Raw genomic sequence first — 62,373 nt, forward strand, 5'->3', positions numbered from 1 at the left:
CATGCTACGCCTGAAAGTTATGCAAAAAAGGTAATTAAAAAAAATTCTGAAAATATTTCAAGTGCAACTGAGCAAAAAAGAGCGTGAAAAAACACATTTTGAACGGGAAATTTCACAGCAGAATCAACATTTAAAAAGCAAATGAATAAAATCCTAGACTAATCAACAGAACTCTTATCGAGTGAAGGCAAAAGATTCGAGCTAAAGAAAATTTACCCCAAAATAGACGCCGTTAAAGCGTTAACACGAACTTTTATAACTCGGATTTTTTTAGGAATGAAAGGGCGATTCCCATGCGAAGTAATAATGACCAGTGTTCTTAGTTAGCATGCGCAGTTTTGTTGGAGAGTGTCTGGGCGAGTTGCGTTTATGCGTACATGAAAGCTTTGTGCATGATTTTCTTTGATTGATGGAGGTTATTATCTGCGTATTTTTTTTACACAAAGGAGCGCTAATCCATATGCGTAATAACAACAGACAAAAAATTAGGTCTCAAGACAACAAGATAAATTTAATTTACGGACTAACAGTATAAAAGATATTGTAGAATGTGCCTAAAGAAGGAGTTAAATTTAACCGAGCGTTAAAATTTTGACTAACAAGATTCACACGGCTATACAAGAGCGAGAGAGCTTCCAGGTTAATCGCGTAACGAAAAGAAAGGTAAAATCGAATGAAATTCTTCAAACTTTAAAACATGGTAAATTAGCTGCCAGATTTGTGCAAAATATGGCCAAATGGCAGCCAAACGGATACGCGAAAATCAACTCGGAGAAAGAAGTCGCTTACATAGCACAACAAATCACCTCCTTTCTTTGAAGCCTGTTTATTAACATTTGAACATTTTTCTTCATGTCTGCTCTTGATTTGAGATGTATTTTGATCAAGAATGGAGCAAAAAGGAAGAAAAAAAACCACCTTGATGATTTTAGCGTACGGTCCGGCGGAAAATTTATATATCGATCTTTGGGACTGTTGCCATCGTCGATTTTAAGACTTTGCAGCCCTTCTCCTTCTAGTTGAGCAATCTTCTTTTCTGTTTGTTTTTGAGGTCTAAAGGATGTATTTTGATCAAGGATGGAATGAAAGAAGGAAACACCAGCTGGATCATTTTAGCCTATGGCCTGACGACAGACGCCATTTTGAATGTTGATAACTCCATGTACCCAGGAAAAAATGTCGGCCTTTGTACCACACACCAGACATTAGAACAGAAAACAAGAGCATGACTTTGGGGACAGAAGCAGACCTAGTAGGGGAGGCGGGAGATAATGATTTTGAACAACGCCTGGGTGGACGATGCAGATTTAGCGACTAAAAGAGAAAAAGGAATGACTTGCATTTTAAGACTTGGGTGTTTCTAAGGAAGCTGGAGTAAAAATTCTGACGTGACAACGTGGAATTAAAAGAATATGATTGGCTGATCAGATGATTACAAAGTCATAGTGTGACACCGAACACCGCAAAGCCTTCAAACTATGTGTTCGAATAATACATATTTTTGAAGAATACTGACTTGTATCATGACAGGACGGAAAATGCGTGCACTGTAAGTACCTCCCGTTGTCCCATACAAACCCTTAGAAAAGTTTTCTAAGGCTTTGTATGGGACAACAGGAGGTACTTACAGTGCACGCATTTTCCGTCCTGTCATGATTAACACAATGCTGATTAATTTTTTATATGTTACACTTCCCGAGAATTTTATAAATTTCCACATCTTTTATCGAAAAGAGCGAAGTATTGAAACTCTTTGTGTGACCGCATGATAGAGTCCCAAGCAAATATCCCTGCCTAGCATCGCAATGATCCAATTCCCGGAAGCCGACAGGGTAGAGATCTACTTCTCCGGTAAAGATTTTTGGTGAAAGCTTTTCGCATTTGAATGTAATAGTAAATTTCATCCCAGGTAATAAAGCCGTTCTGGGGTCTCTGAGCTTAGGGACCGGTCATTATTTATCGCCTGGGGGGGGGGGGTCGGAGTATTTAGGGGGGGATCACATGGTTTTTTGAAGACCTTTAGGGGGGATCAGCCGTAATTGACAAGCATAATGGGGGGGATCAGACCAAAACAAAAGGAATTTTAGGTCGCGCCGGGACCCCGGGTGATTGCATTTGTAAATACTTTGGTAGGATTTGCCACTGGGACTCTAAACCCCCAACCATATATTCAAGACCACGTTCAGTTGTATTTTGTATTATATAAACTCTATTCTAGCCCAGACACAAAACCCAAACCCTTTTACAGACCCTCCATTTTGTAAAAAAGAATCACTATCGTAGTCTAACATACACGTTTTTATTCAGGCACGATCTAAATTAGAAAGGTAATCAAGATTTTGAGAATGGAATACTTACAATTGCTCAAAATTGTTTCATAACGTTTCAGTTTGTTTTATAGAGAATCGTAATCTAAAATCATAAACTTTCATTATTTTAATACGCGGCCGAATGAAAACAACAAATAAAAAAGTGTTTATTTTGGTGAGGCTGTATCTTGTTCCGCTTCCGTGTCAGAATCTTCGGCAGCCCTCTCCACTGGCTCTTGCACAGTCTCCTCGTCAGATTCATCTGAATCCTCGCCCGAACTTGACCCTTTTTCAGCACCATTACTGCTATTCTCTTCGTTCATTCTGGCCACTACCACTTTCAAATTGCGTGCCAGCTCTGTTTCAAACACGCCTCTTTCCAAAAGCCATAGCAGAGGATCCAGGTGGAGACGCTTGACAAATCTCGCAGTGAATCCTGCATTAATACTTGAGACGCATTTGTAAGTATTCTTTTCGAGTGAATCGAAAACCTCTTTAGCTACCTCTTTTGAGGTAAGTTTTTCTTGGAGAATTGCTGCTCGCTGATGCAACCTTTTCGAAAAGAAACGGATGGAGAAAAATGCCTGGTATGTCTGTAGTCAGGTAGCCGAGAGAATTGATGATGCCCCTGTCCTTAAAGATTACATCAAGAGCAAAGTAAGCGAGTCCCCTGATGAATTATTCTTTTTCAATTCTGTTTACCTCGACAACTATCGGGGTGCATCAGAACGAAACAAAGAGCAAGCGCCGGGTGCAGCATACTTCCGAAAGATCGAATCGTTTATGGAAGACCACTATATTCGTGGAGAACTTTTTATGGAATTCTGTCGTGATGCCTGTAAAGAGTCAAGAGAAGAAAGTTCCAATCTCTGTTCCTGGTGTTCTAACAATAGATGGGTCGGTCCAGACACGGAAAGAATTCCGCAACCTGTACCAGATTCAAACAATCCTGGACATTTCATGGATATCTATCAGACGGAATCGACGGGCAGGACACCAGATGATTACCTTCCAAGAAAATGTATTAAAGATCTGTACGAGGAACATTCTGACAGTATCAGAAACGATCAGGATACCATGAAGAGCTTCTGCTCAAAATATAATGTGGAAGAGAAGCACGTCATTGCATATGTTAATCATTTGAAGGATATTGAGATCCGAAAGGACATCAGAACAAGAGCAGCTCAGGAGCGAAGAAGGCAAGAGGCCGAACGAACGTACAAGGACTTTCAATGGGATAACCTCATCGAGGGTGGCAAAGTTGAAAAGTTGCGGGTAAGAAAACTAGACCTGTATCTCAACAAGCATGGTTTGACGACTGTGGGTCGGAAACTTGACAAAGTGAAGGCCATTCGATGTCACTATTACCGACAGAATAAAGAGACTGTGATAACAGAAGAACTGTCGAGTGATGAAGATGACGTGGAATCCGAGGATGAAGAATCCGAAAGTGGAGAGGCAGAGAGCGACGATGACTATGTTTTCGTGGATTTGGATGAACAGCCTGAGATTGGCACTTCCTCGACAATTCAGTTCGTATCTGACGAGCAAATATTTACCGTTGTGGTTCAAGGTCCATGAGACGTAAGTACCACTATTAAAATATCACTTGCATATTCAAAAAGTTATTTGGCGGTGGCTGGGAGAAAAGGGGGGGGGGGATCATGAAACTTTCCACTACCGATAAGGGGGGATCTCTAAAAAACTAGATACTCTACGGGGGGATCAGGTAAATGCTCCGATGTGACAACAAAAATACTCCGACCCCCCCCAGGCGATAAATAATGACCGGTCCCTTACTGCAAGAGAAAGTGACAATAAATGCCATTTAAGAGAGGATGTCAGCATCCATCGAACAAATTTGAAATATTGTGGCAAGTCGCCCAAATTTGTTTTCCCTCCTACTTTCATATTTTGTATCCCAATATGTTCTAATAATTGTGGTGTAGTTTTTTTTGCGAAAATATATTTTAGTTTTCGAGAAATGACTTTTTTCGTTCGACCGCTCAAATATGCAAATTTTCACCTTGAATATTACCCGAGTTGTGTGACCTCATGTAACGAATGTACTGGACCTACAGTATTTCTGTGAACATAATCCTTTGTTTTATCATCTAAATGTTTAAATGATGACAATAGTAGTAATAATTACATTATATAGTTCAATGTACAGTAAAACAATTATTAGCTTCGGTTTTTGTGATATTCAGAATAATTAAGGTCTCGGTAAGCCTCGACCTTGATTATTCTGGATATCACAAAATCCTCATCCAGTGATTGCCTATAATCTTATGTAATAAACATTTCCGGAGGCTGAAATATGCAAACAGTGTATGATTTTCTTCTTTATCAAAGAGTAGGTCCCGGATAGGGACTTCGCTGTCCAAAAATATTTCACAATGTTATCGTGTTTCGCCAGTGTCAGCTTTCTCGAGAATCCTGTTTCCTTCTTTCCTGTCTCTCGTATCATCTTCAGAGTGAAAGAAAGTATAGAAAATCTCTTTCGTTTTTAGATTTTTAAGTAACAATTTTTCTCTTCCCCTCCCCCCTCCCTTCCTTTGTGTTCTTTTTGTATTCACGCGCGGCGCGCGTTATTTCACAAATTAGTCAATCACGTCAAAGAACTCTAACTTTGACATTGGATAACTGACGTGGATATTTTCGCGCACTTTTAGTTTTTTTTCGCGGATTTTTAGTTGTTTTTTTTTCAGTTTTCGTTCGCGTAAATCTATTGCCCCTTTGCTTGGAAATTTAAGAAATTTCAGAGTTTTTATTTTAGCCAAATGTCGTGGTTCATTAAACAAATTTAATACATATTTTCCACGGAGTTTGTACTCCAGCCTCTTTATTCGTAAATGGATTTTCAACAGAAAGAAAAGAAGGAAGGATGTAAGGTATGGAAAGGAAAAAAGTAACTTGAACAAAAAAGAAATTAAACTGAAATAAATTTTTAAAAAAGTGCAGAGAGGAAAAGTGAGCAAAAAAAGGTCCAGTGGTGGAAACAGGGTTTGGAAGTTCGGGAAGATTACACAACCTTTCCCTTCTCTCTTTTGGAAAAGAAGGAAATTATACATCATTTACTTATTTCAGCCTCTGAAATCTTTTTTTTTTTTTCGGTTAAATCGTGATTATAAAATGTGACGTAATGAAGGTGCAATTATGATGTTAGCCAAATATACTGATGCCTTGTCAATCGCGATCACTCGTGCTCACTCTTGTGATTTTTAAACACGACCCTGGATCAGTGAGACTTAAGTGGACGAAATAATCATGTGCTTTTCTGACAAAAGGAAGTTTGCATTTTATATAACAATGGATATTAAACGAATGTTTTGAACTTTTGACCACTAAAAGTCCTGTTTAATTGGAAGCCAATAAAATGCTCTTGTACTTAGGATTTGACGTGCGTCAATCATAAATGGCCGTTCAGCTTGAATTGAAACCTTTTCTCCTTCTATTTGAACCAAGAGATGTAACTAGTTAAAAGATTCTCATTTAGCATTTTAATGAAAACAGTTAATTGAAATGAAACAAAAGAAAATAATGTGTTAGTCTACATCTTCTTGTTTGAAAATAAGACCCAAGGAGCCATATTGTTCCCTTTTTGGAATATTTAATTTCGTTCGATACAACAACTGCGTTAATTTTCTATTTAACTTTACAGCATTCTTACATACGGTTTGCGAGTTATCGAGAGAGAAGAATATCAATCAATATTCCGTAGCTTGTATGCATTGTTTACCCATTTCAGGTCATGTGACGATACTTCAGAGAACTGTTTCTTCCAAAGTTGAAACAATTGTTGTCGTCATGCTTTCAGCTCCGGGTGCAGTGCTCCAACTCTTGACATGGGAACGCAATATCTACAAGTGGATTTGCTGTCAGTCCATATTCTGTCAGGGTTTCTACAAAGGCGCCGTGACATAAAAGTTGGTCAGCGGATATCTTGCTTCTTAAGATAAGTACGTCATGTATATAGAATTATTATGGTGCTGACAGGATATTAATCGAGGACTGCAAATAATGAACCCGTGTTAGGTATTTACTAAAATCGGTCAAGCGTACAGAGAGGACAGTCGGTAAGTATGGCTTCTTATTCCTTTAGTCCTTTAGTTTCATTCAAGTTGCACCCTAAGTTGTACCTCTGCGGGGTTTTTTAACCTCAGTAATTATTTTGAATAAAGAGGTAAAAAGGATACTAGCCCCGGGGACGAGAGCTCATTTAAAACTCTGATTGAAAAAGTCAGCTACATCGAAAATGAAACCTGCTTTCTTCCAAATGCAAAATGAGTTGGGTTTTCGTTCGTTCGCGGTTCTGCATCGATTGTGTGTATTTATAAATGTGTAGTGATGCGCGAGGTCGCGCTTTCGAGAGGTTTCCGAGAGGTTTCCGAGAAAAATTCTTGACGTTCTTGTGAAATTCTAGGAATCATATGCATAAACAACAGAAAGGCTCTTGGATATCACAAAGGTCAGGTAAATTATAATAACGGCAGGGACGTATTTGGCGCCTTGGACGTTAACGATTGGAGTTCTAGCTTCTGAGTTTCTTCGGTTTTTCCATGTGAGTCGAATTCGATTTCTTCTACGACGACGGAAAGTGAAATGGGAATATATATAACGGCGTATTATGTGACTAACACAATTTATATACTGTAAGATTTTACGCCACTATCTCCGTCGGTAGATTAATTTTAATTAAGTATGATATAATTTAATTGCTAGCGTAAAATTTACATTATATATATCGCCGATTGGAAGTTAGTTACTGGCGTAAAATCTTACAACATGTACATTACCGACTGGAAGAAATTACGCCGTTGGTTACTAGCGTAAAGTCTTACATATATACATTACCGACTGGAAGAAATTACGCCGTTAGTTATTAGCGTAAAGTCTTACACAAAACTGGTAAACGTTATTATCCGTTACCTTTCAGCCAAGCTAATCAAACATCGCAATGGATATCTGAAACTGATGGAAGCGAAGAAAGTACCTTTATAGATGTAACGGTCAACGGACGTAAGTCGGCTCTCGAAAGTCTCATGGTAAAAAGCTTCGTTTTCTTTATCTTGATGTTGAGGATACTATGAAATATGTAGAGAGCACCATCGTAGAATTCAAAGACGATGGGTAAACAGGAATCTCCGCTTAAAAATGATTTAAATGCAAACTGTACTTTTGTACTCATGGATGATTTTATCGTGGTCCAATTTTGACTGTATATTATCATAAAAGATAGCAATTCAGTCTATCCGTTGCTTTTAGCGAAAACTGAAGGCTTTAGGAGCAATCTCGTAAAATACACTCCAAATTGCAACATGTTGGTTTTATTTAGATCTGTTTGGCATTCTCTTCAGTGGTCAAATATTATCTGACTTTGTAAAATAATTTCTCAGTTGTATGCAAGATGGTATTGAGAGTCTCCTAGCGATGCGATCGTAAACAGCGAAAAACCTAGTCGAATCTTGTTACTAAAGTAGGGGAGCCAAGTACATTTATTTTTAAAGTTAGTAGAAGGGACTCGTTTGAAGCAAGTAACCCGACAATAAAGAGCATAGGTTTAGTTTAGCACTGAGGCAGATTTTTTCCGGATGCTTGACCAAGCCATTACATGACGCAAAATTGTTCTGTTGTGTCAGCTTATTTGGGTCAACTGCCTGCCAATAAATCAACTCAATTTCAAACCGTCGACTTATTGTAGACAGCTAATTAGTTCAATGGGAATCGAAGATGTGTCATTATTCAAGTACGTTTAGACGTCGATGCGTGTCAGATTACACATCAATGAGCTCAACTGAGTACCAACTGAAAACAAATACTGTCATACTCAATTAGAAATTTAAAACTCAAAGTGGCTGTGAGCCACGCACTCTAAAAGCGGCGTCGACAAAATCTGGATCGGACCGATTCGGATCATGGACCGGATCACGGATCGAAAAACAAAAGGTTTGGAAAATGAAAAAATCAAATCGTTTATAAAATGATAATAATACTTTAAAAATGAGAGAGAAAAAACTTGAATAGGTCGACGCCGTTTTGAAAGAGGCAGGCGACTGAACTGAGTTCGTTTGAATCAGTTGATCTCTGGGTTCAGTGGTGGGTAATTATTGTCACTCACTTAACAAACATGCACAGTGTTTTAAAAGCGAAGAGCCTTTTGAAATTTTTCTTATACTGTAGCGCAAAATTGGGAGTTCAGGCACAAACCCAACTTTACGAATCGCTTCGATTGTTTACGATCTGATGTGAAAAGGGAACTGTGAGAGCAGCTAAAGTTTTTGAATTTCATTATCTTATGTAAACATTGGCGGCGATGCTTATTAAGGTACAACGTTTCGAGGCAGAAAACTGTTGGAGGTTTGAAATTAGAAGATCCTCGCAGCTAAGAACACTACTGAAACTAGTAGTTGTAAGTAGGACCTGAAAAAAAATTTCAGGCCCGTACGGGATTTGAACCCATGACCTCTGCGATACCGGTGCAGCGCTCTACCAATTGAGCTAACAAGCCAACTGGGAGCTGGTAAATGAATTGGGTACAAATAAACATCCGAGTGAATGAAGATTTAGATATATGAAAATTCACATATTTGCACTGCGGTGGAAAGATGAAATTAGAAGATCCTCGCAGCTAAGAACACTACTGAAACTAGTAGTTGTAAGTAGGACCTGAAAAACATTTCAGGCCCGTACGGGATTTGAACCCATGACCTCTGCGATACCGGTGCGGCGCTCTACCAATTGAGCTAACAAGCCAACTGGGAGCTGATAGGAGGTTTGTTATCAGATGTAAGCGGGAGAAAAATTCTTTAAACATATGTTCATCGCGTTACAGTGCAAATATTATTGAGGGACTGTAATTCGGAACGGGGTGTTAGTAAACCGAGAACATGTAGACCGCGGAACTTCTGGAACCAGCGGAACCCAAGCTCACTTAGTGAGCCTCTCTGAATAGACAAATATATTCACGTTATGCAATGGGTGAAATATTAGGATTTGCATGGCGAGGAACAGTCGCACTCTCAACCTTAAAATATCTGGACCAGTTTTGAATGAAGTCAAATTTACCTCGCGCAAGTGGTTGTTCTTTTGCATCGTATGAATTTCTTGGGCTGATTTAGGGCAATTTAGCTTGGTTTTCGTTCATCTACTTTGCCTTCCACGTAATTATTTCCAAGATACGTCTGTTAGAAACGCCAACCAAATAAATTCACCGTGAGCAACACGCATTAAGTTCACTCCTGCCATCCTGATCACTCCGAAATTCCGCGTGCATCAGCGGCGATGATATTACTTTGCACTCGTATTCCTCACCTCAGGGTCATGTACAATGAAAAGGAATTGACAGCCACCAATTCCAGCCGGAAAGGTTTGCTGAGAGCCTTTGGATGAGGCTTTATTCGGATATCGCGGTATCCAAACCATAAGAGCTTTCAAATTATGATTCTAGTTACTAACACTCGGGGTAGGTGACTGCTGATTGTTCCTCATGACATTACATATCACTGTGAAGTGAATGTCACTACAATTGAAAGTCAATTATTTCTAGCTATTAACTATCAACTTAATCTTCTTTATACCCGAAAACGAAATTTCGAACAAGTTTAAGGGTTTTTTTTTTAATTTTATATATATCTAATATTTTTTTTACCAAGAATATATGGTTCCACAGGTTCCGCTGGTTCCACAGGTATGAGGTCTGCTGATCCTTAGTTTAGTAATACCCGAACAAAGATTTGCATCGCACCGTCTAAATTTGAAGAATTTTCAAACCTGAACTAGTTGACCAGTGAGAGCTTTAAGCTATAAAAATAAAACACACACACAAACTGCGACTATGAAACCCTTATGCACTGGTCAGCACATTCAATTAAAAATTAACAGGAACACAGCTCTCAAAGATAATGGAAATTTTAGAGAGCGCTGAAATCGAACGATAACTTTGGACTGAGCGAGCGTCGCTAGTATTACAAATCTGTGTGATCTTCGCGATTTTCAACTTGTCAAAGAAAATACCGAGTGACATTGGCAAATTAAATATTGGTTGCAAAGGATTCAAAATTCATCACTGGATGCCTGAGTCGTCGATGGAGGCATTATCCTTTTTTAAATAAGAATGAAAGTGAGGCTTACCTGTACTACATTAAGCTCTCCATTGACGTGATTTCCATACGATATACAGAAAAGCCACCATTCCCCACTCCCCGATTGTTCCGCTCCAATTTGTGAAGAAGGACAGTACAGAAATCAGAACATTTAGTATATCATATATTTTATATTCTTGGGTGTAGCATTAACGTACCATATAATACAACTATGTAAAATTTGTTTTCAGGCTCAGTGTTTATCGTGAGATACGCCTTTAAACAGAGATGACCGATCAAGGTATGTTATTTCCTCATCTAATGAGCGTCGATGACAAGGAACTCGGTGACAGGATATTGCGAAAGGAGAAGGTTAATACAGTTATGTTAACAAAAAAAGCGCTTAAAAAATAAAGAATCACGAAAATGTAGGCTTGAGCAAGACTCTAACCAATGATACAGATGCACTGCTCAACAGCCAAAATTGTATAAATATTTGCAATCAGATAAGACGAAGTATTTAGAACTTCATCTCAAACTCTTCATTCAGTTACAAAAATAATTTAATAACGGAGCATTGACAAGTTGCGTATAATGTGGGATGCTTCTGATTCACGAAAGGGATTGTGACAGTCTATTCTCAATTTTATAGAGGTTTTACTAAAAGCTTGAATGAGACGAAAAAGTTGTAATGTGTGGTTGCAGGTGAAGTTTTTCGCGATGAAATTCGCCCTGTCCACGTGCAGTTCACATTCAAAGAAGATTCAGCTTACTCCCTTGAGCTGGATGGTGACCATGACAATGTTTACTATTGGCAAGTTCCATCTGGGATGACTGAATCATGTTTTCTCGATTTCTTAATCGAAGTTGTGGTTGCAATCTCCTTGGAAGATGTCTCCAACCAGGAAACAGAACGATTTCTTGATCTCCTTAATTGTACTTCTGAAACACTTCTAGAGTTAAAGAAACTCAACCACAAGCGCACGGAATGGTATAAAAGAGATGACGAGAAAACTGCATCCATATTACGCGCCAAGCTTGCTGACTTTGAACCCATTTTACCTTACCCGTCCCAGGGAAACATTACAAGGGTGTCTCTACGAATAAACAACGAAACAGATCCTTCCGGGGAGCTACGAAGAACGATAAAGCAAAGCCTCTGGAATGAAGCAACATTTTATCCTGAAAGTGACGCAGAGGCTGAAAAGGAGGAAAGCCAAGATTCTTGTGTAGATGATCTTTACTCGTCAGATGAAGATGAAGAAGTTGAGCGGGAAGTCCAGGCGACCCCGGAGAGGCCATGTTATTATCCTTCTCAAATAGAGATGGCAGCGATATTAAAAAAACGAATTGATACCATCATGTCTCATTACCACAGCATTTCAAGATTAAGGGAGGTCTTCAACGATATTGAATTCGTAGTGTACACAGCCCGGTACAGAATGCTGAGTGATCAGACAGAGAAGAGGATTTGCCATCCTAACGCAGGTGTACTATCAAGAGAAGAACTCGAATCACGCAAACGTGACCGTGATGGAAAGAAAAGGATGTTCATGTATGTTCGTAGTACAGAAACGGATACGCATTTTGATGAACTCAAAAGAGATGTTCAAGAAAAACCTCAGACACTGTTTGTCATTGTAGCAGACGAATGCCATTGGGGAATAACACGAGACAAAGAGAGAAAATCCTCTGCCCATAATCTTTTCATCAATGAATGGTGCAAAAAGGACCCTCCAAGAAATGTGATTGTTGTACAAATCTCGGCTACACCTTTTAACCTCCTGACGAAGAACTCTCGCCTTCCCGTGGTTTCCTGCGTCCTTATGAGAGACAGTGACGTTACCACTCTGAACGAACAGACAGCAGGCGATCTTGTGGTGCAGACGCAAGACTCTAGCCCTAAAGAGCATGTGCGAAACACCTCAAAGGAAGTAGAACTTCATGTTATCCATTGGTCCGAGGTCGAACTTAAAAACTTTGAAAGTGGAATGCGAATGAAGCTCAAGTCAGCTTTGATCACTGAAAACTCCCCGTACCAGTACCTTCAAGTCTCCACAAACGGAAAACTAAGTGTAACACCTGAGCGAGATGATGCGACAGTATTCATCATCCAAGGCAGTCACGGCATTGTTACTCTCAAAGCAGAACAAACACCTTCGAAGACCTTGACCGTCATCAAAAATGTCAACGGAAATTTAGAAGCCAAGCATGATCCTCCAGAGCCAACAGAATTTGAAGTTAAGCTAGATTTTGGAGTAGGGGTGGTTGCATTTTGTTCCTGCGACGGACAAGATCACTACATTTCTGTTGACGCGAATAACTGCGTCAGTTTGCAAACCGCCAAAATTGAGCGAAAATGTGGTGTCTCTATTATGAAACCAAAACACGACCTGGCTAAAGTTTCTTTCCAATTCTACACTGATCAGTCGGCACCAATGCAGGTGAACACGGCTGGGAAGCAGTATATGAGTTTGAACTACTATCTCAGCACCCTGAACAGTCCCATCAAGAAAGACCAGAAAATTCGGGAAGATGAGACCTTTCAAAAAATTGTGGACAAGGCTAAGAGAGGGAGGAAAATGTCACAGTCAGATTCGACTTCCTTTCCAATCGATGCCTTGCTTTGTGCTGATTACTGCTACCACATTATCCTTTCGAGTGTTTTCGATAGTGGTGACAAGATACGTGAGGCACTGACCCAAAGATTCAAAGAATCACCCGCATCTGAATTCCACAGTCGCCTCAAATCATTCAAGGAGAACCTTTATTCAACAGACTTGGAAAGGTACATTGACCCAGAGGCTTTCGAGCTAATCCAAAAAGATATCTGTCATAGAGTGAAACAAACCTTTCAAGAAAATCTGAAACAAGTAGCCAAGTTGCAGAAACAGATGTCACCTGACTGTGTTAAATTACAGACAGCTGAGGAAGAACTAGCTACATCATTTGTTGAATGCATGATGCATCTTCCTCCCCAAGAGCTGGAAAAACTCGAACACGTTGGTGACGTTAAACAAACACTGCAAGAGTTTAAAATGGTCGCAAAATGGCACGATCTCGTTCAAGCACATGAAACACATTACTTAGTGGAAGATTTGATTCAGAGCGGGAAAGGTGATAAGGGCAAAATGAAAATTGTACGAGCCAAGACAATGAGAACTGCTGACAAATTTTACTACACGGTACAACTAGCGAGGAAAATGTCACATCTTGAAGAATTCTTCGAAGTCATTAGAGACTATGGAGGAATTCAGATCGAGAACCAACTAATGAAGTCGTCAAGTCCCTTTTTCAAAAAACTTCAACCAAAAACTTGCACCAAAAAGTTTGATTGTAATTGCAGTGAGCTGAAACTACAACTCAGACAGAAATCGTGTGCCAATTGTCAGCACGTACACAAATCGATAACGCAGTATGAGGACCTGGAAAACCTGGCATGCATACTCATTTTGGTCGATAAAGGTCGCATGGGTGACACATTTCCTCAAAGCTTTGACTGTCTCGACCTGCGACTTAACTACGACAGCAGTCAAGAGTTTAAGGAGGGCTCAGCAATGTATCTGTCAAGTCTTATTCAAGAGCTGGGAAGAATGTGTCGTTATGTGAAAGTTCCAACAAGTACGTTTCCTTATGCATTGGTTGGGCGACAGCTATTCAAGAAACTCCAAATGTCATTGGAGACGTCTCCGTCAATGAGTGCAACTATCCGTATTAAAGCAGACCGGTATATGACAACGACGCGCAAGGAAAAAGGGGCACATTCCTCGTCACTGCGATGGCTAGACTATGAAGCTCATAAGGACAGCTACGATTATGAAAACGAACAAACGCACTGCAACAGAATACTTCTACAAGCCGAACCTCAAATTGGCAAGACTGGAACGTACTTGTGCCTGATAAGAGATTTACGACTGGATATTTTAGGGAAGGAAAGAGTTTTGCTCACTTCACCCGCTGCATTTGACGAAGGTTCCTTCTACCAGTGGAAGGAGAGAGATGTTCCTGACGAGTCGGTTGTCAGAGAGATGGACGAATGGAAAGACTGGCAACTTCCCTTTTGGAAAACGATCGAGACTTCTCCAAGCTTGCACGAAAAACCAGTTGGGACGGGAAAGTATTCAATAGGAGGTTGCTTTTACACTCATGACATGGAGGAAATTCCATATATTCTTCTGAAGGGAGAAAAGCAGAAGTTAGTTAAGACTGGTCATCAACGCCTCAAAACTGACGATTGTTCAAATGGCCTCCGTGCCTGGCACTGGTACCATTTCGAAAAATGTGCTGAGTGTGGAAGACGTCTTCAAGGTAGAGAATCTATCCAAGAAAATGCGGAGGTAGACATTGATGGTATCCCAGTCACTGTTAGATGCTCCCTGCCGAGCAATTGTCCATCATTCGCTCAGCTGAAAGAATGGTCAAAGAGAAGTAAATCCTTACATGATGATCACACCCTGCCTTACTGGATATTTCATCCTTCACACAGAAGCGATCCAAAAAAATGCACTCTAAATTACCACCACGTAATGAAAGACGAGGAATTTGTTGCCAATTATTTCCAAGTTGTCGTTGTTCGAGGGGAAAAGTTCGAGGCTTACAGGGAAACTTGGGGTAAAGTGCTCGTCATTCTACAACTGCCAGAGAAACTTCCAAACTGCGGCCTTGGACCGGATGAAGGAGGAATTGGTTATGCCAGACTGTTTATTCAAAAGTTCGCATTTTCTTTAGAGCTTGAATACATCTTCATGATTGATGACAATATGGCCATGATGTCTGAGGCAGAATTTGCAACTGATCGTATATCTGGAAAAGAAAGAAAAGTCCTCAGAGATGACAATGGGGTGATGCAAATGAGACGCGGTACTTTCCTAAAGCCTTTGAAAAGTCTTCAGAGAATAATGCAGGGAAAGGACACTCCACCAATGGCTGACGGGGAATACGAGTCTCATCCTTTAAGACATAATTTTGAAGTGGAAGGTTTTCCACTGTATACCTACACTGGTCCTGCGAAATTGTTCGGCGATAAGCAACATGGGAGCTATGGTATTCTTGGTCTGATGAGAAGTTTCCCAAAAGCGGTGCGTCCCTTTATAAAGACCCAAGTGTACGCTGTAGTCTTGCTGAATGTCAAAAGTACTGTGGAAAAAGGCATCTTTTACCGTCCATGGCCATGCTGGGAAGATCTGCGCTTCAACGATGATTGTGACAAAGCAGGTCTATGGGTTGTTAAATGCAACCGTTACTCCTTCTTCAAAGTTCAGTACAAAGACTGGATTGAAAACTTAGTCCTCCCCCAAATCTTCCCTTGGGATGAAAATTGTACGATCGTGGAGGGACCACTTCAAAGCGAGTTACCTGAAGACCTGGAAGAGAAAATTATCCTGGAGCACCTTAGCCGCTTTGTGAACACGTGTGGTCCTGACAAGTGTTTCAAAGGAAGCATCGGATGTGATCGACTGGATCAAAGAGAGGAATCTCCCCTTCGCATTGTTGAAATACTCGATGCAGACATAGTTACAAAAGAAGACTTCGCTCGAGGAGTTTCGTTCCTGGTTCTCTCTCCTACAGTGCAGAAAATCAGAGGAGAGAGACCCTATATCTCCTTGACTTATATTTCTGTAAAACTAAGGAGAAAATTGTCTTCGTTGCCACTGCCGAGGAAGCAAAGAGGCGGTGGCCTCAGTTGACTAAACACAGCTTATCAACCGAGAACGGTATTTGTCACAACGCCGAGATGAGTGAAAGAAATGCGCAATTTGCTATTTTTTCAGCGGCGGACCCAAGAAGGCACCGTCTGCGTTGGATTTTGATTGAGGCATCCTTCTTGCAAGGCAATGAGGAACTCGAAAGGGATGCTAGTACAGGTAACGAAAATGCCTTCCCAAGTGATCTCGTGGACACGAGAGATGTGTCAGCAATTAAGGAACGAATCCCAAGTAGCATGGAAAATAGAAATAATTCGAAGAAAGAGGGAAAGAGATCCCTTCAAGAGCCCCTCGCTAACTTCTGCGAAATCAAGAGGCAGAAGATAGAGGATGACAACTTATGTCCTGGTGAGACAGATAACGATGATAATGACGATTCGATGTCTAATGAGGATGATGATGATGATGATATGATATATTTAGGAACTTCATCTAATCAGCAAACATCACAATATGACCGCAGGGTTTCTCATCATTCTTCCGACTTTGGAGAAAGCAGCTCAAGCAGAAGACGTTCTTTGGATTCGGCGCACAATGACCAAGATTTCTCTCAAGATGAAATGTATCCCTCTGATTTAGGCGAGACTGGAGATGATAGAATCCAAAACGATACTGATACCATCCTCCTCAATGAAAGTTGCCAATCTCAAGACATGACCCAAGAAGACAAAAGTGATTATTCTAAGTATCTCGAAGGGACAAGTGATGTCACTAAAGCTATCGTCGATCTTTGGATGAAATACAAGAAAATTTCGGGATCGAGCCTTAATGTCAGGGAAGAGATAGCGAAAAGGCTTGCTGAATTCACTTCTAATCAGTTAAACGAAAGGGACAAGAGAGGTTACACTCCACTCTTGAAAGCTTGTTCGTTACCTTCTATGAGCCCCCATGTGATGAAGTATCTTATGGGTACAAAGATAGATGTCACCTGTCAGCTACCAGCTGACTTTGACAGACACCGCCCAGCAGGGGAGGGGCTGATTCCAGGGATGTCCGCCTTGTCAGTAGCAATTAAATGTAGAAATGTTAGCCTGGTTCAAATTTTCAAGAAACAAGAAAAAGAAAAATTGATAAAAATTGAAGACGAGGATGGAAATACCGCTCTGCATCATAGTATTCTTACCTGTTCTAAATCTGCCTTTAGGGCACTTTTTCCTTTATTTGAGCCAAAGGATGGGAGAGAAATGCTCAACAAAGAGGGAAAGAGCCCTTTAGAAATTGCTCTAGAGATGGAATCGAGTGGAATGTCTAAAGGAAAGCAAGAAGATAACATCCGATTCATGATTAAAGAAATGAACAAGAATAAAAATGGGAACCTCGAAAAATATCTCAGGTACACATCTTTTATTACCTTTTACTCTTGCAGTGTAAGTCAGCCAGATCATTGTTTGTGATAACTTTGGTCCAGAGTAGTTTTAACGTAACTGAAAGTGAGATGCATAATAATCAAGAGAAATGACTGTAAGCGAAGTCCAATTAAGCTGCCCACACCATTACATACATAGGTCTGAGCCTTGCCAACCTGTGAGATGTTGAAATCTAGCTCAGAGCTAGATAAATACACTTTTGGTTGATTGCAAACTGATCTAGTTTGAAGAAATTTTCCTCTTATGTTCGTTTTGGAAATTTCAATCCAATTAATGTTCATGTCGGAGTCTTCAACGTAGTTAACGTGGATGAAAAAGAAGACGTCATCTTTCCAGTTTCATCCTGGTTACTTGGCTGACCTGTGAGATGACGTCTTGGATACTGAGCCTGCTTTACTAAAGGGCTCATAAAGCGTGAAGAAGTTGGTCCCTTCAACGCAATACGACAATCCCTCAACTATAATCCTTACTGAAATTGCAATTCATCCCATATATATCTAAAGGGATTGCATTTTTTAAACAGCTATGGGACGTATAAGATATGTTAGATTTTACTTAAAAGGTGAGGAATTAGACTGGAAGGGTAATCTCGTAGATAGATCTTTACCAGCTTTTTTAATACATATTTGCTGTTGTCGTTGCGAGTGAAAATTCCCAGGAGGTTGTTGAAGAGCTCTGCAAAAATCATTTCATTCCATCAGAAATATCAACCTATTTATGAAAAATATTCAAGGTAAATAGATGGTTAAGTTGAATTTATTAAAAAAGGAGATTTTAAAAGCTCCTTTTCGACTTTTTTTTCCTTTCACAGTCCGAGATCAAAAATTGCATCAACTGCTTATGGACCTCGTTAGAAATCTTGTAAGTAAACGGAGAAGTGATATGAGCCCTCAGTGTTCTGTGTCTGCCATCATCAAGTAAACAAGTAAAGCGACATACAGTTATTAAGATGTCACATGCACCCTCAGTGTTGTCCACATGCACCTGGCTAACAAAGTAAGATACGATTCTACAGAGATGTGTAGTATATAGTGCTTATTTACATCCGCCATTGACAGTCGACATAATAATTTGTCGTGGTTTTCCTCCTGCAAAGTCCTAAACTATTACGCGTATTTCTCACAACCAATCAGCAAAGATCCGCATCAAGAGACAAAACAAGGACAGAGGAATCGTAAGTGAAAACACATTCTGGAACCAGATTTGATTTGCGAAGAGAGACATTGTTTCGTCTTTGTAATAGACAACCACTGGACATTTTTAAACGTAGATGAATTCATGTTACAATTGTGTAAGTAATACGGATAGAAGACAGTCTTCGTCTTGCCATAGAAACATATTTATCTATGAGGAATGATAGGGCTGAGACGAACATGCGACTTAGTGCAAGTCATATTTAGCATAGAAGCGATATTAAAATATTGATATTTAAGTAAGGTTTCACTACGAGGGTTTTTAATATCTTTTAGTGATAAAAAGACGCCTCCTTCAAGTAGCGTAGTGAAAACAAAAACCTTAAGAAAATGACGTGTTTTTTGTCGGTACAAAGATACAAGTTAAAGTTAGGGTTGCCTTCAGCATTTGCCTCGAAACTAAAAACGCGCCTTCAAAAGATTTTTTTAAAACCTGATTAGGTGATGTACTGCTAGAAAAATAAGAACCGAAAAAGCAGACTATTTAAACGAAAAACTAGAAGGAACTGATAGTACAACTAATCGTTTGTGGTAAGTAAGTTTAAAAATAGGTGATTTTATCGTAAGACTGTTTCAACCATCGGAATGAGAGTTTTCGGGTTTTCACATAATTATGATTTTTACGATGGAAGCATACCAAGCTGTAAAAATCTCATGTACCTCTGTTTGAACTACGCCGTATGGGAATCTTACGATCCTTAGAGTAGCAAGAAAATAGGCAAAAATTTAGAAACCCTAGGCTATATACAGCTATAAGTTTAGTCATCTCATATATATATATGGTATTTGCCGGCTGGGAGGTCCGTATGGTGAAAAACTGTGACCGAGATCACAGTTTTTCACCACTCTTGCTTCGAAATTCGAAAGGTAACAGTTAGTTTTAGCTAATTAAAGCACACGTAGATCTATAATAGTGCACACTGTTGGCTTGTTATTACACTTTCTTACCAGATTAGCTCGCCATAAATGCGTATTTGTTAAGGGTTCTGAGCGTTTGCAGGCGGTAATAAGTGCTCTTCCGGTTACCGTCTGATAAGGAGAACCCTGAGTGTCTACGACTCAGGAGTCCAAAACAGCACTTTTTTCAATACCAAGAAGTTACGTTATCATTATTACATACTTTAAAAGCTTTTCATGTCTTATAGAGTTTCACTGATGGTTAAGCATTTTTCAAAACATAAAAGCTGTCAGAAGTTGTCATTAAAGTGAAAAAAATGATTGACGTTCGAGTCTGGTATACAATGTTTTTAACGGGGCGTTTTATTGTAGATCTTTACATTTTCACTTCCATGGTGGGCAGTCATAGAGATTTATTGGAACAAAAGAAAGTGTTAACATTGAGTCCTGAGGACTGTTTATGGTGGTGATGACTACCATTTCAACAGCCTTAGAGGAAGTCATTTTAAGAGTTGCACCATCTTCAATGATGACTTCCTCTAAGGTTGTGGAAACATCAGTCACCACTGCAAACAACAGTCTTTCCCAGGGCTACTCTCGACTGGACAATCAGATTAAATGATCACCTGTTACTCCAATAAAAATCATAAACTTTACTGGTAACCATGGAATTTAGCAGTGGCAGATCCATGAAGTGGCTCATCATCCAACGTTTCAAAGTCAAACTGGAATTTGGAGCATTCCCAGTTTTTGTTGAGGAAGGAAATCTGGAGAACTTTAAGGCAAAACTCTCGCACAGGGCACAGCTGAGCACTCTTAACTCTCACAAAAATGCATCCCAAAGAGTGAAAGGAGCTGTCATAATATTTTTCGAGTCATTTTCTTGTGCCCATTACAAATTTACCCTGATGTTGACGGTGGTGAAGAACATACTAGCAAACCCATTTAGGGTCACATCTTGACCATAATTGATCCTAATGACAACTGTCACTAACTCATCTATTAACAATTGATTAAGACCAATGTTCTCCAAAGTTTGTCGTGTTGTTTGCTGTGTGTACTCATCGAACTTCTCTCCACCTGGAGCTCGCAACATTTCTGGCACAGTATTGAATGCCTGTTCCTTTTCTTGCAGATCATAAATATTTGTAAAGTTTGTTGACATTTTTGTGATAAAATTGTTCACGGTAAGCAAGTCAAACAAGTGTGACGATAGTTTTCCGCCCCAAAACTGGAGGACTGACTCTTCGCGGACGGAACAATAACAACTGGGGGAACTAACTCTGTAGAGACAACTTGGCAGCGAGAACGGAAACTCGTCACGATTTCCTGGTACACGGAGATCTACTTCGAGCGAGCTTATACGGACGTCAAGGATAAGACAATCTTTGGTTCTACAGTACTTTTATTCTAGGTCAGGCCAACAAGCGACATGACCTCTAGCATACTCTAGTTTGTAATCACCAAAGCTGTACAAGGTACTTGCTTAAGAACTAACTGGTGTGAGGTGCCATCGTTACACAAATCGCAATATTTGAATAAGGACACAAAGGAGCGGAAAAATATCTCTTTGAAGTTAAACGAAAACTACTTAAATATTCCATCTGTTTCCACGACGGAGAGTATCTCAAAATTAAAAAGAAGGATGCAATAAACTCTAGGCCATTAAAGTAGGAAACCTAGGTGCGATTTTACAGCTCTGGTATAGAAAACAATACCTATCTTAATTGCAGTAGCGCAGCTCAGGAAATAAAAAACGAAAAAGCAATTAAAAGTTTCTGCTTATTTATACAAGATTGGTTTGGAAACCATTGCATGAAAAGAAATTAGATTTGCGCGTTTAAACTCAGCTGCTATCTACCATGAAAACCAATGTTTCCAGAAAGACCATTAACACTTATATTTACCTAAAAAAAACCATGTAATAAATGACAAAAGTGCCGACAAGCAGGTGCATATGATGAAAGCGAGTAACAACAAAAATCTATTCAAAAGCTACTGTGGTTTTTTTATGCATTTTTTGATTTATTAAAATGAAAGGACTTTAAATGGTTAAATGTGAAAGTTTACGAATAAATATGTTCCGAATAACACATACGGGAAAATCATTAATTTTTCCCGCAACACAAGACATGCCGCCAAAATAGCTTTATGAAATTCACAATTTTCCATCTGCAATAATATAAAAAAAAAATCATAAAGTCCTTCCCTATTATAAATTCCAAGAAGGCTGTTAGGGTCACTGCTTTTTAGTTTTTAAACCCTACTTACGGAGAAAAAAATACGAAAATAAAAAAAATTGATAAGTATGTCACATGTTCCAAGCCGTGATTGTTTTGGTCATCTTGGAAAGGAGAAAAAATTGTCTCCAATAAATTTGCAGTGGTTTCCAATTGGTGGCTTATTTTTGATGGTCATGTTGCAAGAAATAACATTTTTATCTTGTGGTGTTTAAAGTCTTAAATGGACATGGAGTAAACATTTACATCAAATATAATACATGCATCAAAGAATAATACATGGGCACACAGAGATATGGGATTTCTCTATGAGTGTTCAACTTGATATGTCACTCAGTCACAAGCACCCATGGCCATGTATTATTTTTTTATTCCTGGATAAACGCCACCTTGGCCTTTACTGACCGAGAAAGTCAGCTCAATTTAAGAAAAAACGAATCCACAATCTGTGAAAAAAGTAAGTTAAATTCAGTTATGATAAGGGCTCTAAATGTTTAATAAATTCACTCCTCGCATTATTGTCGTTTATAAATTACTAAGGTTGAAGTGATTGCAAAGAATATAAAAGTATTAAAAGAGGTAGATCTTCTGAAAAATTTTCGTAACTCTTTCTATCACTTTTTTTCCACTTTTTGTATCATTTTTTTTCAATGCATTTCATTAATTTTATGTCATTACCAGTTTCCTGGGAGGGGGGGAGGAAGGGGGGGGGGAGGGGAAGAAAGAGCGGGAGAAGTACAAGAATGAGGTTAGCAGGAGGTCATTGTTTTGTTCTTACTAGCCTTGTTTCTTGTAGCCAACCAGCTATATCTGGAAATTTTCATTAATTCATTTTTCTTTTTATTTCGTTTATTTTCTTCTTAGTAAAGATCAAGGAGAAATATATTAAAACCTGACAAATTATCTTTTAAGCTTAAGCTTCTGATCTAACAAAAGAGGTAAGCGTTTCTTTTTGCTCTGTAAAATCGAAACGGTCCAATAAATGGAGGTCAGAGAACCTTAAAAGACCTAAATATATCACTATTACATATCATAATTTACTTTAAGCACCAACAATCACAAAATAATGTTTTTAAGCAGAAATGAAACTGTAACACGAACCAAGATACTCGACGAAATCTACCATGTATTTGTTACTCTTGTGTATTATCTTGTAGAGAATCTCTTTCATTTTTAAACTTCAAGTAACAATTTTCCTTTTCCTCTCCCCCTCTCGTATTCTTTTTGGACGGTGCGCGTATTTCACAAATTAGCCAATCACGTCAAAGAACTCTAAACTTGCCACTGGAAAACTGACGTGGACATTTTTTGCCTACTTTTAGTTTGTTTTCGCGGAGAGATAGTTGGTTTTTTTTTTTAGCTTTCGTTCGCGTAAATTTGTCACTACTTTGTTTGGAATTTTAAGAAGCTTAGGAGATTTTACTTCAGTCAAATATTGTGGTTCATACAACAAGTTTAATACATATCTTCTGTGGAGTTTGGACCCTAGCCTCTTTTTTCGCAAATAATTTCTATATGATGCCGAGACCCGGGAATATTGACTCACTGAAGAATTCACTCTCTGTGGAAAAATGGCTGATGAACTGAAAAAGAAGAGAAAGATCCAAGGAGGACATAAAGGATAAGTTATGACGACTCTGGAGAAGGTAAAAGCCCTACTCGATGAATTTGAATCTCCTCCGGCGAATCAATTGAAAACTTACCGGATTGCTTTATCGGAAAAACTCAATGTCCTTGGAGCCTGAACGACGAAATTCTGGTTTTAATGACAGAGGAGCAAATCGAAGAGGAAACTGGAAACTTCAGAAGATCTATTCATCAAATGATAGTGGAAATTGACGAAACTCTCAACGCAGTTGAACTGGAAAAGGCCGGAAATAAAATTCCTCTCTCTAATTGTAATTCCTTTACTGAAAGTCAAAACTGCCCAAGATTAATGATTAATCCCATTTCTCCAATCCATTCTGGGACTCATTTAGCAAAAAATATGATACTTTGCGTGTCTTTTAACCAAGGGGGCAAAATCCTGATTGGCTGAGACAGAGAAGATTATTTTCACCAAATTAATGTTCGGATATGTTTTTTCTTATACTGCTAAATTGTGTCTGATCCACCCTTTGTTTACTGAGATGCAGTGGTTACAGCTGTTTTAACCTTCATCCGTAAGGTCGTCTGAAACCACCTCGACCAACAAAAAAAACAAAACTTGGGTTAACTTTAACCTTGTAACTTTTTCTTTGCATCAAATTTTGTTGTATTTCAACAATGTGTGTAGAGTTGTAAGAGACAGTTAACACATCCAGTCATTCACAAAATTCCTACTACAGATTTAAATTCACTTATTAATCTCACGTTTTCCCGCACTTTAGGCCGTTTGATTAGTTTCACGTCGAGTTCTGATTGGCTCTTAAACTTATTTCCCCTTCTCCTGATTGCCCATTGTAACAACCACACTCATGGAGTAATAACCAAATTGTCCAGTTGAACTAATCTGCCAACCTTCACATTAGCTATGTAAAACAAATGAAATGCGCTTGTTTTTCTAACAAGTACGTTTCTTGAGTTTACAAAATTTTTTGTAAGTTCTCCAATACGATCCACAAAGTTCACAGAATAACTATGTTTTTTGAACCAAAAATATAAATCAGATGTTGTTGAGTAAATTTAGTAATTCTTGTGATGGATGAGCTGCGAGTTATTGCGTGCAGAGTTGGACGTCTTGGTAAGAAAACTGATATCCTTGATCTGTTTTGACATTATTTAATCAAAATGATATCGGAATGTTTTAATTGCAATCACTATTTCTGGCAAACCAATTAAGTATTCCGATATCACTTACATTGAAAAATGTCAAAACAGATCAAGGATATCAGTTTTCTTATCATGGCGTCCAACTCTGCGCACAAAGGCACACACAAAATCCAATTTCTCACTTACTCCTGCAATATTCAAATAGCCGTTGAAGTTAAATTCTTGTTGAAAAGTAAGCGCAAATCATACAAAAAAAGAGAGCTCGACAATCGACATTAAATGCACGTCATGATACGACATAATACTATAAACAAACAGGCTGACCGAAGCGTGCAAAATGTGGTAAACCGGGAGGTCAGCAAACCGTGGTAGAATTCAGTCTTGTTGCTATTTCAATTAACGCTTTCATGAACGACAACGAATAAATGCAATATCGGCAGGGAAAAAAGAGGACAAATTTACCGAAAAGTTATGAATTGGCTCTACTTTACGGCAAAACTAAGTGAAGACTCTTCAACACAGCGACTACACCATGTGATGGTTTCGCGTCAATTTTAACATTCGATGACGTTATGCCCCCCAGCAGAAGAGGTTTCCAAGAAAAATTCCTGACATTCTTGTGAAGTTCTAGGAATCATAAACAACAGAAAAGCTCTTGGATGTCACAAAGGTCAAGTCAATTATGATAATGACATGGACGTATTTGGCGCCTTGGACGTTAACGATTGTAGTTCTAGCTTTTGAGTTTCTTCGCTTTTTCCAAGTGAGTCGAATTCGTTTTCTTACACGACGAGGGAAAGTGAACTCAAGCTAAGGAAGTTGACAAGTACGATCGTTTGTAGTCGAAAATTTTCATCGCAATAATCGAGCCTCGATTTTTCAATCGAGCCACGTTTCTTTAATCGAGGCTCTTATCGAGAAAAAAAGAGAAAAAAGAACAGAAGAGAGGTAAGTAGGGAGAAAAAATATCCCTAAAAGTAATGGTAAATCTGCCTTGAGCAACCAGACCCGCGACTAAAATTAACAGAGTAAAAATTCCAAGATATGGTTAGACTAGAAAGAACACCGGGCTAAGTGTTTCATGATGGAGTATTTGTTTTTATGTAAGTAACACTTTTACGAGCCAAGGAAATGAATTTTTCCGACTTTGTGGCACAATTTAGATCGGCGCCTCTTGGGTTACTGCGTCTTTTAACTTAACCCTGATTAAAGGTGAAAGCTTTCGGAAAAGAAATCGGTAGTGAGCGCCAGGGAAAAAAAACAAACTGATCAATTTTAATCGTAAATGAGCTACGAACCATTGCTAAGTTAACAAGCCAAAAGAGAATGTGAACTGTCAATTGTCCAAACTCTTATTAAGGTTTGAATAGGAATTCTTATGCGCTTCCACTAAATATTTTGCACCGCACGCATTGGACTAAGTCGCTAGAGTTTTGAGGTTGGAGCTTCTTCTTAGCGATTGATCTGTATTCTCTTTTTTGCCGAACTTGAAGTTAAACTGACTCTTCCCTTGTCGTCAGCTTTTCTTTTTTCTTTCGCAATGAAGCTCGACAGGTCTGGACAAGGAAAAGTTCCCAATTCTCCTTAGCACGCACAAGCAAAGCCTCGACGTCCAGTGACAACTCACATGGGCAAACTTGCTCGTACGGAACCTTAACGAGAATTGAATGATCTCACAAGGGACGGTTGTTGAGAGTTAGGGCTACTTTTGACTAGCGCAGAGGCACAAAGAAGAACCAACGCTTATTTCTCTTATGTTCTTACGATTTCCGAAAGGCAAGCATAGCATAAGCACAAGAAGAACATTTTTAGCTCTTGTTATTGTCCTTATGTCGGCTTATGCTTATGTCACAGCGATCACTAAAGAGAACTACATTGGAGAATTAAGTGATGGTAGGTTGCTGCAGTTCTCACTAGCGTTTAACTCGTTCGTGGAACTCGCGGTAACAATTCAGCCTCGTATGGTCCGGTAGATTAAAGGGCAAATAAACTAAAAATACTTATGACCGAGACAAGTTTTGAAAGACAATGCGTTAACTAATCAATAAAAGTAAACCTTACCATATTGGGCAAATTAAATGATCGTCTGTGTTAGCATCGGGTAAAAGCTCGCAGTTGAAGTGGCTCAATCCAGACATATTAACAAATACCACAGAAAAGAAGAGTAACTTTCAACGATAAAATATCCGTTCACTTCACTTTACCCACTTTAACTCTATAGAACACACAGGGAAATAGGTCTTTAGAGAATTGGGCAATCAATGCTTAAGTTAAAAAGGCACTTTCGTTACACAATGCTAAATCAATCAATTGAAAACGACTTGTGTTTAATATAGCCTAATCCTCAAAGGAACTGAGAACATGGGTCTGCAAACACAACAAGCAATAATAAAGGTTTTAATTAATCAAAAATGCTCTTTTCAAAAATAAACATCACAAAAGGGAAAAGTCTAAAGACTCGAGGGAAAAGAACTCGATTCTGCAAACACCACAGGTAACAATAGCGAAGGCTTTATCAATTAAAAAATTGTCTTAAAAAATAATTATCACAAAAGGCACTTTAGCGGCTCGTTGCTAAAAAAGGACTCTGCTTGAGCCCAAAGACTCGAGGGAAAAGGACATGAGTCTGCAAACACAATAGGTAATAATAACTAAAGCTTTATTTATTGAAAAATAATTTTTTTCAAAAACGAACATTACAAAAGGCTCTTGGGCGGCACGCTGCGAAAAAAAAAACACAGACAACTAAAAGAGGCCGCAAACCCTTACGATTGCAAGTCACGAGCAAATGTGAGGATTATACAAATAAAACTGCCTTTCAATATAGTGAATCTGCGCGGAGACCAGACGCGCACAATTTTTTCCTTTGGAATGGAGGGACACATGATCATCATAATCTTTTCAATTTTTCCTAAAACGTATTTCAATGCCTCCGTTGTAGAGAATCCTTCTCGAAAGAATGGGCTCTTCTTTTTTCTAAGGGGTGGATAAAAAATGGTCTTTTGTCCATTCCCGACATGGTGTGAATTTCTCGGATCAAAAACCAAACCAAACGACAGAATTTTAAAATATTCCCAACAGGAATTCTTAAAGACCATCGCGGGGACAGGAAACAAAAGTTAGACGACGTACAGAAAACTAGAATGCAACGATATCAGCTTAACAGTTTATATCATCAATCGGTATTTTTTCACAGTTTAATTGAATCAATTTGAGTACCTATGGCTGAAGCCTCGCCGAATTACGAGAAACTAAAGCCTAAAGACTCGAGGGAAAAGAACACAAGTCTGCAAACACAATAGGTAACAATAACAAAGGCTTTATTTATTAAAAATCACTGTCTTCCAAAATAAATAGTACAAAAGGCACTTTGGCAGCACGTTGCTGAATCAATGAATTGGAAAAGCCCAAAGACTCAAGGGAAAAGAACACAAGTCTGCAAATACAATAGGTAATAATAACTAAAGCTTTATTTATTAAAACATACTGTTTTCGAAAGCAAACATTACAAAAGGCTCTTTAGGGGCGCGCTGCAAAATTAATATATTGAGAATAAAAATAAAACAAGTTTTTGCCAAAATAAATGTTACGTGTCAGTTGTTTGATCCTTCTTTCATTTAAACTACGAACATAACGAAGTCATACTGATAAAAATAGATGAATGTAGGTCACTCTGATGATGATCGATGTAGGGATGAAAAATGCGAACGAAAACTAAATCACATATAAACTGTGACAGAAAAATAACCAGGACTAAGTAACTGCCGATGGAACTTAATAAATACCAAAGTTGAGCTTTCTGGAGTCAGCATAATTTACTTGAAAAACATCTTAAGAACATCTGCATTTCATATCCATAATTTATCCTTCGAAAAGGAGGCTATGATTATAAAGAATAAGGAAAGCGAGTTTGCTTATTATTAGATACTATTAATATTTATTATATTGTACCAAAGTTTCTAGGGCAACATGCAATTTTATTTTGTCAATGTACTTAATTTTATAGAGATGATGCTTGATTCATTTTTGATCAATTGTATATTTCAATATAATAGGGTAAATTGCTATATTATATTTTATTGGTTAATTGTAGGTCCGCGTCAGCCTCATTAGCTGCTAAGTTTCTTAATGTGATTTCTTTTGCCGCTTTTTCTTCGAAGAAGTGGGAGTACCCAAATTCCACCAAAACTAACGCTATTTTATGCTCTCTGGTCTGTTAAAGCTAGACCCTGACTTTTTTTTTTCTTTTTAGTCTGTGCTACAAATGACACGCTCTATCCACGATAAAAACTTTCAATTTTTTTTACGGCGTTGTAAATGGATTTCTATGATTGCTAGACTTAGGGCTTCACGGGTTAGTTAAGTTCTTAAAATAATTTAAATTCCAGTTTGTAGATATATAATATGAAATAAACTGTGATAATGATTATTGAAGGAAGGAAAGATGAACGAAAACTGAATCACTCAAATATACCTAAACTGTGAAAAAAAGCGCGTGTTATTAATGACCGCCCAGAAACCCAGATTCGCTGCCAAGCCAATTTTTCGTTCCTCTATTTCTCTTTTCGCTTTTTCTTAAACGAAGAGGGAATGCTTACATTCTACTGAAGGCAGACTATACCTTTTTTCAAATGCGCCGAAAATAACCTGTTGCGCCCACGATAAAAACTCTCATTAATCCTGGTGTTTTTACTCTTCTTTTTTGTCATTTTCTCGTTATTTTTCTTGTTTTTGTTAATTTATTTATTGCTGCTTGGTGCATACTGTCAACCACACAATGTTAGGGATTCTAAGTTTGCCGTCACAAAAGCATATGAGTTTAAATTATTAATTTTTTAATTTGCAGTATTCTTTTTCTCTTTCTTTCTTTCTTCCCTCCGTTCTTCCTTTCTTTCCTTCTTTCCTTCCTTTTTTTCTTTTTTTCTTTCTATCTTTCTTTCTTAAAAACAAGCCTCGGGTGAAGAAACGAGGCTCGATTGGAATCGAGCCTCGATTACAAAATCGAGACTCGATTGCGTAATCGAGCCTCGTGTGTCGCATAGTGGCAAAACGAGGTATTGTGGTCGTTTTAGATCGAGAGTTTCTGGTCTGGTTTACCAGAAACTTTGAGTGATCCATTTCTTCTTTATTTGAGCACAAAACTGGTAAACGTGATTGTACTTTACCTTTCAGTCAAGCTTGTAACCAATCAAACATCGCAACGGATATCTGAAACTGATGGAAGCGAGGAAAGTACATTTATAGATGCAACGGCCAATGTCGTAAGTCGGCTCTCGAAAGTCTTAAGGTAAAGGGCTTCGTTTTCTTTTTTGTTGAATATAAAATGTGTAGAGACCGACACCTCAAGTGCAGTACCATTATAGAATTCTAAGACAAAGGGTAAACATGAGTCGCAGCTTAAAAATGATTTACATGTAAACCGTACCTGTGTACTCATGGATAATTTTATCGTGGTCATACATATTGCAATCAAGGCTGTGCTCTAACGGCGCCAGGTCGCCTGAGGCGACTAACATTTGACCTCGGGCGACTGAAAATATTTTCTTGGTCGCCCGGCCGGGCGACTGGCTGGTGTTGGTTTCTTGATTTACAGTCAAAAAAAAAAAAAGAAAATGTTGTTCAATCGGGCGCGCGTTGATATTCAAAGGTCGTTCCACGTGAATTTACGTGTAACATAATCATCGACTTTGATCGTGACAAGCTGCACAGTTTTCGATTTTAACCGCTTTTCCAAATAGTATTATAATTTTTCCTTTAAATTAGGATGGCTCGTTAGTTAGTTTTTGAAAAGCAATTGTTACTTCTGCTCTGACAGGCGTAAAGTACGGTCGACGATTAATAAATCGCTAAATGAACACGGGAGTCGTTCTTTTAAAAGAAAATGTTGTTCCATCGGGCGCGCGTTGATGTTCAGAGGTCGTTCCACGTGAATTCACATGTAGCATAATCCTTGACTTTGAACTTGACTAGCTGCACAGTTTTCGATTTTAACGGCTTTTCCAATAGCATTAAAATTTTTCCTTTAAATTGGGATGGCTCATCAGCTAGTTTTTCAAAAGAAGTTGTTACTTCTGCTCTGATAGGCGTAAAGTACGGTCGGCGATTAATAAATCGCTGAATAAACACGGGAGTGGCTCTTCTATGCTAATTTAATATTTTAGCCGGCTTTTTACTGCCGTGTCTGCGAGGCAAAAACATAACTTAAGATTGTTTTTCCAGTAAAACACGATGTATAAAAAAGAAAAGATACATTTTTGTTGTGATTGTTTTAGAAACGGGTATAAACTCTATAAGTCCTGCATTGTCCTTGGTGTCGTGACAAGTTATTACGTATCACGCATTTTTAATAATTAACTGACTGATTTATTAATTTGGGCGACCAACTAGGAGACCCGGGCACCTCAGCTAAAATGTTTGGGAGCCCGAAGGGCTCGCCGAAATTTTGATTTGGGCGACCATCTTTTAGGCCTGGGCACCCAAGCTAAAACGCTTGGGAGCCCGAAGGGCTCCCTGAAATTTTCCTTAGAGCACAGCCTTGATTGCAATTTTGACTGTTTGTCATTATAAGATAGCAATGCAGTCTATCAATTGCTCGTAGCGTAAAATGAAGGCTTCAGGAACAATCTCGCGAAATGCAATCCAAATTGCAACATGTTGGTTTTATTTGGATCTGTTTCGCACGCTATTCGGTGGTAATAATTTCTCAATTGTATTCAAGATGGTATTGCAAGTCTCCTGGCGATGCAATGTTTACGACTGGGCCTAGCGTGTTTCGATTGCGTGGAAAACCAAATTAGTTGTTTGACAACAGGAAATGATTTTTGTCATTATATACAATTAAAGAAAGGGATAATTTTTTGTGAGAGAGTAATACTGCGGGTGATCGGAGAACGCCGCCTTTGCCGTAGTATTTTGATTTATTAGAAATAAACCTTTAAAAATTCTACCTATTGTGACATTGCGCGGATACTATCTCCAGCGGTCGGAGAATCCAGCAAAGCGATCGTAAACAGCGGAAAACCTGGTCGAATCTTGTCACTGAAGTAGGAGAACCAAGTTCATTTAATTCGAAAATTAGCAACTAACTAACCAGGCAATAAAGAGCGTGGGTTTAGGTTAGCACTGAGGCAGATTTTTTCCGGATGCTTGACCGAGCAATGACATTTTGGTGCTGTACCAGTCTTCTGACAAAGCTATACATGTCGTTGCAATCAGGTATCGAACATCATTCATTCTTGGACATCGACAGGAGATCAATAAGGGTCTTATAAGTGTCTCAAAATTCAATCAAATGATTGAAAGGTCATGCAATTTGAACATCAGTTTTCCGAGAAACTGACAGAATCTTGCGACAACTAAATATAGTGCATATTATATTACACCGGGTTTCACGAATCGGGAATATCACGCGATCAGGTTTTAAGCATCATTATAGCGAGCGAATATCAGAAGGAAATGTGATTTTCATGATATTTGATTTGTTTTGCAGCTGATCCTTCCATTTAAATACATCCTGAGCACACGAAGCCAGACACCTGGAATCAGCAGAAAATAGCTTCAGGTACTAAATACAAAGCAAACTTAATTCATGATCCATCCATTTTACCCTGTTTACAATCAATGCTGCCATTTCGAAAAGCTTCAGGTGCTTAAAAACGCAAGTTAAATTACTAGTTAATCCATGTTTTATTATGCATCTTGAATAGCTATTTCGAAATAGCCTGTAAAACGACCGATTGGTCAGTAAAAAGTGTCGACTGCATATTGCCAACTGCAGACCGGATACAAAATACAGACAAAGAATAAAAGGACCTTTTCGTTTAATAATTTGATTTGACCAATTGAAATTCATTCACAAGGTTCCTATCGTGCATTGTTCTAAATTTCCGGTTTTTTTTATCAAATACTGTAGCATCACGTGTAAAAATAACTGACTCTCAAGTCACGAAGAGTATACACTCGTTTCATACAAACCGATAAGCTTTTTATCAGTTTTCTTGGACATCAAGCAGACCTAAAGCGTCTGAAACTCTACAGAATCTTGCTAATTTGACATAAACTGCACTAGTCTTTGAACAAGGCTCAATAACTCGAGAATACTCTGCAATGGGTTATCCTATTGACATGTATTGAATAACGTAGGAAAATTCATTACCTGACGAGGGAATTCCGGGTTAAATTGCAGGCGGAAACCGATATCGCATGAATCGCGAAGCGATGAGTCAGGTAATGGATTTTCCTTGAATCGCATCATTGAATAAATATATGTTATTTGCCGGCTGGGAGGCAGTAGGCCGAGGGCAGCGTTCTCAAGACCGAGGTCACAGTTTTTCACCATACGGACCTCCCAGCCGGCAAATAATATTAGGCCTCACGGAACAGCGTATGCACGTGAGCCAAGGAAAATTTCAGACATGCGCAGAATAGGCCCTCTCCTGTGTTTACTTCTCTCCTCGACACTTTTAAAACTTTACCGTTGAATATCTTGTAAAAACACGAAGTCTCAGGAAGTTTAACACATAAACCGGGAAGACTGCGACGAAGTTGAAGATTCTACCGTTTTATTTTTTTCCTTTTCATCGACTAAGTGGTAGAAATTCTAATTTTTCGTACTGTTTTGTCGTTCATTGCGCGTGGTGTTTATTATTTGGAATTTCGAAACGGACAAGTTTAGGAGTGGGCATCGTGTTTTCAAGGCAAACTGAGTTTTGGAGTCCATCGTTGTTCGTTTGAAAGTTATTCACATTTTTTTGACGGGCGCTCAAGATACCATGGAGGAGTGAAATATATCGACTGATGTAATGTACTCAGAGCTCAAGATACCATGGAGGAGTGAAATATATCGACTGATGTAATGTACTTAGAGCAGCTCGAAAGTACAGCAAGCGCAGAATGCACGAGGTAAGAATATAACTTAAGTTATCTTGACCCCTATCTTGGGGTGTGTTGGTGATAAAATGTCAATTAGCCTTCCTTTAATATCGCCCACTCGAGATCGAGAGTGAACTCCGGTTTAATCGTCAACAGGAGCCAAGAAAAATTTATCAATCACTTCTCGGGTACTCGTTGGTACTTGCTACGGATTACGGAGATGATGTTTGACTGGTATCGATTGTCAAATTAATGCTCATTTCTTTTGAGCGCTTTGAATGTAGAGGATTTACCAATACACTGATTCTTTTTCGACCACACTGCATATTCAATAATTAGTATAGGTCCAGGTAAAGTTTGGTTGTTGAACTGGTCATTACAAGTTGCCTGACAGGCAACTTGTAATGACCAGTTCAGGTATATGTAAGAAAAATTCCATCGATGTAGATATATTTAATAGTAGAAGAAAAACGTTTAAAGGGGAGATAGGATTAATTACGGGTCAGAAGGGTATTACTTATCTTTTACACAGAATAAGGAAAGACAGGATAATAAACTTGGCACATTTTTAACAGATCGAGTGTTCCACTCTAATTTATTACTGTTAATCATTGTACACTAACTATGTGCAACATAACATTGGCTGCATCACTTTGATTTGCCCTTCCTGTGCAAAATATTATGCTTATTGAACAAGAACACTTATACATGAGTCATGTCCTTATCACATTAAAAGTTACATACTGCTAGTGATATGTTAAGTTATACATGTGCAACAGTATAATGATATAATCTACATGTAGTTAAATATTACATTTATTATGTTCTTAAACTGCTGAAATTTAGTGACAGCAATTCAGTGTTTGTTCAATATTCTACAAAGCTACAGTCATACATAACAATTTAAAATCAGATACATCACAGCTTCGTATACCTACTGTTCATTTTTAATGTAATATTCAATTCATTTAATTCAAGATCCAATACAACATGATTGTACATGCATGTCTCAACTTTGGCACCATGCACTTCACTTTTACCCTGTAAAACCAGTTGCAATATTGTAAACCAAAAAGCTAACATGCTACATGTACATATACTAAGATATTAAGCTATGTTCACTTTACTAACATGGCATGTACAATGTGCTTTTACCAGGTTAATTCTAACATGTTGTGTTGAAATGTTAATCAATTATTAGATACGTCTCTGTGTGTTAAAATGTATACATGCTGAGATATATTTATTTCATGCAGTGTGGTCGGTGAAATCAATTCTTATATGTATAAATCTAAAACATTTAAAAATTACTGAGCCACCCCTCATGACTACTCTATTCTTCATGTGCAGGCAACAGCGTAACATGTTCAGACATGTGGGATGTGAAAAGATGAGTAGTTGGAGGCTGGAAGACATTTGGAAGATTTTGTAGACACAATTGGCATTCTCTTGGTAGATCATAAATTGGTAGCTCCTCCCCATAGTTCCACACCTTTAGTGCCGCTAGCTGCATGAGTCTTGGAACTTGTCCATCAGGTGTACAGGTAACTCCCTCAATTACTGTTGGGTTGAATGACCTCTGTCCCTCCAGTGCAGATGTTCCCTTGGCAGAAGCCTTCCATTGAAGTTTAAGTTTGCGACCATCTGCTTTTAGTGACTGAATTGTTTCTGGTAAGTTATTGTTTACTTTCTTTTCTACCCAAGCTCTAGGGTAAACATCCTTTGCAGTAAGTGGCCCATGTGTGCAGTTTTCTTTAATCTTGTTTAGGTTCTTTCTTGCCTCTTGCAAAATGTCTGTGGTGAGCATTTGGGTATATTCTTTCATTCTTTCTTCATGAACTTCATGTGCTGCTTTTGTGGTCTTGGTGTTGGTTTTTCCACTATGCAGAATATTTTCAACAAATGTGATTGAGGCCTGTTTTGATAGCTCTGACATGTTATCATTAAGATACAGTTGAGAGAGGTTGAACTGTCTTTCAGCAAGAACATTGTTAACTGGAAGACTGAAAATGTGCTTGGCATAGAACTCAAACAGGTTTGGAGTGGCTTCTTTACTTATGAGTGAGCTGTGTGGTGATGAAGCAATTTCTTTGATCTCACTGAGCAATTGTGGTTCCATCAATTTCCAAAGAGTGGCCCATTTAATCAATCCAACTCTATCCTTAGACACCAATGTTAGAATGTTCTGTCCATGTACATGAAAGAAATTGTTCACTGACTTTTCTTGTTGATTTTCAGATCTGACTGGAATTTCAAGAAGCTTTAAAACTGAATGCCAGAAAGGACTTTGGTATCTCTGATCAGCTCCCATTCCAAACAACTTGGGAAAAGTTAACCACTCTGCTCCATGATCTTTGATTACTTTAATTGCTTCTTGTAACATTGGCCTCTGCACTTGTTTGTGAAAATGGTTGATAGCTGCTGGGTCCTTCAATGACATCTTCACCTGTTGTGATGTTAAAGGAAAATATTCTGCAGGAGACATAAACATTTTACTTAAAGTTTCATGGTGCTTCAGAACAGTTGCTGGCCATAACCTTGCTAGGTAACCACTGGAGAATCCAAGTTCTGCATCACTAGCTTGGGATGTATTCAGAGATGGGATGATAAACTTATCGAGGAATTCAAACAAAAACTTGATTTCAACTTGAATCATAGGACTGGAGCTCAGCTTAATGACATCTTGCCAAATAGTCTGGTGGCTATCTGATTTTGGCAATCTTTCAAGGAGACACTCAGCAAGCTGTAAACAAGCTTTTCCATACTTAAGAGGCTGTCTCTCTTATTTCCACCCGGTCAATTTTGCGTCAAAAATAATTTTGCCTGAAACTCTGTTAACAGAAAGACTTTACCTAGGAAAGAACTAAATTAGATTTGGTTTGATTCGAAATAATTTTCTGACTGCATTACGGGCCATAATTATTTCCCAGTCCGTAGGGAGCGTCGCAACGTCTCAAAAATTGAAAAATAGGCATATTTTGTAACGTTGTAAAATATTTGATTCGCATAGTTAAGCCACAGAATTTATATCAGATTGCTTAAAAACCTTTCTAGTTTGCCAAGAAAGTTAGAATTTGCCCTCTCGACATATTTGAAAAGGCGAATTTTAGCATATTCTGACCACTAGAAATCGCCATCGGCCGATGGCCGTAAATAACCTTGATTTAGACGCTAAGTTTTGGGATTTGGGACCTGGTTGACGATTCTATCCTATACAGCCGTTAAGTTTAGACCTTTATAAGCAAAAATATGCAAAAACCCCTGTACGTTTTCGATTTTTCAAAAGTTATGACTATTTGAATCAGCACATGTACGAGCATTCGCGATTTTTTCGCCTACACCAAAATCGAACCACTGGAGCAGATTTCGTCATAAATACAGCTTACCCGCTTTGCAGCCCGGCTTCATGGCTCACTTCAGAATTTTTCTAATAACCAGATTGGTGAAATCCATGATAACTTCAACAAATAGCTAGGTATTGCTTTCGAAAAGTAGGCGGCATCCATCGTGATTCGTGGTATCAAAACAAATGCCGGAATTGGCCACATTTCGTGGTGAATCACCCATTTAACATCGCTGCAGAGCTGAATTTTTTTCCAAAATCAGAATATAAACTCTCCATGTCTGGAAGCTGAGGGAGAAATGAAGGTTTTAGGCTTCTGAAGTGAAGAAATAATCGCTCAAATTTAGATCCAGTTCGATGTTATACTGTTCTCACAAAGGTCCGCACAAAAGAGAAGACCGCTGATAGCATGTGCCGTACGATGTGCTGTATGGTTTTGTTTTGTATTTAATGTAATATTTGGGCAGAAAAATTTTGGATGAAAAGAATAAATGCTTTTACCTGGAGTTTAATATCATATAATTAATAAATCAATTTCAAATATCTTGAGCTTGCTTCTCTCGGTTCCGCGTCGATTGTGTCTACAGAACAGCAACCTGTCAATAGCCGGAGAAATCATGGGTTTATGTGAAATAATTTCAGATATTCCTCGCTTCCCAAACTGGTGAACTGGACTTAATGATAACTCCAGCAAATACCTCCAAAATTCAGCGGTCGGCATCTGTCGATACTCTTCTTTGACTCGTTGTTGCGAACTAAACTCGAAAACTAAAGCCATGTTTCGCGCTTAATGCCCCGTTGAAACTTTGGATTGCAGCTGCATTCTCTTCAAGAATCAGTCATAGAACTCCACTTGTAGGTCTATGTGTCGAAGTTTGGCGTTTTGGAATTTAAAGCTGTACGATTGCACTATCGCGCATAACAGAGGTCCGCATTAATCATTGCGGGTGAACCCGCTGACCCTTTATTTTTTTTGGAAGGCCTGCAAGTGTAGTATGGCATGCAAGTGCTTTTTCGAAACCAGAGAGGCTTCAGTCTGTAGCGAGTCCTCAGCGAGGTTGTTAGAGCTTTCATTGGACAGAGGATACGCACTGACGAAACACCCAGTGAAGGGAACAACAGCTGCAGTAAGAATAGTAGACGAATCAAAGAACACTCTCTGTACAAATAAGATTGAGCATTTTAGTAGCTTCCACAACTTCGAATATGGAGATATCGGTCTGAGAGTTTGGAAATGTTATGGCATCGGTAAAGGGAAATACATTCCATATGACGTAATTTATATCAAGCACCAAGGTCAAACGTCCCTTCAAACCATAGAATCTCAAGGGTTTTATGATCCTCCTGAAAAGCGTGTGGTCAAGCGTCGTTCAAAGGGCAGCAAGGAAACAGAGAGTACAACGCCATTGTTTGAATGCTCTGTGTTTGGATGTGTTGAAGTGTTCGAAACCTTTTCGCAGCTGGAGCTGCACCTGGACGTTGGAAAGCATACAGTCAGCAGGTTAAAGCCAGTATGATGCAATCAAAAGGGACTGGGCCCTTAAGTTCTCGTCGATAGATAGCGCTGGTATCGAGTGTTCGAGCTGTTCGTTAGATTCTAGTACACCACTCACTTCTCCCGTGGATACTTCGCCCCACTCGTCTTTACGAACAGGATGGGCCGTAAGCAAACCAAGGGGCAGCGTTAGATTTTCAGAGAAGGTAAAAGAATACCTAACGGCACGGTTTACACTTGGAGAAAGAACTGGGCGAAAGGCCGACCCCGCCCAAGTTGCAGTGGACATGCGAAATGCGAAAAATGAATCAAATGCACGTTTGTTCTCTAGAGAACAGTGGCTGACAAAGAGCCAAGTTCAGAGCTTCAGGGTGTGATCGGGATATCACTGGATGAGGAGGAAGATATCCAATGCGTCCAGGAAAATTCCGAGAGATAAGATCTGGTAGACAAAGTTAACAAAGAGATCAAAGTCTCACATCCAATCTGCTACGATACGTAGGACCTCTGTGAACGTTACCACAATAACACACTTCAGAAATTCAATGTGGTTTTGTTGAGAGCCATCTGTAGTCATTTTGAGATCCCTGTAAAATTGAGAGACAAAAAACAGATCCTCATAGACAAACTGTCGGACGTGATTAGTGATTTTCAGTGTGTATCTCAGAAGACTTATGTAAACAATGTCTTATACGGTGGCTGAAAGTGTAGAATATGCTCTACAGATACAAACTACCTTTACTTCCGATATCAAGTTCTGACGGCGTTGTTTTAGTGTAATATATTATAATATCTAGTAGTCAGTGAAATGTTTTGATGAAATCGATTGAAAATTTACCAAAAGCAACACTTATAACATCTGTTCATACGAAGCATGTGTCAAGTTTTTAACACGTTGGTAGCCTATTTCTCCGGCTATTGACAGGTTGCTGTTCTGTAGACACAATCGACGCGGAACCGAGAGAAGCAAGCTCAGGATATTTGAAATTGATTTATTAATTATATGATATCAAACTCCAGGTAAAAGCATTTATTCTTTTCGTCCAAAATTTTTCTGCCCAAATATTACATTAAATACAAAACAAAACCATATGGCACAACGTACGGCACATGCTATCAGCGGTCTTCTCTTTTGTGCGGACCTTTGTGAGAACAGTATAACATCGAACTGGATCTAAATTTGAGCGATTATTTCTTCACTTCAGAAGCCTAAAACCTTCATTTCTCCCTCAGCTTCCAGACATGGAGAGTTTATATTCTGATTTTGGAAAAAATTCAGCTCTGCAGCGATGTTAAATGGGTGATTCACCACGAAATGTGGCCAATTCCGGCATTTGTTTTGATACCACGAATCACGATGAATGCCGCCTACTTTTCGAAGGCAATACCTAGCTATTTGTTGAAGTTATCATGGATTTCACCAATCTGGTTATTAGAAAAATTCTGAAGTGAGCCATGAAGCCGGGCTGCAAAGCGGGTAAGCTGTATTTATGACGAAATCTGCTCCAGTGGTTCGATTTTGGTGTAGGCGAAAAAATCGCGAATGCTCGTACATGTGCTGATTCAAATGGTCATAACTTTTGAAAAATCGAAAACGTACAGGGGTTTTTGCATATTTTTGCTTATAAAGGTCTAAACTTAACGGCTGTATAGGATAGAATCGTCAACCAGGTCCCAAATCCCAAAACTTAGCGTCTAAATCAAGGTTATTTACGGCCATCGGCCGATGGCGATTTCTAGTGGTCAGAATATGCTAAAATTCGCCTTTTCAAATATGTCGAGAGGGCAAATTCTAACTTTCTTGGCAAACTAGAAAGGTTTTTAAGCAATCTGATATAAATTCTGTGGCTTAACTATGCGAATCAAATATTTTACAACGTTACAAAATATGCCTATTTTTCAATTTTTGAGACGTTGCGACGCTCCCTACGGACTGGGAAATAATTATGGCCCGTAATGCAGTCAGAAAATTATTTCGAATCAAACCAAATCTAATTTAGTTCTTTCCTAGGTAAAGTCTTTCTGTTAACAGAGTTTCAGGCAAAATTATTTTTGACGCAAAATTGACCGGGTGGAAATAAGAGAGACAGCCTCTTAAGATACCACTGGAGAGTTTCATGATAATATGTCCACCTTGTGTCTATGAATGTCTGGGGAAGGGGTGGCTCTTTACTTAGAATACCAAGAGAAACATACATAACTTTGTATTGGCTTGGACGTTCATGATGGAGCCAAGATATTTTGTAGAGTAATTGTAAAACATGGGGGTTGCTCATGTCACCCTTGGCCCCAAACCCAGCTTGGCACATTCTTCTCAGCATAATGTTTAGTACATGTGGGTAGCATCCTACAAAAAACATCTCTTTTCCAAAAATTCTGGCATTGTTAGCTAAAAGACCATTTACTTTTCCCTTTTGGGTAGAGGCATTGTCCCCAACCAACCCTGAAACATTGGTAATATCATATTCATTTTTTACAACGTGATAATCTACATCAGACTGGTGTTTTCCAGACCCACTTGCTGTTAGGCTGTTTGCAAGGACATAAGCTCGTGGCTTGCTCTCTATGGGACACCAGGTGTGAACACCCACTACGTGCCTCTCCTCTCCTCCTTTGTGGGAGTCATCACTCCAGAGATGAAAATCATACTTGGAATTTGAAAAGCGCTTGCGTAAAATTAGTTTGTCGGCTTCACCTAGGAGAACATTCCAGTCAGAAAGTGTAGTTGGGGAGACAATGAAGTTTGTTGGGGGGCTACAATTGAACAAAATATTGAAAATCAGATGTAATGCTACAGGTGTCTTTTGATATGATAACAAAGATGCATGTTGCATGTATCTGACACAAGCCATAAACATCAAGGTCCTTTGGTTGTGTCCATTGTGACCATGAGCAAATGTCTCCACAAGGGAATACCCCTTTTTGGCAATTTCACTGTTGCCCTGTAATTTCTGTTTTAGCTTTGAGAAAGCAGATCTTGTCCCCCTTAGCTTGTGTCTGACTTGTATTTCCTTTTTTTCAGTAGACGTCAGATTTTTTTGACACTTTTTAAGTTGAGTTTGAAGCCTCAACACGTCCTTTTTCAATTGGATGTTCCTTCCTTTTACAAATACTGAAATTATGAAAAGGTGACACAATAAAAATTAGTTAAATGTAACTGATTTCACATGATAGAGTATTGAAACGGAATACAAAGTAAAAATGTCCTGCCAGAAATCTTATCGACCAGGTATATTTAGAATGTGTAGTTTAAATTTGGCAAAAACATTGTTATCACAATTGCAAGGTTGAATAATTGAAACTATTGTGTTTCCACGGTGGTCCGTACGCAGATAATTTTGTTCATGTCGATAAAAACTTCTAACACAAGCCTCAAAACTTAACTCGTAAAACTCTCGATACTGTGTGACACTCAAAGATACGCGTCCTTATGATCTACTGACCGAAAAAATTAACTTGCCTGTACATTTCTTTTCTTAGATACGAACCTTTAGAAGGAATCTAGTCCGCAGTTTAATTTTTTCGCTTTTCGGTGCGCGTACTACCTCCCTTGCGTTAATCGCCGCTCCAAATAGTTAAGCAAGAAAAAGTCTGAAAATACTGACCATGCAGCCATATCGACTACTTTGTCTTTATTTTCGAGTTTTTTTTTTTGGCTTCTGTTCGGTGGGAGTATTATCGGTTTATGATTAAAATCCTCTTAAAGTAGTGTCATTAGCGATCGCGTAAGTTAAAACCGCCGAAAATTCAGAATGGGAATGAAAATCATTCACCGTAGTTCGTGGCTCAGGCAATCTGCAGTATTATTCTTAGACATTTGCAAGTCTGCATTTCCATTCCCTCCTGAAATAATATCACTTACCTATACTGCGTCGTAAGGTTTTGACTGTTCCTTTTAGATTGGCGTTTTCAGACCTCAAACTCTTGCACTCTCTCTTGAGTCGATCGATTTTTTCTTCACTTAAAAAGTTGCAAACTTGCACCGCAACGCTTTTTTTTTCAACTTTTTCAAAATAATCTTCATGTTTTCTCAGCTTCTTTTTGGCTGGTGGCTGATTTTTACTAGAAAACTGGCTGCCGTGAGGTCTTTTACGAGCCATCAGGAGTTCTCGTCAGCGAGTCGGCCGGCAATTAATTAACACAAATCTGCAACTTTGATGTAAACAACCCTCGGCATGAGCCCGCGTTCCTTTTATCAGGCAGTGTTACAAAGTAATGTAATCTACGCATGTCTGAGATTTCAGGGGGTTACGGTTTCCATGGGTGGGGTATCTTTCCGTGAGGCCTAAATATATATATATTTCTTAAACTTGACGAAATTCTTTCCGAAAGAACCCGAATGATTTGGGGCTGTAAATACGGCAAGATCTTCCATAAACTGAACAATTTTTGAGCGAGTAAATGGTAGTTAAAATAGAGGTGACGCAAATAATAATTAAAGAGAGATGCTGAGGGTTAGCTACTATTGACAAGCTCTCCAGCATATTACACCTTTCTCGAGACCCCCGAAAATTATACTTTACAAATTAAGTGCAAAAGTTAGGTTTGTTTATCACGTCCCCGAGCCTCCGAGTCCCACGTCCCCGAGTCCCAGGTCTCCGAGTCCCACGTCTCCGAGTCCCACGTCTCCGAGTCCCACGTCTCCGGGTCCCACATCTCCGAGTCCCACGTCTCCGAGTCCCACGTCTCCGAGTCCCACGTCTCCGAGTCCCACGTCTCCGAGTCCCACGTCTCCGAGTCCCACGTTTCCGAGTCCCACGTCTCCGAGTCTCACGTCTCCGAGTCCCACGTCTCCGAGTACCACGTTTGACTCTTCAAAAGGTGATAATGCTTTTGAAAACACTTTAAAATGAAAATTTTCATAGAATGAAATTGTAGAAAACTTTGTTGGTTGTTATGCTTACGTGGATACGACACAATATCATTTAGCCTCGTTTTCAACTCGCACTTCCACGCTAAATACCTTGCTTCGTTAACCAAACACAATGCGAGATTTTATTCAATGATGCGATTCTACCAAAAATGATTGACAAGTGACGCTACTTGAACATCCCGGCTTTTTCCCAGAATTATTGATGAGCCCTTATTTCGTTCAAGGAAATAAACGGGAGATCAAGCATCTCAAACTCCAAAGCAGTTTGCAGAAATAACTTACATTGCGCTAATCTTCTGACAAGGCTATATATATCGTTGATGTTTTGCAATCAGGCATGGGACATCGTTACCGCGAATGAACTTAGAAAGAAGCTTGATTTCGTGATCTTTGATTTACTTTGCAGCTGATCCTCCCGGCTAAATACCTCTGAGCACAGAAGCCAGTCACTTGGAATCAGCAGAAAATAGCTTCAGGTACTTAACGTAAAGCAAAATTGTTTAAATGTTGATCCATATTATACTATGCATTTTGATAGCTTCAGGAATATTGTTATTTCGAATCGAACTCTCAAACGAGCAAATTACTACAGATCTAACTGTGTGTAGACGGCAGACTGTATCTCGAGTGCAAAGTTTTCTCGCAGGTTATTTGAAATATTGCTTAACATATGAAATTTCGCAAATGAGCTAAATTGGAAAAAAAAGTCAAAACTCTTCATAAAGGGTCAATAAAGTTTAAGGAAATATTTAATCATGTAGCATTCGATCCAGAAATTTTCCGGTCCCCGTCGATAAAACTTTTGGCATATTTTAATAGATGAAAGTTTGCACTTAACCAAGTTTGCATTTATTTAAGTTTTCGGAAGTCAGGCTTGCTTTTGTGCAGAATCCTTGTAAGAAATAGCTGGAGAAAAAAGTATCTGTCACAATCTGACACCTGTCAATTAGAGAGCGTGTAAGAAAAGAAAAAGCGCAAGAACATTTGAAAACAACGGAACTAGTTTGGCAAGGACTGTCACACATGCCAATGTTTTCTTCGGAAACATTCAATGATCTAATGGAAAGTATTATTCACTCTCATCGACGATTCATTCATGTACGAAGATTTACCTCTGTTCACTAAGTAAACGGCGAAGAAAGTAATTGTGAGTAAATTCAAATTTTTTATTTTGAAGTTGTGAGAGTTTGCTCGTTTGTTTGCTGCAATGGCGTGTGTAAATCTGGTCCTTCCTCCACAAAAACTAAATTCGAATGGCACACTCCAATGAGACACAAGGGGATTTAATGCGGCCTTTTCTCAATAAATTCCTTCAGTTTCTGTAGTACAATTTACGGTACAAATGTCTAAATTGAACGGACTCGGAAAGACTCACCGAGAGCGTATATTTGTTGTAAAACTAAATTTAAACATTTGCTGGCTCTTTCACTACGAACAAATTGTTTGAGAAAATTCAGATATCAAATGATTGAAGTTCCTTCGTTCAGTTTAACTGTAACCAAATACCTCACGTTTAAACTTTCTAGGTACTTTTTGTGGACGATTAAAATTAATTGAAGACGGTTTTGAGGCCGCTAGTCAATCAACGAAATGACACTATTGCATAAACAAATCTTTCTGAAACCAATATTTTTCTGTCAACCACAGTGATTTGAGAGAGAGAAAAGAGAGGATTCACAAGTTATTTATCGGCTTGAGGTAGTGACCGGCGTGTTTGTTTAAAAATACTGCCCAGCCGGAAAAACGAGATATATTTATGAAAAATGGCAACGAAATTTGGGATGTACTCGGCGACTCACGAAAGCGTTACCGTGGCCCGTGGGCAGAGATAGGAAAATACTGACCGGGTTGAGAACCAATCAGATTGCATGATTCATTACCGTGCCCTCTGAAAAAAAATAAAATCTTGTTACTTAATGTGTTTTTTTTTCTTCATTTTCTTTTCGTAAATAATCAGGAAATAATTACACTCTGCTGAATTATTGAACAGTCCGTCGATTCCAACATCGTTTCCAAGTATTGTGTGAGGGGACAGAGAGCCCACAAATCGTCTCACTTCGTCTCGTTTAATGCGCTTCAATTCATGGAACTAGACCGTACACGAGTGATGACGTTGGCTATGTCATATAATACTTATACTCCGTAGTTTCCATCTAAGATACCTGTGCCCTTTTTCGTTTCAGGCGTTATATGGGAAACATGTTACAATCTTGAACAGCGATGTCCGATCAAGGTACAGTTATTCCCAATTTGTATGAAGTTCATGTAGGGGAACTCTGTATCATGATATTATTAGTAATGGTAATAGGAATGAGTGAGTCTAATCCAGTCTGTAATCATAAGAGTGAAGTACTTATAAAAAAGCGGGTTCTGGTTCATTTCGTGTCCTCATGAATCTTAGCGTGAAATCAAGGCAATCCGTGAATTTTACCAATGTTCAAGGTCTATTTTTCCCGTAAACGACGTTGTTCTCATAAACAGACCTAACGGTTTTCAGGTTTTTGTAAAAAATTGTTTTGATTTACAATTCATAAGTCGAGGAAATTCTTCGAACAGCCGATAAAATTTTAACAAAAAATTAGCATGAGTCCGCGACATGTCGATGCATTGCGTAAAATCAACTTGTACGCCTCTGGTGTAGTTATTTCTTTCCGTCAAAACTGCCAATATTTCTCCTCGAAGGGCTGAATAATATAAAATGTCTCTGGGTGCATTGTCAATGGCTTTTGAGAGGATATAGACAGAATATGATGCTGTCTTCGGGTGTATCTTGTTTTGTGTCAGCATCTACATGATCATAATCGGACGACCGCGCAGCAGGAGTCCGATTTTGTTTATCGCGAGTTTGACTGCTAATCGAATTGGACGACACAAAGTCTTATACCAATAAATCATAAAAACTACAATTTCCAAGAAAGATGAATAGTCAAGTCATAAAAGAAAGGGAAATTCAGGAGTCTGTACACTGTTTCTATGGTGATTGAAACCAAGGTTGTGGTTGGTTGATTTAAACTACAACTTTGAATGTGATTGGCTTATTGAACTGTCTGATAACCAACTGCCGAAAACAAAATATCCAATAACAATTTGGCAAGTGAATTGGTGGAAAAAAAGAGTTTTTCAAACCAATCACAGTCAAGGAAATTGTAATTTTTATGATTGTAGAAGAAAGGTCATTGCAGCGGTAAAAAAATTGCACATACAAGGAACGCTGAATTGTTTCGTGAACTTTTCAGATAGTGCTTGCTACAGAACCAACGCCGTCTACTGGTCTTTTTAGTAATTATCAGAGCTTAATCAGTTTTCGGGTTTTTTTTTTCGTGGAAAAAATTTTACCAAATTCCTGTAAATTCGTCATTCAGGATCAAAACGATAGAGCATTGTCAGGCTGTATTTATCGTGAAATGGGTATTATTGGCATGAAAAGACGTTACAAATATTTACTTCAAACTTGAGAGAGGATTCATTACGAACTTGCTTATGATAGGTTAATGGGGTGACCAAATTGTAACATATTTAGTTGCAGGTGAAGTCCTTCGCGATGATACTCTCCCGTTCTTGGTAAATTTCTCACTTAACGAAGATTCAGCGTGCTTCTTCGAGCAAGGTGACCATGGCAGGGTTTACTATTGGCAAGCTCCATTTGGAATGACTGAATCTTATTTTCTTGACTTCTTAATCGAAGTCGTAAATGAAATCGTCTTGACTGAAGTCTCCAATCAGGAAACGGGTCGATTACTCGAGCTCCTCCTTCCTACTTCAGAATTACTTCCAACGTTACAAAGACAGAATCAGAAACGTATAAAATTGTTGAAAAGAAATGACGAGGACGCCACATCCATATTACGCGAAAACCTCGCTGGCTTTGAACAAATAATTGTACTTTACCCCTCCTTGGGAAACATATCAAGCGTACATCTTCGAATAGACGACGTAACAGATCCTTCCGGGGAGATACGGAAAACAATCAACCAAATTCGTCTGAGTGAAGCAACCTTTGATGCTGAAAGCGATGAAGAGGATGAGAAGGAGGAAAGCCAAGATATTTATTCTGAAGAAATTTACTCGTCAGATGAAGATGAAGAAGTTGAGCGGGAAGTCCAAGCAAGCCCGGAGAAGCCTTGCTATTATCCTTCCCAAATAGAAATGGCAACGATTTTAAGGAAACGAATTGAAGCCATTATGTCCCATTACCATAACATTTCAAGACTCAAGGAGGTCTTCAACGATATTGAATTCGTAGTGTACACAGCCCGGTACAGAATGCTAAGCAATCAGACGGAGAAGAGGATTCGCCATCCTGACGCAGGTGTACTTTCAAAAGAAGAACTTGAGTCGTGCAATTGTGAACGTGATGGAAAGAAACGGATGTTCATGTACGTTCGCAGCGCGGAGACGGATACGCATTTTGAAAAACTTAAAGGAGATGTTCAGGAAAAACCCCAGACACTCTTTGTCATTGTAGCAGACGAATGCCACTGGGGAATAACCAAAGACAAATGGAGCAAACCCTCTGCCCATAATCTTTTCATCAATGAATGGTCCAAAGGCAACCCCCCCAAAAATGTGATTGTTCTACAAATCTCAGCGACACCGTTTAACCTCCTGACGCAGAACTCTCGTCTTCCTCTGGTTCCGTGCGTTATTCTCAAGGACAACGTCTCTCCAACCAATCAAGCAGGCGATCTCGTGGTCCTTAAGCAAGAACCTGACTTGGAGCGAGTAGGGGAAACCTCAAAGAAACTTGAACTTCACGTTGTCCACTGGTCAGAAGTTGAACTTAAAAACTTTGAGAGAGGAATGCGAATGAAACTCAAGTCAACTCTAAACATTGACAATTCGCTATACAAGTACCTTCAACTCTCTACCAAGGGAAACCTAGGTGTCACATCTGTATCAGAAGAGGCAACGGAATTCCTTATCCAAGGTAGCCACGGCATGGTGACTTTGAAAGCAGAAGAAAAAGGAGGACGCTTGTTGACGGTCACCACGAATACCCATGGAAACTTAGAAGCCAAAAGTGATTCTCCAGTACCAACAGAATTTGAGGTTAAGATGGATTTTGGAGTTGGAGTTGTCGCTTTTCGATCTTGCGACCAACGAGATCTCTACATTTCTGTAGACGCGAAAGACGTAGTCAGTTTGCAAACCGCCAAAATTGAGCGAAAATGTGGTGTTTCTATTATGAAACCAAAAGTTGACTTGACTAAAGTTTCTTTCCAATTCTACACTGATCAGTCGGCACCAATGCAGGTGAACACGGTTGGGAAGCAGTATATGAGTTTGAACTACTATCTCAGCACCCTGAACAGTCCCATCAAGAAAGACCAGAAAATTAGGGAAGATAAGACCTTTCAAAATATTGTGGATAAGGCCAAGAGAGGAAGGAAAATGTCACAGTCAGGCTCGACTTCTTTTCCAATTGATGCCTTGCTCTGTGCTGATTACTGCTACCACATTATACTTTCGAGCGTTTTCAACAGAGGTGACGAGATATGTAAAGCACTGACTGTTAAAGTCGAAGAATCACCCACTAATGAATTCCACAGACGTCTCACATTGTTCAAGAAGAAACTCAATGCACCGGACGTGGAAAAGTACATCCACCCGGAGGCCTTCGAGCTAATTCAAAGAAATATCTGCGACAGAGTAACACAACAATTTAAGGAAGACTTGAAGAACGCGGAGAAGCTGAAGAAACAGAGGGCATCTGAGTGTATTGAATTGCAGACATCGAAAGACAACCTGGCCATCTCATTTGTTGAATGCATGATGCACCTTCCTTCACAAGAACTCGAGGAATTAAAACACTACACACCCTTAAACATTCAACAGGAATTGCAAGCAAATGGTTGTGAGTTAATGGTACAAATATGGCACTCTCTAGTACAAGAACATGAAACAAGTTCCTTAGTGGAAGATCTAATCCAGAGTGGAAAGGGAGATCTAGGAAAGATGAAAATTGTACGAGCTAAAACAATGAAAACTGCTGATCAATTTTATTACACAGTTCAATTAGCGCGAGAAGTTTCGGGTCTCAAAGAGTACTTTGAAGTCATAAGAGACTATGGAGGTATTGAGATTGAGAACCAGCTTATGAAATCGTCAAATCCCTTCTTTAAAAAGCTTCAACCAGAAGCTTGCACCTATAAGTTTGATTGTCATTGCAGTGAGTTGAAACTACAACCTAGACATAAAATATGTGTTAACTGCCAGCACGCGCACAAATTGATAACGCAGTATGAAGACCTGGAAAACCTGGCATGCATACTCATTCTTGTCGAGAAAGGCCGCATGGGAGACACGTTTCCCCAGAGTTTTGACTGTCTCGACTTGCGACTTAGCTACGATAGTAGTCACGAGTTTAAGGAGGGCTCGGCAGTCTATCTATCCAGTCTTATTCAAGAGCTTGGAAGAATGTGCCGTTATACTAAAGTTCCCACAAGTGCGACTCCATATGTATTGATTGGGCGACAGCTATTCAAGAGACTCAAGACGTCAGTTAAGACGTCTCCATCAATAAGTGTAACTTCCTGCAATAAACCAGACCGGTATATGGCTAAGACGCCCCCGATCAAAGACGCACAATCATCGGCTTTGCGATGGCTAAACTATGAAGCACATAAAGACAGCTACGATTATGGAAACTCACAAACGCACTGCAACAGAATCCTTCTGCAAGCCGAACCTCAGATTGGCAAGACGGGAACGTACTTGTGCCTGATAAGAGAATTGCGACTGAATATTCTGGGAAAAGAGAGAGTTTTGCTCACTTCACCCGCCACATTTGACGAAGGTTCCTTTTACCAGTGGAAGCAAAGAAATAACCCTGACGAGTCGGTTATCACAGATGTAGATGAATGCAAATACTGGCAATTTCCGTACTGGAAGACAATCGCGACTTTCCCAAGCCTGCTCGACAAACCGGTTGAGATGGGGAAGTATTCAATAGGAGGGTGCTTCTACTCTCATGAAATGGAGGAAAATCCATTCATTTTTCTGAAGGAGGAAGGGAAAACGCTAATCAAGACCGGTCATCAAAACCTTAAGACTGATGATTATTCTAATGGCCCCCGTGCTTGGCATTGGTACCATTTTGAGAAATGTGCTGAGTGTGGAAGACTTCTACAGGGCAAAGAATCTAAGCTGGAAAATGTGGTGGTAGACATTGCTGGAATCACCGTCACTGTTACATGCTCCTTGCCCAGCAATTGTCCGTCATTCACTCAACTAAAAGAAAAATTAACGAGCAGTAAATCTCTAGTGGATGGTCTCACTTTGCCATACTGGATATTTCATCCTTCACACAGAGACGATCCTAGGAAGTGCACTTTGAATTACCACCACGTAATGCAAGAAAACGGACGCGTTATCAATTATGTCCAAGTTGTCGTTGTTCGAAAGGAAAAGTTCGAGGCCTACAGATCCACCTGGGGAAAGGTACTCGTCATTGTACCACTTCCAGAGGAACTACCCAATTGCGGCCTTGGACCGGAAGATGGAGGAATTGGTTATGCCAGACTGTTTATTCAAAAGTTCGCATTTTCTTTAGAGCTTGAATACGTCTTCATGATTGATGACAATATCGCCATGATGTCAGAAGCAGAATTTTCAAAAGATCACATGCCTGGAAAAGAAGTAAAAGTACTCAGAGATGACAGTGGGGTGATGCAAATGCGGCGATGCACTTTCCTTAAGCCTTTGTCAAGTCTTCAAAAAATAGTACAGGGAAAGGACACTCCAACCATGGCTGACAGGGAACACGAGTCGCATCCACTAAAAGATGATTTTGAAGCCCAAGGCTTTCCACTGTATACCTACACTGGTCCTGCGAAATTGTTTCGCGATAAGCAACATGGGAGCTATGGTGTTCTTGGTCTGATGAGAAGTGTCCCAAAAGCAGTGAGTCCGTTCATGAAGACCCAGGTGTACGCTGTGGTCTTGCTCAATGTCAAAAGTACTGTGGACAAAGGCGTCTTTTACCGTCCATGGCCCTGCTGGGAAGATCTACGCTTCAACGATGATTGTGACAAAGCAGGTCTATGGGTTGTTAGATGCAACCGTTACTCTTTCGTCAAAGTTCAGTATAAAGCCTGGATTGAGAGCCTCGTCCTGCCTCAAGTCTTCACTTGGGATGAGAAATGTTCAATCGTGGAGAGACCAGTTGAAAGCGAGCTACCAGAAGCCCTGGAAGAGAAAATTATCCTAGAGCACCTTTGCAACTTTGTGAACACCAGTGGTCCTGACAAGTGTTTCAAAGAGAGAATTGAATATGATAGACCGGTGAATAAAGAAGCAGCAGATTCTCCCCTTCGCATCCTTGAGCAACTTGATGTGGGTATGGTTGCAGAAGAAGATCGCACCAGGGGAGTTTCTATCCTGGTTCTCTCCTACTTTCCAGGAAATCGGAGAAGAGAGACCTTAGATGTCCTTGATTCAAATTTCTGTGCGACAAAGAAGAAAATTGTTTTCGTTGCAAGTGCCACAGAAGCAAACAGGCGATGGCCTCAAATGACTGTGCAAACCATATCAACCAGGCACGGTATTTGTCACAACGATGAGATGACTGATAGAAACGCACAATTTGCCATTTTTTCCGCGGCAGACCCTAAGAGGCACCGTTTGCGTTGGATTTTGATCGAAGCATCCTTCTCGCATAACAACGACGTAGTTAAGACAGAAATGGGCACAAATGATATTGAGGCTTTTGAAAAAAGCCTTGAAAACAACAGAAATGCGCTAACTCTGGAGGAAAGTACCTCGTCTAACCAGCAAAACACAGGCAAAACGACGAAAGGAGTTAGGAGATCGCTGCAGGAATCCTCCAATGACTGCCAAACATTCAAAAGGCAAAAGATTCAAGAAGAATGCCGGAAACGACGTAACAACCAAGAAGGCGAGACGATGTCGGCAGATGGGACAGCGGTTAGAAAAGAGAGAGAAAGTAGTAGTAAATCTCCCCATTCGGTGAGAGAAGTCGACAGTTTAGCTTTGTTCGGTGGAGAAGGAGATGCCGAAGTCGAAAGTAACTCTGACGCCAGTATCGTAAGCGAAACCCCGCAGTCTCAAGAGAGGAGCCAAGAAGATGGATGTAATAATCGCAAGTATTTTGAAGGTATCAGTGAGGTCACTAAAGCTATCGTCGATCTTTGGATGGAATACAAGGAAATTCCAGGGAGCACTAAAAAGGTGAAGCAGGAAACAGGAACGAGCGATCTTACAATGGAATATGTAAAGAGCAAGCTTTCGAAATTCACTCTTAGCCAGCTAGAAGAAAGAGATGAGAGTGGTTACAATGCGCTCTTGAAAGCCTGTTCATTACCATCCATGAGTCCTCATGTAATGCAGTATCTCATAAATGATGCAAAAGTAGAGATCAACTCTCGTTTGCCTCCTAACTTTGGCAGACACCACCCAGCAGGCGAAGGGTTGATTCCAGGAATGTCTGCTTTGTCAGTGGCTATTAAATGTGGAAAGAAAGCCAAAACGCTTCAAACTTTCACGAAACGAGGAAAAGAAATTTCGGTAGGAACTTCTGACGAGGAGGGGAATACTGCCCTTCACCACTGTGTTCTATCCTGTTCTAAATTTGCCTTTAAGAAGGTATTCCCTCTATACAAGAACAAGAATTGGAAAACGATGATCAACGGTGAGGGAAAGAGCCCTTTAGACATTGCCAAGAACATGGAATGGAGTAGATTGAGCGAAGGTAACCAACAGACCATTGCATTCATTCTTAAGCAAATGGAGGGAGGCGAGAAATCTAATTACCATCCAAATTGCATAAAAAAAGTGCCGTTAATGAATGATGGCTCTCTTGAAGGAAAGCAAGCCAACAGCGATCAGAATAAACGCGTACAAACATTTAAAGAAATGGAGGGAGGCGAGAAGTCTAATTATCATCCAAATTTCTTAAAAAAAGAGCCGTTAATGAATGATGGCTCTCTTGAAGGAAAGCAAGCCAACAGCCATCAAAATGAACGCGTAAATACATTCAATGAAGAACATCAGGAATGGTCCACCCAAATAAAGCGACCAAAAATTGGTGACGGTTACGGCCAGCATGTAGAAGAAGTAGTTCCTGGCAAAGCTGTTGATGGAGGCGGAAAAGTTGGTCTTGGTGACGACTCCAGTGATAACGGAAGCGTTAAGCGCGATACTTTGGGGAAGAAAGCTGATATAGTCCAATCTTTAGATGCCGCCGCGCATATGGATGGTACCAACAGTGTCACCGGGATTATCGTGGATTTATGGAGAGAGTATAAAGAAATGCAAACGCAAGTTGAGGAAAAGGGCAGAAGCGACCTAACCACAGACGAAATTCAGAACAAACTCGAGCATTTCTCAAAAGATCAACTGGATGCAGCAGATGAAAGAGGCTACAATGCACTTCTTAAAGCCTGTTCCTTGCCTGCTATGAGTCCTCATGTAATGCAGTACCTTATCACTACAAGAAAGGTTAACCTCAATTGTCAGCTTCCTTCTGATTTTGATGTGAATCACTCAGAGGCTAAGGAATTAGTTCCAGGAATGTCCTCTTTGTCCGTGGCAATCAGAAAAAAAAATGTAAAATCAGTCTCCACGTTTATGAATAGGTCAACGTGGATTCAAGTAAGAAGTTTTGACGATAATGGAAACACCGCTCTGCATCATTGTGTGATTTCGATTTATAAAACTGCCTTTGATAAAATTTTTCCCCTTTTCAAGCCGCTGGAATGGAGAGAGATGCGAAACAAAAGAGGAAAGAATCCTTTGGACATATGCATTGAAAAGGAAGAGGAACTACAAAGACAAAAAAAGGTAAAGGGAAAAGCCCTGGAAAAGCTCAGAGACATGCGTAAGGAAATGGAGGTTTCAGCTTAAAGTTTACAAACATCAGGTGAGGGTTAGTCTTCAATGTTCCTAGTATTATTCAGTATCAATATATAAAGTTTGAATTGCTGCTTTCTCCAATTTTTAGGGAAAGCTTTCCTAGGCCGTCCTTTATTATTGTAAAGTATTGTGTTATAGTAGGTGATAAATAAATGACTACTACAACGACTTGCTTCAATGAAAATAATCTATCACCGCCAAGGACAAATTCTCTTTCAAACAGATTGTTTCGAATGTAAGCTCGCAATTTTTACATGCAATTATATAAATTAATTTATTATAATTATCCCAATCTTATTCATGGTTCGAAACTGCCATATTGAAAACATTCTTGCAGATGATGACGAATTATCTACTGAAAGTTTCTTCTTTTTCTTCTCTCTGGTATTATTTTTATAGCATCCAAGCCAGAGGTGAACTACACCTTACACCCTTCGATTTCTCTAAGTGGCAGCTGGTATTCTTCGTGAACATGGATCGAACACAGCATTTATCAGGCCTCAATGCAAAACCGAATAGGGTTTCAAGAGGAAATTATCAACTGAGTTTCGAAATTAATTTAGGGATCTTCTCAACCAATCAGAGTCGTAAAAGACCTATGTGATATTTTCCTTTGTTATGATTGGCTGTGGTGATTACTGTGAATTTGATATTACGACACTCTTGAAAAGTGCTCTGAAACCTATTTGAAGTTTTGGTATATCTGGTAATTTGGTTCTCTGAAATCTAGAAGTGCACATCTATTTTTGTAATCACTTCTCGAGTTTTAACTAGCCACTGAAAATTTCAGTGTAAAAGGTGTAAAATTTGTCGTTACTTTGAACTTAAAAGCGTTTTAAAGTACTGCTTGTGAAAAAAATTGAAATCTTTCATTAAAAATGAACTGAATACTGTGTTTTAGAAACCAGCAGCGTTAGCTATTCGAATATACATGGTGAAAGTAGGATACATAATCTATATCTTTTAAAAATTTTGCAACTTTTTGGCTCTAAGATATTTTTCTGGGGAATTTTTTTCCTTACCTACTAATACGTTTTTAGTACAGTGATATAGTAAGTGTTTTCAGGCAAAATATGTTCCGCCAACAAATCTTGAACAGTTAAAAATTTTTAATTAGTAAGTGTTTTATAAGAAAGAACAAAGGCTTTGTGGATACAATCTAGACTTAATAAACTTGTTTAGAAGCTATCAATTTGCGCCTATAACTTTTTAGGTAATATTGTTGTATGTTATGACAAAAAATTTAGAAATTAACATATGAGAAAAATTAAGAATTTTCCAATAATACACTTGTAGTGCAAAACAGCACTTTTTTGTGAGACTATTGAGACGTTATCATTATTACATATTTTAAAAGATTTTTATGTCTTGTATATTTTCTTTGATTTTTAAGCATTTTTCAAAACATAAAAGCTGTTAAAAGTTGTCATTAAAGTGGAAAAAATATTTGACATTTGAGTTTGGTATACAATTTTTTTATAGGGGCATTTTATTGTAGATCTTTATGTTTACAATCCCATGGTGGACAGCCATAGAGATTTCTTGGAATGAAAGAAAGTTTCATGTACAACAAAATATATTCAAAAATCACAAAGGTCTGACTTGTTATACCAACACAGGAGCCATACCATTGTTTAAGTGACCAATAAGGCTACTGTGATGTCATTTGAAAATAAGCTTAAACAGTTTAGTAAACATGTAAATGTTACTTTATCTAATCTCACAGCTCACTCCTGAGATTTGAGGGCTTGTCATTGATGTGTGCATCTGATAGCTTGCCAGAGTAGTAATGATGTGCTAATAAAGCTGCATTTTTAGCACTAACTGCTGACATCTCCATTGCACTTGCAGAATATTCAATTGCATTGACAAAGAACACTCCATCATCCAAAACAAATGACCAAAACTTTTCAGGAGGGGTAAAGTGTGGATATGCCAGCCATGATACTACCTTCATCTCATCTACTCTGTTAAACAGTTTATTAAGTTGCAATGCAGTCAGATTAGAGCGTGAAAAAATTTTGTTGATGGGCAATTCCTTTGGATCAATTTCTGTCCTGTTTTCAACAGGCTCCTGCTTGCCAATAGAGTTAAAAAAGTTTGTGGGTGTTTCTGTTGTGCCTATCACTTCTGGAATATCATCCTCAGTTGAAAATCCAAAATGAGTCATGTTGACTTGACCATGTACAAAAGTAGCAATTGTGTGCCAAAATTCTCCTAGGTCTTTTGGAGTAGGCCAGTTGTTGCAGTCTTTGCAATCAAAATAGTAATCTGCAATCTCTAAGGGTGCTGCAACAATGACAACATCATAACGCTGATCTGGAATTTGGCTGTCACTTTTTAAGGTGTACACAGGGCATACAGAACTTCCTTGACTTCTTTTCACAATCTCTGATATCTTGGTGTTTTTGTACACAGTAGCATTTGAGCTGGAAAGTAATCCATCGCAAACCTTCCAGTTCCCTCCTTCAACAGACCAAAGACCACCCTGTGATCCTGCTAAGGACACTGCTCCTTTTACAAAAACAGATAGACAACAATAATTATAATAATAATGATGATGATGGAAATAATGGGATTATGAATTCTAACTGTCCAATTGAGGATGGTCCTGAGGACTGTTGATGGTGGTGGTGACTACCATTTCAACAGCCTTAGAGGACACCATTTTCAGAGTTGCATCGACTTTGATGATGACTTCCTCTAAGGTTGTGGAAACATCAGTCATCACCACCAACAACAGGACTTCCCAGGACTGCTCTCCACTGGACAATCAGATTAAATGATCACCTGTTACTCCCAAATTCAAATCATTAACTTTAATAGTAATCATGGAATTAAGCAGTGGCAGATCCATGAAGTGGCTCTTCACCCACTGTTTCGAAGTCAAACTGGAATTTGAAGCATTCTCAGTGTTCTGTTGAGAAACTCTTAAATCTGGAGAACCTGAAGGCAAAACCCTCACAGCAAGGCACAGCTGAGCACTCTTAACTCTCACAACTAGGCATCCCAAACAGTTAAAGGAGCTATGTCATAATATTTTTAAATCTTTTTCTTGTGCTCAATGTGCAAATTTTACCTTGATGTTGAGGGTGGCACTTATAGAGGGCCAACACCCCATAACTGCTGGCATATCCTTGGTATCTTTGGAAAAAGCAACAACAACCCCCTCCCCTAGTTCTTTAAATTTCCTTGTCAATTCATATTAGGTACCTCCTGTGACAGTAGAGTGTCAGAAAAAAAACACTGACTGAAGGGCATTATCCACAAGATCCATTTTTAGGATTCTCAAATTAAGAAAAATTGAAAATCAAAAAGTAGCAAATGACAATATCTCTGCCACTCCACCTTTTGACCTAGGATCTGAATTTAATTCAAATTTAGTTGGACAACTAAATTTACACCACTAACCAAAGAATCTTTCCTCTGGCTCAGACAAGAAAATGAGGCCATGGGAAAAACAAAGGAATGTCAGTAATGTTGTCTCAGTTTTCTTTGTTTCTTGGCTTCAAGACATGCTTTGTGATCCCAGTGATGTAAATACCATTACAAAAGATTTGCTTGCAACCAAAAAAATTGTCAAAAGTTATGTAGTATGTCAACCAGTCACAGTGACTGTTTCACAGTGCCCAATCTAAGTTGGCAAAACAGGACCACCATGCCTGCTTAGAACACAGTATTTGTCTTATCTTGACCACTTGTGGAGCCAACCAGTTGGAAAAAATTAATAATGCACTGAGTCAGACAACTTACCTGCAAACCCATTTAGAGTCACATCTTGACCATAATTGATCCTCATGACAACTGTCACTAACTCATCTATTAACAATTGATTAAGACCAATATTCTCCAAAGTTTGTCGTGTTGTTTGCTGTGTGTACTCATAGAAATTCTCTCCACCTAGAGCTCGTAACATTTCTGGCACAGTATTGAATGCCTGTTCCTTTTCTTGTAGATCATAAATATTTGAAAAGTTTGTTAACATTTCTGTGATGAAATTGTTCATGGTGTACAAGTCAAACAAGCCATACCGCCAAACAAGCTTTATGAAATTCACAAGTTTCCATCTGCTACCATAAAAGACAAATTCTTCCCCATTATAAATTCCAAGAAGACTATTAGGTTCACTGCTTTTCAGTTTTTTTAACCCTATTTATGGAGAAAAAATAAGAAAATTAATAAATATGTCACATGCTCCAAGCTGTTATTGTTTTGGTCACCATGGAAAGGAGGAAAAAATGCAGTGAAGATTTCCAATGGTGGCTTACGTTTGATGGTCATGAAGCAAGAAATGACATTTTTATTTCTTGGTGTTTGAAGTCTAGAATGGACATGGAGTAAACATTTACATCAAATATATAGGGAATAATACATGGGCAAACATAGATATGGGATTTCTCTAAGAGTATTCAACTTGATATCTCACTCACTCACAAGCACCTGTGTATTATCTTATTTATTGTAAATCACCCCTGAATAAAACATTAACGTCATGAGAATAAAGGAAATGATCAACAACTTAAGAAGTTCTTGATGGTTAAACAAATTCTCCTTGTTAGCATCTTAAGAAATGTATGGAGAACAGTATAGAGAATATACATACTGGTGTTAGGGTGTAAAGGGTTAAGTTGTGATAAGGGCTCTAAATGTTTAATACATCCACTCCTTGCATAAGTGCCATGGATTAGGAATATGAAAGTGTTACAAGCTAGAGGTAGGTATCTGAAAAATTGTCATAACTTTTTCTATCATTTTTTTCAATTTTTTTTCATGTTTTGCTTTGATGCATTTCATTTATCTTATGTCATTACATAAGTTTCCTGGGGGGAGTAGAAACACCTGAATGCGGTGAGCAGGAAGTCATTGTTTTGTTCTTACCAGTCTTGCCTCTCGTAGCCCATCAACAAAATCTGGAAGTGTTTCATTACTTAAATTTCCTTTTTATTTCATTCATTTCTTCTTAGTAAAAATCAAGGAAAAATACTTTGAAATCTGAGAAATTAACCTCTAGCTTAAGCTTCCGATCTACCAAAAGAGGTAAGCGTTCCTTGTTGTTCTGTAAAATCGAAATGATCCAATCAATGAATGTCAGAGAATCTTAAAAGAACTAGATATATCACAATTGATTGTGATTATTTAACTTAAGCACCAATAATAACAAAAGAATGTCTTTAAGCAGAAATGAAACTGAGATACGTACCGAGATACTCGACGAAATCTGCCATGTATTTGTTACTCTTATGTATTATCGATCCTCCTGATTCAAACCTTTTCCCAGCAATTTCCACGGTACTCAAACGTCCCCCTATCCTATCTGATGCCTCGTAAACATCAATTGTTGCCTCGGGTCCAAAGAGTTGTCGAATGAAATGCGCGGCACTCGAACCACCAATGCCTGCTCCAATGATTGCTATGTTAGGTTTTGCGTTTTTCTCAGCTGCAGAGACGGTGCACCGTTGTCTATCGAGGAAAAGGGCTGGTATAAGAAGGATGCTTGTACTTATGCCAAAACCCAATGTCCGAAACATTGTTTCTCGCCGGAAAATCCGTAAAAGAACAAACAAACTCGATCACAAGAGGGTACTCTTACTCTTACAGATTGATCGAGCAAAGCGTAACGCAGAAGAGGTCTCGTGACCTAGGCATCCGTGACACACACACAAAGGTTCGTGACGTAAACACGTAAATGCAACTGTGATAGCTATATGCTTCTACTTCCGGTAATTGAACTGAGCAAAGTACAAGTGCACCTGAAATCAATAGCATCATCTCAGATCAACTTTGCACGACAAGAAGTTCATTTGCCACACTTTTACAACAAGAGAATATCAATTTATATTCTCTTGTTTTGCAACTAATCAAAAGTGGCCAAATTTACTCGCCGCAACTGACGGCAGAAATAGAAACTGCACGTCCCGAAACTAATTCATTTTTCCAAAGCAAATTTCAGCAACAATAGTAGCAAAATTCACCATTCGATGGCCTTTTTCTCCCCAGTTGGATTTGTTAATTAGGCCATAGAATTAGATTGGTAATTTTGTCTGAGTTCTTTTCTCGCTGGCTCGGGAAAAGATGTAATTTAGAGCAAAGAATGGTGCGACTCGTGAATTAATCACACTACTGAAAGCCGAAAAGATTGCAAGGATCACAAGTGATTTCAAAATGGATGTACGATTTAACTTTCTCTTCTATATCCATCTTTTATCATTTTCTAGAAGCTGTAAAGCTCAACGTAGGTTTTGACAAAAACCACTGGATACTTATGTTACTTCGGACTGGTAATATTGAGCAATCAAGAAATTTAATGATTTTTAAATGATTTAATTAAGTACTTTTTAAAAAACTTATTAATGATATCAACACTATATGACACGCGAGATTGCTTGGTGGCAGGAAGCAGGAGACGATCTTGCCCCGTTTTGTACGTTTACATTACACTGAATATCAATCACGAAATGGTCCTTTTCCATTTTCTAAACTACCTTTAAGATGATTAACTGAGTAGATAGTACTTAAACGCATCAAATGAGCTGAGGGACCGATATTATTTATTTAGAGGGAGAGAGAGAAAAAAAAGGGGCCTCAAGGCTATTTTAGATTGGCTAGAGGGGGGGGAGTGGCTAAATTTTTAGACAGAATTTTAGGGGGGTTAGCATCATAAAATGAGATGAGGAACCGATATTATTTATGTAGAGAAAGGGAGAAAAAAAAAGGGGCCTCAAGGCTATTTTAGATTGGCTGTAGGGGAGGAGGGAGCTAAATTTTTTAAACAGAATTTAAGGGGGGTCTGCAGTTTGAGATAAATTTCTAGAGTGGTCCATTGCCCAAGGAGGGATTATGCAAAGTAATCACCTTATGGTTGTACATGACATGCATTCTAATAATTGCCAAGCGTATAAGAGGAGATATGAGATGACGGGAGGTCATCGCATAAATATTGAATAAAGAAGAGGGAGTCATTTGCTATTTACATGGCCTGGAGGCAGGAGGCTTGTAGAAAATTATGATTTCCTTCTTCCCTTCCCCGTCCAGCAAAATAATGCCGGTCCCCAACGGGATATGTATGGATTACCAATCGTTTATTGATATCGGTACCACTTTTGAACTAAAAAACACGCTAACTGTACATCGAGGTTGACCAGGAACACATTCCATAGAGGGTGTTATCTCCTTCTTTGAAGCCATTGTTTGGTCTTGTAAAACTATGATTAATGACTGACGGGAGGAAAAACTTACTCATTTGCATACCTCACTATGTTTACGTGATGCTAAGGAAGTTTTGAGAAGATGTAGGACTAGAGCTATAACTTCTACCGAGTGCAAGATGAAAAGAAAAAAGGTGAATCGCAGATTTTTATGTTCATTTAAGTCTTCCTGGGAACTGGACAAAGCAATCGATTTTGATACACTGTTTCCCAGCTATTTCCTCACCAACTGTCAACCAAGTTTATGCTGTTATGATACGTATGATTAATGTTTTTAACTCGTTATCAACGTCTTATTCGAAATTTATATAGATAAGAAAATCCTGCACAAATATGAGTAAATGGTACCTTCAAGTATTTAAACTCGGTTAATGTTTATGCTGTTACAATGATCATATCTAGCGTTTCAATAAAGCTCGGACTATTCGTTTGTTGATTGACCAAAGGAAAAAATTGCATGCATCCAGTATGGCGTACACAAGAAGAAATTGTCGGTTTCGTATCTCTTAATATGACAACTAATCAGAACAAGATTGTCGTTACAGCCGTGAAGGTGCGTTTTTGAATGGATGCTTTTATGTCATTTTATTGTCATTTTGACAGGCAATTTCGCAAATGGATGGCTTGCGCATCACTATTTCGCCTTTATTTTCTTTAAACCTAGGGTATCCCCTACCCTTTATGCAGGGTTTTTATAATTTTCAGGATTCCCAGAACAGTAAGCTTGGGCAATACGTGGAGGGGGGGGGGGGGGGGATACAGATATGGGAAACCTCGATACAAACAAAGTATACATGATATTTAACTATCTTTGCAAAATTCACCTAATGAACCCTTGATTTTCACTTCCTTTAAATAAACATAACAGTAAATCCTAATGCTCATTGGAAGAGGGTAAATGGTATGCCACGTCAGACAACAAATGTGAAAAAAAGCAATGGATGTGCATGTTTATGAAGGTGAATTTGCCAATTTTTATTTATAGTTTTGCAGATAGATAATATGTTTCAAACATTCCATTTCTATCTGATAACAAAGGCTACATTCCCTTCACTTCAAGCTTAAATTGTAGAAGGTATACACGACGCTCAAAGCTCTTGCCTAATGGAGCCTCTTAGACTTCCTTTTCGGTGTTTAAGTGATTGTTTGCATTTCTAAGGTCCTAATG

General features: G+C 38.9%; 5 protein-coding genes across 7 annotated transcripts; 2 read left to right on the forward strand and 3 right to left on the reverse strand.

The window, feature by feature from the left end:
* The first annotated feature begins 6,766 nt into the window (after positions 1 to 6,766).
* Positions 6,767 to 19,880, forward strand: LOC113684315 (uncharacterized). The gene is given in 6 exon segments (XM_027201662.2): positions 6,767 to 6,873; positions 7,249 to 7,331; positions 10,645 to 10,694; positions 11,099 to 15,948; positions 15,951 to 17,431; positions 18,277 to 19,880. Coding segments are annotated over 4 exon segments (6,387 nt in total). The 5' UTR covers positions 6,767 to 6,873; positions 7,249 to 7,331; positions 10,645 to 10,681; the 3' UTR covers positions 18,320 to 19,880.
* Positions 19,881 to 29,563: 9,683 nt separating this feature from the next.
* On the forward strand, positions 29,564 to 54,946 carry LOC113684317 (uncharacterized). Of its 3 annotated transcripts, XM_089199355.1 has the most exons (7): positions 29,564 to 29,600; positions 29,719 to 29,833; positions 32,036 to 32,107; positions 43,535 to 43,604; positions 45,312 to 45,361; positions 46,649 to 54,007; positions 54,400 to 54,946. In XM_089199355.1, exons 5-6 carry the CDS (start codon positions 45,349 to 45,351, stop codon positions 53,989 to 53,991), a joined length of 7,356 nt encoding a protein of 2,451 aa, XP_089055481.1. In that variant the 5' UTR covers positions 29,564 to 29,600; positions 29,719 to 29,833; positions 32,036 to 32,107; positions 43,535 to 43,604; positions 45,312 to 45,348; the 3' UTR covers positions 53,992 to 54,007; positions 54,400 to 54,946. The 3 variants fall into 3 exon arrangements, with proteins under 3 accessions (XP_089055481.1, XP_089055480.1, XP_089055482.1); XM_089199354.1 differs by lacking the exon at positions 29,564 to 29,600 and having other exon boundaries at positions 29,693 to 29,833; XM_089199356.1 differs by lacking the exons at positions 29,564 to 29,600; positions 29,719 to 29,833; positions 32,036 to 32,107 and adding an exon at positions 43,006 to 43,076.
* LOC149049120 (uncharacterized) lies at positions 34,751 to 36,196 on the reverse strand. Its single transcript, XM_089199592.1, has one exon. The coding sequence runs from the start codon at positions 36,071 to 36,073 to the stop codon at positions 34,751 to 34,753; it is 1,323 nt and encodes a 440-aa protein (XP_089055718.1). The 5' UTR covers positions 36,074 to 36,196.
* LOC149049121 (uncharacterized) lies at positions 40,292 to 41,392 on the reverse strand (the record flags this gene model as incomplete). Its single annotated transcript, XM_089199594.1, has 1 exon — positions 40,292 to 41,392. A coding segment is annotated over one exon (1,101 nt), but the record flags the coding sequence as incomplete, so codon positions are not given.
* A 145-nt stretch (positions 54,947 to 55,091) lies between the features above and the next one.
* LOC113684316 (prenylcysteine oxidase 1) lies at positions 55,092 to 59,643 on the reverse strand. The gene is made up of 3 exons (XM_027201663.2): positions 59,201 to 59,643; positions 57,754 to 58,149; positions 55,092 to 56,514 (listed from the first exon to the last, which is right to left on the reverse strand). Exons 1-3 carry the CDS (start codon positions 59,526 to 59,528, stop codon positions 55,721 to 55,723), a joined length of 1,518 nt encoding a protein of 505 aa, XP_027057464.2. The 5' UTR covers positions 59,529 to 59,643; the 3' UTR covers positions 55,092 to 55,720.
* Positions 59,644 to 62,373: the final 2,730 nt, after the last annotated feature.

The sequence above is a fragment of the Pocillopora damicornis genome, chromosome 3 (genome assembly GCF_964200805.1).
Source record: "Pocillopora damicornis chromosome 3, jaPocDami1.2, whole genome shotgun sequence".
NCBI classification, from domain to species: domain Eukaryota; kingdom Metazoa; phylum Cnidaria; class Anthozoa; order Scleractinia; family Pocilloporidae; genus Pocillopora; species Pocillopora damicornis.

Excerpts from the sequence above, each read along its gene's own strand:
- LOC149049120 (XM_089199592.1), bottom strand. The coding sequence starts at position 36,073 with ATGATTCAAGTTGAAATCAAGTTTTTGTTTGAATTCCTCGATAAGTTT.
- LOC113684316 (XM_027201663.2), bottom strand. The coding sequence starts at position 59,528 with ATGTTTCGGACATTGGGTTTTGGCATAAGTACAAGCATCCTTCTTATA. Across the intron at positions 58,150-59,200 it reads AGATTTCGTCGAGTATCTCG|GGTTAAAAAAACTGAAAAGC; the intron begins GTACGTATCTCA and ends CTCCATAAATAG. Across the intron at positions 56,515-57,753 it reads GACTCTAAATGGGTTTGCAG|GAGCAGTGTCCTTAGCAGGA; the intron begins GTAAGTTGTCTG and ends TTTTTGTAAAAG.